Source organism: Paramormyrops kingsleyae, chromosome 10, assembly GCF_048594095.1.
Source record: "Paramormyrops kingsleyae isolate MSU_618 chromosome 10, PKINGS_0.4, whole genome shotgun sequence".
Classification (NCBI taxonomy): Eukaryota; Metazoa; Chordata; class Actinopteri; order Osteoglossiformes; family Mormyridae; genus Paramormyrops; species Paramormyrops kingsleyae.
Genome location: NC_132806.1, coordinates 28,353,261 through 28,421,425, shown reverse-complemented (window position 1 = coordinate 28,421,425; position 68,165 = coordinate 28,353,261). Strand labels below are relative to the sequence as shown.

General features: G+C 44.0%; 2 protein-coding genes across 2 annotated transcripts; one reads left to right on the top strand and one right to left on the bottom strand.

Moving 5' to 3' along the window:
- Nucleotides 1-9,166: 9,166 nt before the first annotated feature.
- On the bottom strand, nt 9,167-29,254 carry tgfbi (transforming growth factor, beta-induced). The gene is made up of 17 exons (XM_023797705.2): nt 29,009-29,254; nt 28,545-28,643; nt 20,051-20,115; nt 19,268-19,425; nt 17,700-17,864; nt 16,907-17,053; nt 16,493-16,634; nt 16,059-16,271; nt 15,637-15,774; nt 15,274-15,419; nt 14,646-14,782; nt 14,000-14,130; nt 11,414-11,538; nt 10,989-11,091; nt 10,823-10,884; nt 10,226-10,250; nt 9,167-10,001 (listed from the first exon to the last, which is right to left on the bottom strand). Exons 1-17 carry the CDS (start codon nt 29,122-29,124, stop codon nt 9,940-9,942), a joined length of 2,034 nt encoding a protein of 677 aa, XP_023653473.1. The 5' UTR covers nt 29,125-29,254; the 3' UTR covers nt 9,167-9,939.
- Nucleotides 29,255-43,652: 14,398 nt separating this feature from the next.
- stard15 (StAR-related lipid transfer (START) domain containing 15) lies at nt 43,653-62,508 on the top strand. The gene is made up of 6 exons (XM_023797453.2): nt 43,653-44,385; nt 55,981-56,128; nt 58,277-58,380; nt 58,906-59,023; nt 59,562-59,614; nt 60,819-62,508. The coding sequence occupies exons 1-6, from the start codon at nt 44,239-44,241 to the stop codon at nt 61,038-61,040; spliced, it is 792 nt and encodes a 263-aa protein (XP_023653221.1). The 5' UTR covers nt 43,653-44,238; the 3' UTR covers nt 61,041-62,508.
- The last annotated feature ends 5,657 nt before the right edge of the window (nt 62,509-68,165 follow it).

Genomic DNA, 68,165 nt, shown 5'->3' with positions numbered 1-68,165 from the left:
AGGACGCCAACTTGTGTATGTTGTATTATTTTGTGGCAATATTTGTCAGTTATTAGGAGCCGGGACTGTTCCCTCATGTGGTCCAAAGACATGCAGTGAGGCTACCTAGTGCCTGGAGGTGCCCAGCCCCGTGCCCCGCCGCGGACTGGCATCCCATCCAGGAGGTGCCCAGCCCCGTGCCCCGCCGCGTAACTGGCATCCCATCCAGGAGGTGCCCAGCCCCGTGCCCCGCCGCGTAACTGGCATCCCATCCAGGAGGTGCCCAGCCCCGTGCCCCGCCGCGTAACTGGCATCCCATCCAGGAGGTGCCCAGCCCCGTGCCCCGCCGCGTAACTGGCATCCCATCCAGGAGGTGCCCAGCCCCGTGCCCCGCCGCGTAACTGGCATCCCATCCAGGAGGTGCCCAGCCCCGTGCCCCGCCGCGTAACTGGCATCCCATCCAGGAGGTGCCCAGCCCCGTGCCCCGCCGCGGACTGGCATCCCATCCAGGAGGTGCCCAGCCCCGTGCCCCGCCGCGTAACTGGCATCCCATCCAGGAGGTGCCCAGCCCCGTGCCCCGCCGCGGACTGGCATCCCATCCAGGAGGTGCCCAGCCCCGTGCCCCGCCGCGTAACTGGCATCCCATCCAGGAGGTGCCCAGCCCCGTGCCCCGCCGCGGACTGGCATCCCATCCAGGAGGTGCCCAGCCCCGAGCCCCGCCGCGGACTGGCATCCCATCCAGGAGGTGCCCAGCCCCGTGCCCCGCCGCGGACTGGCATCGCATCCAGGAGGTGCCCAGCCCCGTGCCCCGCCGCGTAACTGGCATCCCATCCAGGAGGTGCCCAGCCCCGTGCCCCGCCGCGGACTGGCAGCGCATCCAGGTGCCCAGCCCCGTGCCCTGTCCAGGATGAGTACTGTATAAGTGAGTTCAGCAGGATGTATTTACTTATGATGTGTGTAAGGTGTAGTATATTTATTGTGTGAATTGTGTTCCTTGTGAATGAATAAAAATATGTGTAGCTTCCTATTGTTCTATGTAATACACACTGACACGAATTGTTTTGTCATGATGGTACTATTTCGCACTGTGGTTCTCAGATTTTTATGTACTGCCAAATTCCACTAGAGGTAACAAATGGTGATGTATTCCTTTATTACCAAAATTTAAAATTATGCTTTGTTATACAAAGTTAAAAATGTTTGTGCCATACTGAAATGATTAATAATGCAATCACTGGACCGGGCAATTATTAAATCAGCCTAAATCAATTCAAACCGTCCTCATCGCAAATTACCTTGTTGAATCCAAACAAAATTGATTCCACATTTGCAAAAAAGTATTATCTATATTTATCTTTTATAATTTTCACTTTAATCATAGAAACTGTCTTATTGTTAAAGATGTTCCCGAAGTTAACGGATAAGCTTCGTAACGTGTAGACTTAGGTCTCTAAAAAAAACTGCGGAAGGACACAGGCAACACCCATTTACTTTCACAGTATTCCTCTTGGAGTTCTAAGGCCGGTGACGTCACGTGCTTTGGCTCCGTCCAGTCTGGCATTTAAAAATCCCGTAACTCCATGGAGGGATGGTCCAATCGAAATTTAGGGATACTTTGGTTGCATTGATATGTCAATTCTAAACGATTCATTTTAGGTTCATCTCATATTTGGTATCCTGTATTTGTTATAAAAAGTGCATGTTACATTTCACTGGAAAAACATGACCGAATTCTACGCTACATTTTGATAAATGCAAATATAGCCACCACAGTTACCAAAATACGTGCTTGTAAATTGTAACTTACAGTTATGATTTGAGGATGATCGTGTGGTCTTATTAATAATTAAGCTTATAAAACACTAAAACCGATTAGGATTTGTGATATTGATGAGGACCGCTGCAAATGATAGATGTGCTCTCTTGTCCCTGCTTTTAAACAGCTGTGGAAAACAGCACTGCAGTGCCATGTTGAGCGAAGGGCCGACTGTTGAGTTAATTCGCGTCCCATCGCTCCCCCTAGTGGCAAAAGTTGCCCCCGCAATAAGTACCCAGAAACTGTTCCTAATGTTAAATTGTTCAGTAAGCGACGAGCGCGTTATCGATTCCAGGTGCCAAGTAGGAGTAGCGAAAAATACTACGCAACGACTTGGCTTCATTTTTATTTCTTCTTCTTCTTCTTCTTCTTCTTCTTCTTCTTCTTCTTCTTCTTATTATTATTATTATTATTATTGAAAGTGATTGATTTTGGGCCGTAGAGGAGATTTTCCAGATTTGTGTTTATGCTATCGTACATTATCGAAGACAGATTTTTTTCTGGTAATAATTTATTGAATGGGTAAAGTGAAAGACTGGCCTGCATAATAATATTGGTAATAATACGACGTGATCATTTACCGGACACCGAAGGATCGAAACTGCGCTGTGTTAGCAAATAGTTCATTCAGAAAAATGAGCGCTTGTTTCTGACTGGGATTTGTTGAATGGACCGCATAGTCCCGGATCCTCACATGTCGTACCGTTTTTGTCAGTTACCCAATTAATCTTCACCAATTTCTTCAACGTCTTATGCTTCCATTTATATTATATTTATAGACATTAACATTATTATTACTTACACGATCCAGCAGCTCAGATTTCTTTCTAAATTATTAATGTTATGTGTTATGTGTGACGTTAGGACGTCCAGGAAATGAGCGTCTTTGTTGTGTATTCATTCATTGAGCTCGCGGCACCTCAACGATAGAAAATCTGAGATCAGTTGAGATGTGAATGATTTTGCAAATAACATTTCTACGAACAATCACAATTTAATTAAGTATTTAGCCAGAACGTTTCATTAGTTTACGCTTTTTTGCATACTTGATTTCCAGTCATTAGGCTAATTCAATTATGTAGGCTATAGCCTATACGGTGACTGCCTATTTTTTAATTGTAATAGAAAACATACTGTAACTCAATGTGCAGATAAAATGTTTTTCAAAGTAGGCTATGTTTAGTTATGTTTCTAAACTGAAAATGTATTATATTGTTAGGCCTATTTGTTTAGTTTGTTTACCCTGTTATTAAAACGGATTCTCAGGATATCTGCAATATCAAAATAGCGTCAATCTCAAGATAGGTGACTTCACCGAAATTGCTTACTCTAAGTTTAACTTGTGTCCTTCTGACATAATCTGCTCAAGTCAATCATTCAGTGGGATTTCTCATTGAATGTAGTGCAGTATGACAATGTGAATAATGGATAAAGCAGACTTGTAAAATGCGGGTAGTTTAGAGACACTGATCAGCCTAAGTGCGTGTCTAAGACTGCCAAGGGAAACCCGAGTACCCGGAACGAACCCGTTCAACATGAAACACTTCATCCACAGACCAAGGTGGGATTCAACCGTCCAACCCTGGAGCTGTAAGGCAACAGCGCCACCATACTGCACACAGAGAAATAATTCTACGATATCCGGTCTCAGGTAAGAATGGTGCAAGAAAGTAACATTTATCCTTCATTCTTTCAGCTACATATCCTGCTCACTGTCACATGGATAAAACATTTATAAACACGCAAAAAAATAGAATACGAACCAGCACTGGCAGTACAGTGACTCACTGGATAGCTCTCACTGGATAGCACTCACTGGATAGGATGGGGGTTTACTCCCACCGCTTGTATTTGTATGTGCATGTTCTCCTTCTATTGCCACTATCCTCCCAGAATACAAAAGCAAGCATTTAGGCAGATTTACATCTCTAAATTACTCACAGTGCGTGTGCTCCGCACTGGACTCTCATTCAGCGAATGAATAGAACAAGCGTCTTTGATCGTATCTAACAATAACACAGCAATCGTCGTACTACGAGCTCTAGCCACTAGGTGGCAGTACGTGTCTTGGATATAACAAGTAGTTTTTTAAATCGGGCCATCGGCCTCCCCAAAATCAGCCAAGTCTTCCGTGGCCCAAGGTGACATTTTGTCAGATGGCTACCTGACCTACCGGTATATCATTTTCTTTTCCTGTATACAAACTAAATGAAAGACATTAAACACCAACGTGTGTGTGCGTGTGGTGTGGAATGGTAAAATTTTCGAAATCTCAGTTCTGTGTTCATTTCTGTGTCATTTCCTTTATGAGCTGTTTTATTTGAGAATTAAATTTGTTGTGATTTTTATTACTGTTGTGTTTGTAAATTCAACGTTTTGTTATTGCAATACAAGGTTGCAGACTTTCCTCAGCTGACCGGAGTGAGATTTTTCAATTACACGCATGTAAGAGTTTTATTGCTTTGTAAATAGTCAGTAGGGTTTGTAAACTATCTCACCGATTTTGATGTTGTTCATTTTAGGTTTATAATGGAATAATATAAGATAAGATTTCTTGCGTGACCGTGAGAGTCTGAAAGCGTGAGTGGCGCGCTAGATGCGTGAGAGTCGACAACCCGAGGAACGTGACTGAGAAAGTGTGCGAAAAATAAAAAAACAGTGTGACAATAAAAATAGTATGACACGCCTAACATGGACTGTGTTCTTACTCCCTCTAATGGTCAGTGTGGAAACCGATCCTTATGCGTGGATACACGTGGGGCACAAGCCGTAATTGATAGAAGCATTTACGGAAGTCGCTTTGGGTAAGGGCGTCTGCCAAATGCCGCAAATGTAAATGCAATTAGCAGACTTAGCAATCTTCATGCAGGGGGCAAATGAATCCCAAATCATCCATCAGCAACAGAGTAAGAATATAAGTAAGAAATTCACGATCTGGGGGTTGTGTGTGTCAGCTTGTTACACATATCAATTTACCGCGTTTGTTCGTGCTTTTTGTTGGGGGCGCTGCGTGCCTCTGTGCTGGTGATCGAGAGGTCGCGTTTGAGTGATGTCACTGTTGGACCCTTGAGCAAGGTCCTTGACCCCCAATTACTCCAGGGATTGGCTGACCCCAATTTCTGACTAGTAAGTCATTTGGGAGAAAATGTAATCTCTAATTTTTATTTGGTTAATTTTGATGCAGTTCATGGAATCTATAGATGGTCCTGTTGGGCTTGATATAATCTGCCCCCCCCCCCCAATCATAATAGAGTCTGCAGGTGCAGAAAGTGACCCGGTCTTGTAGGCGGAGTTGCAGAGCTAGTAGGATGACCAGCCTCTCACAGGATCTGCTTGTACTTGCTCACATACTTCCTGGGTGTTTCTTGACAGAAACAAGCAGGACATTGTCAGTGTCGGCTGTGGCACTAGGCAGGGATTAGTGGGCGGAAACAGCTGTACTGGAGGTTGTGTGAATTGTGGCATCCTTGGGGCCAGAGCGGAGAGCATCTGCCAAGCAGGATCATGGCAGAAGCAAGAGTCACGTCGCTTCTTTCCTCCCACTTCCTGTTTCTGCAGCCCGCAGCAAAGCACCCAAATGCTGAAGTTACTGCTAACGCTACACCTACCTTCAGTGCACCTTTCAGCTGGTCAAAGGAGAGGAAGCACGTTTCATATGTGGCTGCCAGACATATGGGCACCATCTACCTGTCTACAAATGGTGACAACTGTATAATACCATGTGCATAATATGGAGTAAAATTTTGGAAATTTGTGTGAAGCCACGAGACACAATGTTCTGCTGTGCAGAAGTGACGTTATGGTTTGGCATTATGGTTTGGTTGTTTGGCAAATGTTAACTGTCGCTTGAGAAATGCTCCAAATCAGTCGAGAAAAACTGCAATCGTCATGTTGCTTAGATCTTTACTCAGTTAAATAGCTGGACATTTCATTGGGAGATGAGATGGCGGCTCACCGGGGACACCTGCTGTTCAGGTAAAATCATGACGCTTGATAGTCCATGCAGTGTCTTTTAAGCGTTCCGAATGTGTATGAATGTCTTTGAATGGACTCACATCCAGAATGCACCCTCTCTCGTGCCCTGTGCTTCCCAGGAACGCTTCTAGGTGGCATCGGGTGTAATAAATGGATTCTCCACCACAGCAATTCAGTCTTTTACATTGGGTCTTGAGTACAGCGCAGGAAACTTCATCATGGGTTGCAAAGCAGCAGAGCCCCGCGTGGGCTGGGCTTGAGGCCGCTGGAATAAGCAGCAGAGCTGCAGTCTCCTCTGCTTGGGCCTGTGTGGGGATGCATGACCGGACGACCCTTTGGAACCCTGCAAGGTTCATCTCAACAAAGGCTGAGTTTTTAAGCACATGTCCACATAAATTATGAGGGAAGTGAAGTAGCTTTCGATACCTTAGTCTGCCACTGAGGTTTAGGTTAGTCTTGAATTTTTGCATACTTTCATTTAACTGTGTTCTTCCCACGTCTGTTCACAATTTGTCTACCACTCCAGTGGGATAGTATCAAAGACATGGGAGATGTCATGTTAGCCTTGTATGGCAAGATTTAATTCATTTCTAGAGGATATCATAAATTCAGTTCCAAATGATTAGAATGCAAATTCTTGATATCAGAAATTCAGTTGTAACTAGTTATAATGTATTTTCAGGAATTCAATTTTAAGTAGTCAAAACGCCAGTTTTTGATATCAGAAATAAAAGCTTAACTAATTGAAAATCCAATGTTTGATATCAGGAATTAAATATAAACTAGCTAGAATTCAGTTTAAATTATAGCTAGTTACAACTGAATTCCTGATTTCAGTGATTAGGATTTCAACTTGTTACAAATGAAATTCAATTAGTTATAATTGAACTCCTGATATGAGAAATTGGCATTTAACTATAGTTCAAATTCCAACTGCCATTGAAACGTTTAGAATCTCACTAACTAAAATAGAATTTTCAGTATCACAAACTGGCATTATAACATGTTATATTTGAATTTCCTGTATCTAGGATTTGCATTGTCAGTATAGAATTTGTGATATCCTCTAATAACGGCTTGCTGTAGCCTTGTAGCTTTATGTTGTTTTCTATTTCTTGTTAGGCTACTTTATGCCAGTTTGCTCGGCAGTGAAACAACCTGTTCCACTGGACTCCAGTGCGAAAGGAAAGCTGGGACGTTATAAGCCTCAAAGTAAGAATAGTCCATTACAGCCCGGATGGGGGCAACTTTGTCTATCCTGAAAACTAAATAAAAACTGTCAATAAAAATGCAAATAACAGACATGTTGCTATAATTTAAATGACCATATTATCTTATGTACATAAATGTAACGTTTGGAAATTCTGTCTTCATGGGGCCCCTATTTTTTGGGCCCCTAGGCGACTGCCTACTCTGGCCTTATGGTAAGTCCATCCCTGTCTTTATCAGTGGAGAACACATGAAAAAAGCAGCAGGGATCCAATAACTGATCTCCATTCAGCATAAATTAAAAATGGGTACAGGTTGTTCTACCCACGTTAGGTTCTGCTCGGATTTAACACAGCAGGTCAGTGTTCCGGTGTGTGTGTCACGTGTTGCTGACAGCTCGGCTCGGCAGCCCAGAGCAGATCTGAGGCACGTCCGGGGGCACCAGATATCAAAGGCCACTGCACTGAACCAGAACCGGCTCAACACAGAGGCCCCAACTAGGGCGATGGCTGTTCAAACATGCGATCACAAGCACAATCACGTCAGGGGGCTCCTTAAAACCCCAGTCACTGACCAAACGTTTCCGTTTCACTGTAGCCTAAATTCTCATTTGTTTAATTTATTGTAACGCACGCGACCCCCCAGGGCAGGTCGACTACATTTTACAGCCTGTTTTATTACCTAGTTTTATTTTTTTCCTAAACCTATGACCTTTTGAAATATTTACTTAGGACACTTTCCAACCCAAAGCAAACTGCATCGCTTCCAATTACGAGCATTTCTAGCTGCCATGGGCTATCAACGTCTTTCAGTATCTTTCTGGAATTCCAGCGAATCGCAGTTTTCCCATCTTTGGACCAACACGCAGCTGTGGATTTGCAGAGCACGGTAAGTTTCTGGAGTGGGAGTTCCTTCCGGCTCTAGTTAATCCTTCCAGCGTTGCAACAGGGTAGTTTGAAATTAATAACCCGCTTTAAAGCTCCCCCCCCCCCCCCGAATAACACGGGGAGGACTCTGACAGCAATAGCGAATAGTTGGCTTCAGTGGGTGGTTTTGCTTTTATTGACGGCATGAAGAATTAGCACTGAATTAAAAGGGCGGGATTCTCTGCGATGTACGTCGAGTTGAAACCGTAAGTGTGCATTTGTCAGGCTAGCCTCACGAACTCAGGCTGTGTCTGTGTCTCAGGCTGCACTATTAATCCCTGTGAAAATGTGTCATGGAAAATATCTTCTGGTAGTCGCTAATGTGTGACGCTTGTCGGTACGTTTCATTGCGGCACTTTTGGTCACGTGGCTGAAATCGCCGTTAGAAAGGTCTGAAGCAACACGTCTGAATCTGTCTAAGCTACGATCCGTCTGGCAGTAACAGTCTGGTGTCTGTTCCTAAAGCAGCCCAGGCCAAGAGCAGCTGTGGGAGCAACCAGGCTGTCCGGAGGCTGTAACCTTTTGTTTCGTCCAGCGTTCGTTTAGCCTCTTGGGAGCCACTGTCCAGCCCTGCAGTATTCATGGGTGGCAGAGGCTGTTTGCACCCCCCCCCCCACCTTGAGAGCAGCCCAGCCCTGTCTGGCCCACGGCAGAGAGCAGCCGTGGAATGTCTCGCCTTGGATTCTAATTGGATCGTTCCCAGGTGGGGGTACCGCCACCCGCCTGTGCGGGACCTGGGAGGCATGAAGACAGCATTGCTCTAGGACCTCTGCTGATGCTGATGAACACCCAGACCGCTAATGCTAAAATCGCATAATGTCAATGCAAAACACCAAAACCGCCAACTCTAAACACCACGCCGGTGATGCTGAAGATGTAGCCAATAAATGCTACAAACCAGAGTGCTGATACAAACACCCACAATAAGAATGCAAAACAGCCAGACCGCCAACCCTAAACTCCATGCTGGCTATGCTAAAGATGTACCCAATAAATGCTACAAACCAGATTTCTAACACTAACACCCATAATACAAAACGGGAAACCCCCAGACTGCTAAAGCCAAATGCCAGTAGCGTGAATGGAGCACATACCCAAAATGTTAACATTAAACCTGAGGCTGCCAGACACTCTGATAACATTTGTAGAAAATTTAGCATTTGGAAAATCACTTCTGAATCACGTCAGTCCAGACAGCCAGACTAAATCATTCTTATTTTTAACCCCCAAGCAGACACACAAAGCAGTATGACTAATTGAATTCATAACAAATAGCTTTTGCGTTTATTCAAGTAACTACTAGTAATGTTAAACAAAGACACTAGATAGCTATTCAAAGTATCCATACAGAAGAAAACATTCTCGCTACAATACTGGATGAGAAATGCAGAGCACAAAAGATGCTGGTTTACTGTGTTTTTAAAATACCAAAGCAACACTCAAATAAAAAATCATTGTTTTATTTTTGGATGTGCAATCATTTTCTTGGGTCTTACACACAAGTCACTGATAATTTGTTATAGAAAGTCTGTGTCTGATTTTACAGAAATGGGTGTGTGTTAGAAAATCCACAAAACGGAGAAAACATGATCAGGCCTTACGAACAGCAAGTGCCTGTAAACAGAATCAATCTTAAACCATGCAAACATGCTACAGCTATATGGTAACAGAATAATTGGTTCTGACTTTACATTCCGAATAATGTACGAGTTCTCTAAAACACTGCTTTATAAAGCAAGAACAGTTCTTGGTTTGACAATGCACATGAACACATCATGCACAAAAAAATATAGTATTGCTAATTCAACATTGGTCTTTGGTATAATAAAACAACCATACAAATATTTATTTAGCAAAATATTTTAACCTCTGCATTTTTTCTGGTTCATTTTTATTTTTAAAATTCTGAAAGAAAATCGAGATGCATTTACCCACTGAATGTTCAAGTGTGAGATTATATTCCATAGCAGAAGGAATCATTTTCATAACTTTGGGGTTGCTTTCCTCCTAGATGACTGGTTTTTCTGTGTGGACTTACTGGGAGTGATGCACAGTTCTACTGGAATGACTTCTCAAAACCTTCTGAAAAAGATCCTCTGTAGAAGAAGAAACAGGATCAACAGTCAGACCCATCTGTATACAGACCCTGATCCAAAAAAAACGCTTTCATGGTCGTAATGATTAACTACCGACTTAAAGTTTTATTTCATGCATTCATTGAATTTTCATGCCACACATGAACAGCCTGTCAGACTGTTCCCCTAAGGATTATGCTAACTCTGTCCCTCATTTTTTAAAAATAGCGTAGCCAAAGTATTACCGTTTCTAATGATCTGTGGGCGGGGCTGTAAAGAAAAGATGAAAGACGTCATTCCTCAAGCAGACAACGTATATTTCATATTAACATACCGTGGAGGTTGTCTTACTGTTGGGCTTCCATTTGTCTCTCAGAAAACATTGAAGGCAATTTGTTTTCAACAGGGATCATTTAAAGGAGTTTCGGCAACTCGCGCTAAGGTCTCTAACCTCTGGGTCGCTCGCGGGCAATTCGATAAAAATGTCAGCTTCGTTTTAATGGTAAGATCACATCTGCAGGCCCTAACATTGCCTGCGGACGGTTTACTGTACAGGCCTGCTGATCATTCTCAGTGCTGGAAAGCAGAGGTGTACATTGTTTATTATCTGTAAAAAAGATTGAATGAACCCAGATGGCTCCATACCCTCTGTATAGAGTGGTTTTAGAAACAAAGGGGACCATGGATGAGAAATATTTGACCGCAACATCCTGCGTATCAGGAAAAAAAACCTTGTGGATTTTGAATGGCTCAAAAGTTCTTTGCTTTGGATATCACAACGAAGACAGACGTCCTACTGAATAAGAGGGCTCTGGACCTGAATTACTTAATGAATTACTTACGGCATGTCTGAACACCCGCTGGCCTGCCCTAACATTTGTCTCGTCGCTGACAACCCTGGCAGCTGCAGGGAACCCAAAAAAAGAAAAGAAAAAAACACTGGAGATTAATATGGATCCTGCAGAACTAAGAGGCGACCGAGACGACGAGGTCGACGGCAGGCCTTACGCAAGGGCTTCACGATGGTGTCCATGGCGTGGACGACTCCGTTAGTGGCCATCATGTCGCTTTCTGCCACTTGCACCTTGTTGACGTACAAGGTGCCATTTTTCTGTGGGGGGGGGGGTTGAACCATGTGAGAAAACAGTCAAGTTTCTCAATGGGATTTTTTGCAGTTGTCCAAAAGATAAGTTGCATCCCTTGCTACTCCTATCTACCACCAAGCTTGCTACTACCTCCTACGTGTACTATACTAGTATTCCTTGTACTGATACTTATTGCTTACTAACTATTGATTGTATTGGGATTAATACTTGTAGCATTGCTATTCCTCCTTCCACTAGTATTATTAGCGCTACCGGTACTAATCCTACTTCTCAGAGTACTGCCACTGATCACGCCCTTGCTCCCCTTCAGCCCTGGAGATACCTCACCATGCTTAGCTCTAGGTTCTCCCCCTGCAGCGGCTGCAGCCTGGTGTGGGATCCCGCTCCTCCGCTCACCACCAGCTTCGGGCCGATGTGGTACTTCAGCAGGCTCACCAGCTGCTGAGTGTTACCTGCGGCATTGAGAGCTCGGCTGTCAGGCTGCTCAGCTTCATGTGCTAGTTTGCAAACCAATGCAAGAAGCCCGAACCAATGTAGCAGCCCAGTGTATCAAGTTAAGTCATTATTTGAAGTGAAAGTGATCGTTATTGTTGACACACCACAGCACAACAAAAAAACGTGTCCTCTGCATCCTCTGTGGTATCCTCCTGGTCCGGGATTCGAACCAGCAACCTCTCAACCACAAGCACACTCCCCTAAGCATTAGGCCCCCGCTGCCCTATTATTTAACAGTATGGTGAGTCAGCCAAGTTTTGTGACAGTCTGTCCTTATTATCTGTAGTGACAGTATAGTATTTCATTTAGGCATTTCTGACACACCCACACTGAGTCCGTGGTAGACTATTCAATAATCCCTTTGAGGCTCGCTCACATTCCAAAATAAAAACCGGAGATTAAAATACAGTTCATGGCTGGATTTACAATATTCCAATATGAACCTCGATATAATACTACTCATTAAATATGCATAAAATTGGATTCCACCTCACCACTGAGTTCTGATAACAGAATAGATTAGCTGGACCAAAAATTAATAAACCACATTGACAAGCCAATCACAGCTTTTTAAAAAGAAAACAAATAGACAGATATTTTATCGACAGAATAAGTTTCCTTTACCACCTTAAACAGATCATTCTAATATACAAAGAATACTATATGTTGAAATTAATGCTTACATCTTTTGATATAACAATTATACCATTTGCCACATACCTTAGAGCATTTTATTTGTATTAAAAAAAAAACAGCATTGAATGTCAACCATTATCGCTATTCATTACTTATTAATATCTGCATGCCAAAAGCTTTATAAGCTCCATTTTTGCTTTCTCCTCTACTGATTATGAGGTGAAAGGTGTGGACTTTTGGAAGTTTATCCCTGTGATATTAATAAGCACATATTTTGTTTAACAAAAACACTGTGGAGATGATGTCAGCACAGCGCCGCGCGTGCTCAGGGCCTATCGCGTGCTCAGGGCCTGTCGCGTGCTCAGGGCCTGTCGCGTGCTCAGGGCCTGTCTCGTGCTCAGGGACTGTCGCGTGCTCAGGGCCTGTCGCGTGCTCAGGGCCTGTCGCGTGCTCAGGGCCTGTCGCTTGCTCAGGGCCTGTCGCGTGCTCAGGGCCTGTCGGCTCGGGATGCTGACTTTGGGGAGTGTAGCAGCTCTGAGGCCCCACTAACTGTTGTAATTTTTATCGAACACTCTGTATGACTTTACTTAGAATAATATTATTCGGTGCAATTGCCTTCGATTTACGTAAAGAAACGTTGGATAAACTGCAGGTTATACAAGTTACAAACGGAATCTTTACTGAAAACAAAATTACAAACATTACATTACACAAAAATTGCACTGAAAAAAGCTGCATAAATCGTACGGTGGCACCAGGCATCCTGGACACGGGAATCTTAACAGATGCAGTGGTTATTGTTAGCTACAAAACTAAACTCGAATTCTAACGCTACCAGCTGTTTGGCTGCAGAGCCAGCCTGAAGCGCTGAGTCAGGGTGATTGCCTAAGGGTGGCCTGCAGCCGAGTTTGTGGGTGAAACTGTTCCAGTGAAGGCTGGTGTCTCAAGGGGAAATGGTTTAGCATTCAGGCTAGTAGAAACATGATTCACCAGGTGGAAGTCTGCTTTGAAGCCTGCATGGAGATTAATGGTGGACACGGGACACGATAGATTACCTCACAGCTGAGGCCTGGGCACTGTAGGCGGCCTGAAGCAAATTATTTTCCCCAAAAATGATACAGTACGTTGGTGAGCCACACATCCAACCCTGAGTCAGACTTTATTTTCTGCTGATTCCCCAGATGAGATTCTGTTGCTAAGGAAACAGAACACTCAAACATGGGACAGCCAATAGGAAATGTTTCCAGTTGCCGAGAAAATGGTGACTGTAGTTCCTTCTCAAAAATTTAAAGAAAAACCTTCACATGGCTTCAGAGAGTAATTCTTGAAAAATCCCCGTGAATCACAGCTCTGCTTTAGCTCTCCTCTTACACTCCAAGTACAAACAGACCTTTCCCTTCCCTCTGTGCCCTTTGTGCCACACTGATGGTGTACAAAGACAAACACGTCTTTCACTTGCTAACAGGAGACATGTCATGACGCTGTGCAGTGTCAACCTAGCAGGAAAAACACACCGTTTATATCTGAAGTGAATCTCGAGGTGTTGGAATATAAAACTTGCTTGGCATTCTGTATCGCTGCAGTTCAGTAATGATATATCCAACGTGTCGGCTTTTGTTGACGTGGCTGCGGCCTACAGTGCTTAACCCACAATCCCAAAGGCCAGCATGACACCGTTTGTTCTATCAAAAGCATGGCTGGTCTGTTGCCGGTCATGAGAGAGGTAGGAGCTTGTTGCATTGGCATGAGGCCTGCTAGGGCAGAAAAGCGGTGGCAAATTACCCATGATCCTGTTCCGCTCTGTTGAGCTCATGCTGTGGAAAGCCACGTTGGTGGGAGCGAAGACGGTGAAGAAGCCTTTCTGGTTCAGCAGCTCTGTCAGGCCTGCCTTCTGGATCTGGTCTACCAGTATGCTGAAAGGGTAACATCAGTCACCACTCATCCCTCTTGCTCCCCACCGGCAACATAAACGAGACCTAAATCCTCCAGCTCGACAGGCTACAGGTTTATTCGAGGTGATATTTGATGACTTGGGGGAGATCCCGGGAACATCCGAGAGCCGAACCAAGTTAGGTCATCTTGCCTCTTGAGTGAAGGAACAGCAGAAGATGAATAGCGGAAGATAAGGACACAGCCCTTTATTTCCATTCGAGAGACACCCCGAGAGTGGGTGGGGACCAGCTGCTTTGAGCCCCACACAACTCTGCTAAAGTCATTAAAATAAAACACTGCCAGTTCTCAACACACTGAGACTCTATTAAAGGTAGCTGCAGGGTTTTAATTATGATGTCATACAATACAGTTATGATGTCATTTGTTGGTCATCAGCATTTTGCATCTAGCTGTTTTGCCTTATAAAGTCTATTTAAACTCCATACCTGAGTGAAGCATTGCATGAACTGTCACAACCAGAGAATGTTCCGGGTACCTGAAACGGTTGTCCGCCTTCAGCACATCCATGACAGTCCCCATCGGTGGGGTCAGGACCTTGTCCATGGTAAATAGGGTGGCAAAGCGGCCAGTCTTGTCATGGGCGGCAATGCAGGCGTTCTCGATGCACAGGTTCTGGGTTGCGGGGGGGAAGGTTTGAGAGGTCACAGGGTCATGGTGACATCACAGCTCTCCCTAAAATAGGACTAGGACGCGTCTTACGCTTTCCATCGCCGAGCGGAAACGTGAAACCGCGGAAATCTCACTCACTGAGAAAGTCACCACTTACAGGAAACGTTTAGTTTAAAACAACCCAGTCGCAGGTGAAGCTCTGAGCTTCCCTGCAATACGACCTTCAAGCAACGAAAATCTCATCAGTCAACAGTAAAAGAAAAGAAAGAATATTAATGTGAAAAACAAATGTTTCTGGTGATTGGCCCACACTAAAAACACAGATGTAATTCATATGCCCTATGGGGCATTTTTCTCCATAATCATCTCCAAAGTATACATATCTGTCAAGGTTACTTTTTGGGAACATATGCGTGAACCAGTCTAGCATTCTCATCAACCACTGCACCCACTAGAACTCAAAGACAGATGACCTGGCCCTTCCATGTGCTCACATTGCGGTAGGCAAACACTCGGAGCTTCAGCCCCCCAAGGGTCTCCAATATCTGCTCATCATACAGGTGCTTGGAGGACAGCTGCTTCTTCAGAATATGGTTCCTCAGCAGCTTCTTGTTCTCAGAGTTGAGCGTCATGCTGCCGCCTGATGAAGCAGAAATGCTGGCATGAGTACTGTAGCAGTGGACTGATCAGCCCATATTAGACCGTACTGTACAGTCCCTTAAAAGGCACTGCAGTTTCTCATTGCTATGAAGTGCCAACCCAGTAACTGTTTCCACTATGAATCTTGGGACAGCAGAGCTATGTGAACTGCGATGCATTGTGAACATTCCTAGGCTAGGAATGGCGTCTATCCTTACCTTTGAAGGCTTCATTCTGAGGAGCCAAGATGGTCAAAGCTTCAGAACCAGACAGGTGGGACCTCAATCCAGCATCAACAAAAAGCTGCGTGGCTATCGATTGAGGTGACCCCTGCAGCAGTTCTAGCAGGGTCTTGGCTGCAAATTGAACCAGAGAAATGCAATGGGTGAATTCCGAGAGAGTGTGTTTATAACTGCTTGCTTCATTTGTATACCCGTGGTTTCACAGACCTCTGCCAGTCGGATGTGGGCCGGACCTACAAACATCTCATACCAAAGACTGTAACCTCTCCTCTTAGAATCTGCATTACGGTGGTAAATTTACAAGCAGCAGTTCCTTCTACTTTCTTTTTCATTCATGATTTCATTTATATAGGGAATGTCAGCAACGCTTGGTCAAGTGCTGCAGGGTCGCGTCGTACCCGAGTCGGGGATAAGAAGCTCGTTGATGTAGTGGATGACACCGTTGGTTCCGAGCACATCTGTTTTGGTGACGATGGCCTTGCCGTTGAGGGTCATGTCAGTGCCATCGCAGCCCACTTCAAGCACGGTGCCCTGCAGGGTCTCCAGAGGGGTGCCAGCCACAATAGACTCAGAGCACTGAATGTTCTTCAGAATGTGGTAGTTCAGCAGGTCTGGACAAATGCAAGGAGTTGCCTTTGCAGTTACAGACTGTCAAAAAGCTTAAAGATATGGAGAAGGTCTTTCATCTCGATTATGATGTAATGACATTCTGCTAGCACCCTTACAGATTGTGTAAACAGTGCTACTGCTCTATAATGCTCCCCGAACCACTCACTACTGTGCAAATAGGTAAGACCTTCAATGGAAAATTTGGAATCTGCGCAGCACTAACCTCTCAGAGCAATAGGATCACCAAGAATCCTGGTCAGAGTTTCATGCGGAATCTTCTCGAAGGCCTCATTGGTTGGTGCAAATAGAGTGTACTGACCATTGCTCTCCAGCACGGAGGTCAGGCCAGCAGCGGCCACTGCAGTCTGAAGCATACGGAGGTACACTCTCACACAGCAAACCTGGCAGCAAATGGGCTACCTCATTGCTTAAGATTCTTAAGCAGATCTTGCCAAAAGATTACTTAAGTCCCAGCCATAACATTCCAATAAGACAACACAATGACCTGATATTGTCCATTCCAGCACTTAACTGTGTTAATCTATCATGGGGATATATGTCATAAAAAGGGATATGTCTGTCAGAAACATAAGCTCCCGTGTAAATGTAAGCATATAATAAGTTGAGCTAAACCCACCCGCAGGGTGTCTAAGTTGTCATCAGTATCAATGAAGGAATGAATGTCATTGGTGATGGCTGTGATGACCCGGTCAACCACGTGGACAATCCCATTGGTCGCTTGCTGGTCTGTCTTCACTAGACGGGCACAATTCACAGTGATAACCTAGCGAGAAGAAGTAACATCGTCCATAACACATTATAGCAGTGCCATGAAAGTTCTCTGCCTCTGTGTTTTCAACAGCACTGTTTTTAACCCACTAAAATCCATGATGAGTAATGCTTCACATTAACTGCACCTTCATAATACCTTTATAATGCATTTGTAGAACATTCATAAGCAGCGTGCAAGCATACCTTAACATTTCATAACCTTGTTATTATCATATAATGCTTGTTATTAATGTATATTTAAGCTGTGAAGGGATGTTAGGATGTTAACGCATACTTATTGTGCATGCTGCTTATGAATGCATTATGAATGCATTATGAATGCATCATAAACGTGCACTGAATGTTCCACAAATGCAAAATGAATGCATTATGAAGGTGCACTTAATGTAAAGCGCTACCACATGATCTACTTTAAACTGAACCTTTGATCTTCTTCAAACTTTCAAAGAGTATCTGAACTTAAAACCTAAGCAGCGAAGACACCAGCTGGGAAATTGAACTTTGGAGTATAGCGAAGACTTCACATCATCCTTCTTAATAACACAACTTAATCCATCACTGAAGGCTGCCCACCAATGGGAATTGATGCCGGAGCCCAAGCACGACTGGAAATTGGTGTATTGAAGGGCACGACTCACTCCATTGGGGTAGTGGTGAATGTGGACATTGAAATCCTGGTACATGGATGAGTAGGCAGAGTTGTGCTTGAGGTCATCAGAGGTCAGGCGCCGGTTGACCATATGGTAATGCAGAGCGTTGAGCAGCTCAATGTTGACGTTGCTTACGAGAGCATCCAGGATTTCCTGAGAAAGTGAAAGATTAATCTTACTTTCCTTCCGTGCTGTTAGTGCTCATAAGTGATCCTTCACACCGCCGCACTGGTAGCCTGAGCTCATATTTGCAACATAATGCAAAAAAATACATCATATTGATTTATTTCCAAAAGCAAATACTTTATGCAAACAAAAGGCACTTCATTAAAATCTCAAAACACAGAACTAACAGAAAAGCATACTGGAGATTATTATGACCCACCATTAGGACAAAAGAAGGTAAGCGAATATGACTTGTGACGAGTATAGATCAGGTCCAATTGACCTACTGGAATAGTTATTACCTATGACACCCCTATGTATCTTGGTATTTGATGAAGAAATTTCGTGAATTTGAATGTTCTCCTCGTGTTTGCACAGGATTCCACCTACCACTCAGGCTTCTTGCCACAGCCAAAATCATGGCTTTAGGTGAATTGGTGTCTCTGAATTACCCATAATACCATAGTATGTGTTCTGGGGTCGACTGGCATCTGATCTAAGGCATTTTCTAGGATAAGCTCCACGTTCAGTGTAACCCTGCACTCAACAAGCAGTGAAGGAAAATGGATTGTGCTGCCTTTTGGACTGATCTGTGTATCTGTACTGGATAAGCAGCTATGAAAAATTAATGGATGGAAGGATGGATGTTCAATCTCATAAGATAAGGGGCATTTTTCTTCAATTGTGCCATAAATATCTGTTCAGTGACAGCAGCATAGCAACAGAACTAGCAGATTAAATTGAAAACCAATCTGTGTTATTGGTTGAGGTACACAAATAAGACAGTAGAAAACAATCTACTATTCATCGTCCTCGATCGATCAGTCTGCACAGATGATTGTAGAAAACACTGGAATTTAAACTACAGCCTCCTGTCTTGGATAAATTGTTTAGCTTTATCTGCGTGGTGTGACTGGCTGACTGATTCAGCAAACTGATTTGGCTCTAAGAGTTTACCAGCAATCTTTGTATCTTTGGAACAGTGCAAATAAATCGCATTATACCACAGCACTGTTGAATTCTCGAATCTGACTGGTCAGAAGTGTGTTGATTAATTTTCATAGTGCCAGCCAAGCAAATCATAGTAGTAAGTCAATGTGCTTTTATAATCTTTAGTTCTAAGTAACATTACTTAAAATTCCAGAAATAGAACACAATTTCAGATGAATGGAACCTAAGCAAAACGTTTATTCGTTGGCAGAACAGAATAGTTCTATGAATAAATGTGTTTTGTCATGCATTTATCCTTACTTAATTCACAACTCGTTCAGAAGTAAGCATATACAAAAGCCCATTAGGATATGGGCTGAAGGCCGACTGTGAGGATGGACAAAACTATGAATCGAAAGACTATAATGCAGTTCCCGCATCTGGGAATATTACGGACTCACGGCAGACAGCGATTCCCAGGCCTTGTTGCTGGGGGCGAAAAACGTGAAGCTCCCCGGCCCCTCGATCTCAGCCTTCAGCTCGGCTCTCTCGGAGTACATCTGGGTCGTGGTGGCATCAACCACGCCCAGGGTTCTGTAGATGTTCACCAATGGCAGAGCTGGAGAAGGAGAACAACCAGAAGAGCAAAAGTGTTTGAGAAAGCCTAGGACGGTTCCTCAAGGTGACCCTGCTTCATTGGCCTTTAGGGGTGACTTCAGCTAGGCTGGGGCAACATTACTGTAATACGGTTAGCTGTAATATTTTTTGGTATACTGTGGTATTTTTGATATGTAGTGTTATTTTGAAATCTTGGGTCTGCAAATTTTTAAATTTCAAAATACCGTAAAAATTCCATATACCGCAGTATAGGTCAGGACGGTATGATGGTACGACAAGACAGGGTTACACTTCACTTAAAGCAGTCATCATAATGCATTATAGATACCTTTATATCAATTTATAATGGTCAATATAAGCCATTATAAGGCATTATGGAGGTATTTATAGCACATTATAGATGAGAGCATTCATAATGCATGATAAACATGGCTATAATGTGTCATGCCTTTTTATAAATAGTTATAGCCATGTTTATAATGCTTTATGAATGCATTATTATGCATTATGAAGGTATGTGTAATCCATTATGCACGGGTGCTTTAAGTAAAGTGTTACCAAAATTAGCTACTACCCAGGCCTAGTTTCAGCAGGCTGTATTTGGTGTCATCTGCACAACCTCTGACCTGCAGGACACCCTTTTTCCCCAGGGATTCTTTCATAGCCTGGACAGCATTCATAGGTGATGATCCTGTAACAGAAAACACACTGTTATAACGCCTGCAGCAATGCTGATAGACTGGTGTGACTAACCGCTGGCTGTGTATAAGGCCAACGCCCCAAACGCAGACTTCACCACAGTGCCATCACAGCTGGAGATACACACTAGCAAAGGCTGCTTGAATCCTGTAACAGCCACGTGCGTGAGATGACTCACTTTGGGACCCTGTCCCCCCTTTTGCTCCCGGGGTGTACACAATCTTTGTCTCGCCGTTCTGTCTCATGCGCATTTTCACGGTTAGCCTGTTCCAGCCTTCACAACCGACAGCAGCAAATCCCATTTACGGGGAAGCTGATGAAGTCGAGAGCTAGACATGGGATTCTGCCAAGAGCAGAGGTGGAAGCTATCGAAAGCGTCCCGATCGCAAGAGCAGAGGTGGAAGCTATCGAAAGCGTCCCGATCGCAAGAGCTCCCTCATACCACCCAACCTCAGATGCATTTGATTGAGCTGCAGGTCTTTTCCCAGGAAACCTGTTTAATCCTGAAAAGGCAGGACCCCGTGTTTCAATAAATGTTATTGAAGACGGTTCATTTTCACTTTTTTGTGGTCGCATCCAGAACAAGTGTGTCTTTGCTCATAAGTGGCCATTCCAGCTTGTTCAAAATAATTTTATTTAATATAAATAAATGTTCTCAGCTTCACACAAACTGTCAAAACAAGGAGGTTAACATAACCTCTTAGCCATTTCTCAAGTCGTTAGCACAGCATCTATATTGCTCACATTTTTTACACATCTCATCTAGAATAAACATTTGTAGTAGCAATGACTGTAATGATGAATCTTGTAGCAGTTAAATGGAACCTTGCAATAGCCCAATAATTACCTCCGTTTATCTTGGGTTAGCATTTAATTAGTGTTAAGAGGCTAATTTTGCTGCAGATAAATAAGTTGCTTCAGCATGGTTTTATAATAATGTAACATATGATGAGGAAGCGTGACTTTGGGTCATTCGGTGGTCTCACCAAACCAACAAATCATGGTCTGGGTGACTTTGGGAAGTTGGAAAGATACACTTCAAGTGAACCAAAAACCAAGTACCTGATTGACAAGATAGAGCTGAACAGCCAGCCAGGTCAGGACGGACATACGAAACAGATCAGGAATGTTTACAAGACTGGCAGTAAAACAGACTGAAAAATCCACAGAAAAACACACTGGCCATTTGATGAAATTTATATATACCTTAGTTGTTTGGGATAAAGAAAACGATCTGAACAGAGAAAAATAAAAGATGTTTTCAATCATATTTTTCCTCCAATTCTGGCCACAATGTCCTTCATCTGAGAATCAATAAAAATGTTTATATATATATATATAAAATGGCCATTTTGAAAGGCTGGGGCATGCTGGTATGAGAAACCCACATTAATGAATCACGTTATCCTCCATTGTTCTCAAAAGCACCCAGACCAGACATGTCTAGGAATGGAAAATATTAGCAATATTCTCCCCGCCACCCCCCTCTTCATTTTTAAAGCAGTGTTTCTCAACCCAGTCTTCAGGGACCCCTAGTCTACATTTTTGCTCCCTCCCAGCTCCCAGTAGCGAAAATGTGGAATGTCTTGTAGGGAGCTGGGAGGGAGTGGGGCGGGGGGGGGGGGGTCCTTGAGAACAGGGATGAGTATAAACAGGTAAGTGCTTTCGAAGGCAACGAAGAAAACTCTGGATGGGGGAGAGGAACAGAAGGACGTCAGATTCAGCTGCCAGGACTCACTCGGAGGTCATGTGAACAAGCGACCTTTGTACAACTGCGGGCACGTGGTGCAGAAAGAACTCCATTCAGAGGGGGTTTCAGCCAGCAGGGCGACAACAAAGTGGGGGGGCAAACAGACACACACATGGCCCCCAGCAGGAGGTAGAGCAGTAGCTAAGGGAGTGCATGGGTGGAAGGTTTCAGGTTGCCTCTAGAGCAGGGGCATTGGTGCGGGCTGGCCGGTGTGTGCCGTACACACATGTCACCGCCCGGCTGGGCTGGCCGGGTTGTGCCGTACACACATGTCACCGACCGGCTGGGCTGGCCGGTTTGTGCCGTACACACATGTCACCGCCCGGCTGCTGGTGGATCACGTCAATACATTGATGTACATATACAAAAGGCCCTTCTCTCTCTCTCTCTCTCTCTCTCTACACACACACAGAATGCCGTTAAGTTGAACGCCTCATGCTGCATGAAAGAAGTTGACCTTTTGCCCTAGAATGCAATGAGAATTAATTACAATTTAGCCTGACATGCTCTGAATCACTGGATCAAACAAAGCCTGCCCTCAATTACACAGGTGTTTCCTGACCCTTTTCATGATTGCGAGGGTCAATGTCTCTCCTCACGGTACAACCTGCACCTCTCTTTTACAGTTCGACATATCTGGCAATCATTTAAAGTTAGACCCAATGGGAGAGAGTTAAGCTGATTGTAAAATGTGGACCATTAAAAAAAACAAAAAAAAAACACACATCTCCGGGAGTTAATCCAAGAACTTGGGCCAGACTGGAGTTTTACGCTGGTATTTTAATCAAAGCGTAGTGAGGAGGTTATCTGAAAATACCAAGATTACATGCGAAGACTTGGCCACAATCCACCAGACGGCAAGCTAAAGGAAGAGCGTGAAGCAATTTTCAAAACAGACAGCAGCTCGATTCGCCCCCCCCCACCCCCAACATAAGCAATGATGGTAGCCATGGATTTCTGACAAAATAAACAAGTCAAGGCACATGATTGAAAAGCTGTCTAGCAGAAGTATCTGCTTGTTGCATTTGCATTTCCCCAGTGAGGAGACTGTCCCCCCCCATCCCGCCCAGAGGGGGGACGGATGCACAGTAACAGAATGTGATATGAGCAGAATTTGGAGTGAGGTCTTGGCTATCTGGACCTGAACTAACTTGCTTAAAAGGGGAACGATATTATTTAAATGCAGCCTACAGTATAAGCAGTGCAATAAATTCTGCAGTAAGTCTACTAAATTTGTGGCACAAGAGAGCTCCAAGTTTATGGCAGAATGATTAAAGAGTAAAGATTCAACCACCTGTGTAACAAGGAGCCATTTTGTGATGAGTAAACATGCAGGTATCTGGAACAGAGACTCGTTACTCTACATAAATGGACTGAATGATTTTTAAACTGGTAACAAATAATTGACATCACTTGACTGGTTTTGCACTTTAACATGGTACTTCTGGCTTGAAATTTCTGATTATATTAATACATTTTTTATAGATGTTGACATCATATGTGGTGGTGATTACTTGAATAAGATTATCCATTTGCAGAATTAAATATATTTTTTATTATAGTCCCTAGCCTATGACAAGGGCACAAAGAATATTTGTATTAATAGAAACAATCCTTATAATTTATGTTCTAAGTCGCACACATAACCATCTGTAATTTGTGGGTGGAAAATCACCCTTCCCTAACGGGTTCCCACCTTATGTGACCTGCGAGGAACCCCACCCAGGAAGACAAACCGCATAAAGACGGGATTGTTGGCCTGTTTGCAGAGCGGACTCCCAGGCATCGACAAAAGCTCATATATTTGGAGTCTTCGGGGGGGAGGGTCCCTGAAGGATGCCTGCAAACCCTCTGCGCTGTGAGCCAATGGACGACTGACACAGAGACCATTTTCACCTGCGAGTCCTCTCTCAGGAGCTGCGGGAGGGTGATTCCTTAGTTACGAAGAATCATGAGTCAGGAAGATACATTCAGCGGCAGTCCTGGTGCCCTTGGAAACAATTTGTTTGCGTGTTCAGACAAAAGTGGCCGGTTTTTAAAAGCTACTGATCAGCTTTAGCAACACGGTCTCTCTGATGAGCCATAAAAGTAGATCTTGGCCGGTTTTCAACTGACGAGGGAAGAGATTTTCAGACACAGTAAAAACGCATTTGCACTATTAAAGGTCTGAATGGTTGGTTCGTACAATAACATTTGGTTTTAAGAGTTTCTGACTGCTGCACCCCACAGATGGTCATATGAAAACATTTCTGTACGGAATGTAGTTTCTTTTTCCAATTACATTTATATAAGAAATTACATTATATTTATTTAGCAGATGCTTTTACTGAAAGTGACATGTACAGGTGGGAGAGCAGAGTCCCCCAGAGCCTTAAAGGGGCAGCGTGTGGCTCAGTGGGCTAAGCCTGTGTGCCTGTAATCTGAAGGTTGCTGGTTCAAACCCAGCCTCAGCACTTCTGTGGGTCCTTAAGCAAGGCCCTTAACCCCCAGCTCTTCAAGCGCCCCATAGGTGGCTGCTCTACCAAGAGCAGGTTGAGGGAGGTGTAAAAACAATAAAGTATCTTAAAAAAAAAAAGCCCAGGGTTGATATGATTACTCTCTTAGACATGGGATTCTAACCCACAACCTTAAAGGCCAAGGGCATATTGGACTTGAGTCAGTAAAGCTTAATACAGGCTAAAGGTCATTCACCTGTGTTATTTTTGACTATCTTGGCCAATTCGACACTGTGCAGTATCAGGTGCGGTACTGAAAAACAAAGAACTAGCTGTCGATTACCGGATGCAGCCAGGCTTCAGTGCTGCTAATCTTGCTAAAAGGTATTAGCAAGCCTACAGAAAGAAGCAGGAAAGTATCCTCTAAATAGGCCTGGTGTCAGATGCAAAAATGTTTGAAAGACATAACTAAATAGCTATAAAATTATCATCAATATAGCTGTCGGGGCTGAAAAAACATTGGGTAAAATACAGCATAAAGAAGCCAGAAAAACTGTATATAATTATTTGAGGGGCTGCTACTGCTCTGTGTAACATCTGTTTACAGCCCAATCTTTATCGCACTAACAATTCAATGATCTGTGTGATTTACATCCAAGTGCAAAAACACAAATATGTATTTTGCGCACAGTTGTGGATTAATGTCATAAACCGGCAATCACTCACATCCCACGAAAAACCCAAAGTAGGCAGCCATGCATTAACCTGCGACCAGTCATGCAACAAACCCATGCAACCATGCATGCATAGATGTCACACAGGTAACCATGCACTAAACCCCTTGCAGGTGATGAATTTGCACCATGCAGCTGGCCTACAACCAGGTGGATAAGCAACTGAATTTCTTCAGTAAATGCCCAACTGTACAAACAGTAGAAACTATGCACATCGCACTGAAAAAGGAATCTTATAAGCAACTAGAATATGGTGGCTTCATCCATTTTGTATGCTCAGTTAATCGCTCAATGGCTGCCGACGCAATCAGTTCAAACTCAGTTAAATATATCGAGCAATTATTGCTGACCAGAAATAAAGCAGCAATCTCCCTGATCTTCAGAGAAACACGCCACTATATTGCTAAATAAAACCGCAGTTAAAAAGCCATGACATTAAATGCACTGCAGTACTCTTTGACCAAGCTATGATGAATTGATAAAGAAATGCACTTCATAATCAATGAGTAAATATTATACCCATGATACAGAACCTCAAACATCTCTCCTGGCCATTTCACACTTCTTTCCGAAGGACATCTCTCAAAGCAGACATCTGACCTGCGTTTGCCCCAATGCATACTTCCACGTCCCTAGAATGTCAGTCCCAATGACTTTGACTATACCTGGCTCCCCCATTGAAACGTTATATGTTAGTGACGTCAATCAAAATTAGCATGTGCCAATACCGGTGCAAAGAAAAAGAAAAAAAACAAACAATTCATCTCCAACACAGCAAACTGACAGAGAGCATTATTTCCATCCCATGATGCCATGTTTATTACCCCAGTACAGTAGCCACTGGAAAGTCTCCAAAAAGCTTTTATCCAGCATTAGTTTCAGATGCTCTATGTAGGTATGCAGGACTGTTATTTTACTCAAGAAGCTACACTGCTAATTGACAAGCATTTACCCACAAACAGACCAGCTTTACATGTTTCATGCAGAAACCTGACTAATTCTTTGCCTGATTTAAACTTAAGAGGTGTGAAATTTTGGAAACCACCTTGGTAACGCTTTACTTAAAGCTGCCCTTTATAATGCATTATAGATACCTTCATAATGCATTATAACGGTCAGTATAAGAATTAATAAAGCATTATAGATACCTTCATAATGCATTATAATGGTCAATATAAGAATTAATAAAGCATTATAGATACCATCATAATGCATTATAATGGTCAGTATAAGAATTAATAAAGCATTATAGATACCTTCATAATGCATTATAATGGTCAGTATAAGAAATAATAAAGCATTATAGATACCTTTATAATGCATTATAATGGTCAATATAAGAATTAATAAAGCATTATAGATACCTTCATAATGCATTATAATGGTCAGTATAAGAATTAGTAAAGTATTACAGCATCTTCTATTGGCAGACATAAGGCATTATAGTGTTGAGTATAATAATTTATAAGCTTCAATGAAGCTGTCATCTATAATGCACTATAGATACCTTCATAATGCATTATAACGGTCAATATAAGAATTAATAAAGCATTATAGCATCTTCTATTGACAATCATAAGGCATTATACTGTTGATTGTAATCCTTTATAACCGTCAGTGAAGTTCTCCTCTATAATGCACTATAGACACCTTCATAATGCAATATAATGGTCAGTATAAGCATTAAAGATGCTTTGTACTGCATTATGAAGGTATTTATAGTGCATTATAGATGAGAGCTTCATAAAGCATTCATAATGCATAATTAAAATGTCTACAATGTGTTATGCCTTTTTATAAATATTTATGAATGTGTTCCTAGATTCTTAAAGACATGGCATTCATAGAAAGTGTTACCAAAATCTACATATCTAAAAGTTACCCCTCATGTTTGGATTAAAGCCCGATCTTCTGTTTGTAGCTTCAGGTAATAATGTGGAAGCCCTCTGGTCAATGAGAATTGACTAGATAAATAAATATATTTAACAAACATTTTAATTACTAGCCAGAACAATTGTCCGGAGTGAGTTGGGTCAGTACCACTGGCATTTGTTTTCAGGACCATAACTAGTCTATTCCACGTGGCTTACAAACTTATGTCAATTCAACACAGTTTTTGGTAGTTTGACACTTTCACAAAGCATGATGTTTTAATAAGATGTGGTGTAATAAGAAACATGCAGAACAGATTTTAACAAAAGATGGAATGTCACAACACGTGCAAGAAATTACTCCACAAGGAGATTCCGAGCTGTGCGGCTCTGATTGGGAGATATTGCATGTTTCGGAATAACTGTACTTCAGAGGAAATGAGGCGTTTATCGATGGACATTTCCAGTAAGCTTCTTGATGAAACACAACAAGGAATCACAAAATGTCTTCTTGGACTGCTAAAGCCTTCACACATTCTTGATAATTAAGAAACGCGTAACTACATTCAGTGCTATAAGAGAATTTCATTCTTCTTACTTATTACTATTATTAAATTCAAGACATTAAAGCATTAAAATAATTACAGCGACAAACAACAAATCAAATCAAACAGTGAAAGAGAAACATCACGAGGTTCCTCATCGGTGGCTTTGCATAGATTTTGTATAATTTATATTCTTATAACAATGAAACTCCCTGATCCGGATAAGCAGATTGAAAAAGGATGGATGGATGGATGATAATAATGGAGCTACAAGTGACAGATGCTTAAATACCTCCAGGAAGTTGGAGTTGCCACTCTGGTACAAAAAACTGTGCCCAAGCATGTCAAAAAAAAAGACATCACTTCTGTATTATGGGGCCAAGCATTTCCCCACTAATGTATTTACAAGACATTTGTAATGTTGAATTCTGATCAACTTCTCCCCAGTTTTGGAGTCCACCATTTGGTCGCCCAAAAAGAAAAACTTTCCACAAAGTCTGACAAAAAACGATCAGTTCATGGCCAAGCATAACCAGCATGGATTACTGATAGTGGTTCACGTTTGTCTTAAAATCTGCTTAAATAACAGTAGGAAGTTCATTTTATTAGCAGCTGCGGGGTTTATTGCGTTTGCAGAGTAATACAAAGTCTGAAATTGAAGGCACTCAGATTTGCACTCGTAAGCATAAAATATCAGCAATTTCAACATATTTTCATGAACACCTCGCTTTATTTTTTCAGAGAAACTTCTTGGGCTGAGTCATCATCGTTTCTGCTTTACTGGAACGAAACCGATGCCTGCAGCAGTTCCTTAAAATTACAGCAAAATAACCAAAAACAGTATAAAACGGGAACGTATAGTACAATTTCATCTCCTGATAACACAAATTTGATTCCAGAATTCTTTCTCAGCTAGAAATGATGTTGCGATTTATTATTCCACATGGAGTGCTTTAACAAATTGACTTAAAAAGAAATTAAATGAATTTGGAACTTATTAAAATCCATCCGTGGGAAAATGCATATGAAATGGCGAAGGTTTTACGACACACTGTGGTCAATAACTTTCCCAAACCGTTTACTTACGTCGGTTTGCCGCAGATCTTGCGGTGGTACCACTGCTTGCAGTTGGTAAAATATTTCTTGTTAGTCCCTTGCATCTGTTGCATTGCACACACATTGGGTCTAAAAAGTAATGGGACACGCGTAGTTAGAAATTAATAATACAATAAATGTACGTGATTTATTTACGTTGGCAATGCATAACGTTATTTCTGCATCTCTAGCTAAAAAGTTATGTGCATAGTATGCTGACGTTTAACTTTATTAAGCACTGTTATGTTCGTTTTCATATAGAACATGCAAAACAAAATAAAATGAGCAAAACTAAAATACACTCTGGGACATTGTTTCGTAAAGTAATCAAAAACTTGAGCACGCTAGAGCCAGGAACAGTTTATATTAGCAAATAGATGCATTGCAAAACACAAAAGATCAATGAATTAACGAAACCTCCCGCACTTGTGTGTAACCAAGACGAGTTTGCCTACCCATGTTGTCTTCCTCTGATTCTGCTATGTTGAAGGACTGACTGATAAGGTGTCTTTGCAACGCAAAATGCCGCAATTAAAGACAGACCCAGGCTGAACAAAGCGAAGCGCTTCATCTTTCTGGCTTTCGATGTTTAGCGTCCCTCTAAGCGCCGGTTTTAAAGTCCTGTGGGTTGAAGGTAACTCAAGGGACGCGTCTTTAATATATACGGAGACAAAAGACGTTTTCACTTGGGGAGGGGCTTTGCAAGCTCCGCAATTTGAGATATTCTGGCAGCGGCCTCATATACGAACATTATGCTGCTATTTATTCATGAGGCGTATATCCCCTGCCGAATCTAAACAGTTCTAGGTTTGTTGTGCATTTGGATTTTTGCTGAGCCATGGAACATATACTATTTCATTATAGTGAGAGCCAATCCATCTTTTTCTTTTCAGTGATAATTATATTATTATAATAATTAATCTATAATTGTATTGGTAGTTGCTGTAATTTTAAGGTTGGTCCACATGAACAAGCAGTCGCTATGCAGTGAATTTCGCATAAAACCCCTATTGCCAGGTAACAGCAGAGATTAAGGCCCCAAGGAAAGACAAGCAGCTTTTCCTTGATAAAACTGCCAGATAATTTCATGTGAGCAAAGGGACTGTTGACCTTGATTTCTGTCTCCTCTGGAGCAGACCTAAGCTTTATTGTGGGGGGGGGGGGGTTAACTGGCTGTTGGATAAACCCTTGAATTGTATTACTTGTTCACTGTAAACGACAGTGCAACCAGACTTCCTCTAAAGTACTGTGTAACTGGGTGAGCAGAAAAAACCACTGCGTTTGGTTTGCGGCCAAATCGGTTGTAAGGCACCCTGTACGGTCATCTGTAGACCACCATAATACAAGGGAGGCAATAGACTGCTGGGTCAGGGGGCCGGGTGCAGCCCTCCGCCTAAAATTTATACCCCCTGTAATGACGAAAGTCTAATGCCTGCCAAGTAATTAATGTCTTAGGTGACTGATACTTGCGCCATGTGTCTCTAAAGCTCGAAACAGCTGCTTTGCGTGTCAACAAATGCGTGACATGCATTTCCCCACAGTCGCTCCCTCCCGTGTCGGCAGTAAGGGCAAATGACCCTGTTGTGATTCCACTTTGATGACAGTTCTGGCCAGTTGGGGGACCCTTGCCGCAGATCACTGTACGTCACTGTTGCCTCCAGAAGAATTTGCATTAATTCATTAGCAGCCATTTGAGTTGAGTTGATTAAGATCTCTGATGCTGGCTGTTCCGACGAACGAGCCAAGATTGAGTCAGGCAGTAAAAGTTTGTATGAATGAGGGCCCTGGGGTGCGTCTCGAGGTTAAGTGGCAGAAAACCTCAGGAGGAAAGCACCACAGAGGGCACGTCCATGTTTACTGTGTGCAATAAAGACCCCCTTCTTCCCTGGTAGTGCTGCCAGTCTCGAAGGAACTTAAGAGCACAGCGTTGAGAAATCGCTACTCCCCTCTCCAGCGCCGGAAAAAGATTAAAGGAAACCTTAAAAATGCAGGGGTGAAATTCTCGAGGTAACTCTAGACCTTGTTAAAGTGTAGGTCCTGAATTCCACGCCCCCCCCCCCCGCTGGGTTATGCTGATGGAGACGGCAATCTTATCTGAAGGGTTACTGGCGAAAGGTGAACATTCAGCATTTCTTTTTTTTTTATTTTTTGAGAAAGTGCAGGATTTTAGCAGTGCTGTAGGAATGGTGCAAGGTGGACAGGAAACTTTAGTTAGTCATCCTAGATTCTGGCTTTTAAAATGTCCCATACTCAATGCAGAATTCCATTTTCAAGAAGTTTCATTCCCAAAATTCCCAGGAAAAACTAAATAATTTTCCCTTGATATGCTTTTTAACTTTCAAAAGAAAATGCATTCTCAAATGTAGCACACAATTACTGAAATGTTATTCATTTGCTATTGCCAGCACAGTACCTGAATTTTTAAGTTCTTAATTGCTAACCTAATTTAGAACATTCAGGCCCCAGTGACTATAAAAATTGTCAAAATGTCATAAGATCACAGACAGTTTTTACTTTTGTGAACTGAAATGCTCTCTGATTGGCCAGCAACCACTGCCGATTTTTACTTGCTGGCCTCACTAAGCTAATAAGTGATTATCTGCCTGCACTGTTCACCTTTCCTGGCTTTTATGGATCTTGCACAGGCCAATCTAAAAGAGCTGCATTAATGGCTAATATCTGCAAGTTTTGCCTGTGTCCATTGCATTGAAATGACAGCGCAGTGAAGTACAGATGTACCAGTTGCAGCTTATATGGCTTTAAAAACATGACATTTTCCCATTTATGTAGCTGGATATTTGCTTAAGCTATGTAAATGTACTGAGCTTCTTATCAGGGCTGATTAATGTAGCAGGAACCCTGGGCTATCGCCTAGAACCCTGGGAAACGTCAGGACCTCACCCCACCTTGGGAAAGATGGAACGTTAAACGGAACGCAAAATAAGCCACAGCACAGTGTCCATGATGACGACAGCCTAGGGCCCCAGATATGCCTCGGATTTCCTCGTCTCCCTTGCACACCCATGTCCCAACATGTAGTGCTCAATATACAACACATTACCTATGTTTGGCAGTGTAGCGGCATGAATGACATGGATTTGGGCACAGAAAAAAATCGTTGGTAGCCTTGAATTCGTTTGGATTGTCCAAAACCAACATGGCGCAAAGACAGTTATTTGCAAGGTAAGATTCGCACGTTGGGTGGCAACATGACAAACATTTTTAAGCACCTCAAAAGAAAACGCACTACATAGTCTGCTGAGGATGTTTGTCTTTTAGATTTTCTTACCTTATAGTGCTGCAGTTTTTTAAATAGGGGAATTAGTTTGGTTGTACTGTTCGTGATCCTGTCCGAAAAGAATCGTGATGCGATATTTTTATCATATCGCCCACCGCTGCCTGGTTGGTGGGGGGGGCCCAAGGTAACATTTTACCAGGGAGCCCAGAATTTCTAGCAACGCCTCTGGTGGCTCTGTGGGCTGCAGTGTCAGGATCTTACGGTCAGAATCAGAATTCACTTTGTTGGCCAAGCACAACTACATGTGCCAGGAATCTTTTTTGCTACTATTTCTGCACACATTCACAGACAACACAGAATATAAATTAAGAAAAAGAGTTGCACAGTCCCGAAAGTTGCAAGTTTGAATATCCAGGCTGGTATGTTAATCATATTGGTATTTAACCCCCAAAACCGCTCCGGGGCTCTGATTAAATAGTTGACCCTGCTCCCTCACCTGTGTAGGTGTGTCTCTTGGAGAGTAGGAATGGATAGGGGACGATCAAACGAATTTCTAAGTGCTCGTGGTGAGTATCTTATCGTTGCCCAAAAACTGTAAATCTCTGTTGCTTTGCGAGTATGAATGTGAGAGTATCAGCGAGATGCACAGCCGTGTTTTGCTTGTCATTCGACTCGCTGTTTGTGAATCGTGCCGCCGCCTCCAGCTCCCTGAATCTCCACAGAACATCATCCAAGTATCAAGCTGCATCTCAGAACAAAGTGCTTATTGTTGATTCATTTTTCACTGACTTTTTTTATTACTTTTTTTTTTTAACCTAAAATAATAAACCTGGGTTTTTAAACAGTATTTTTTGTCAGTGCATTTCTCCAGGGTCGTTATTTAGGCTGAAAGTTTCGCCATGGATCCCCACTTTTGGATTAATGCGTGGGCTATCCTAGACTGATCAAACGAAACAGTCAAATTAATTAAATCTGGCCAATCGGTTCCCCAGCACAATAATCCTCTCCCGGCAAATTGTACTGGCAGGACCCCCCAGACCCCGATCACCACGCTTTGCCCTCCCCCATTGGGTAAATTCTAATGCTGACACTGCATGTGCTGATTAGCGAATGATGTTGCATTGTTTTTTTTTATTTTCTCACATTTTGGTTTTGGCTCCAAAAATGAGCTCAAGTGCCCCCCCCCCTCCCCCCCACCCCTCGCCATGTCAGCCCAGGGCCCCCAGAGAAGTTAATATGCCCCTGCTGGTGGGTACAGTCCGTGCTGCACATGGGCACTGCCCAATACTGGAGGGGAAAATGCTTTGCAGGCTGAAGTTCAGAACAGTTAGGCTCCAGGCCAAGTCTGCAGCTGATCTTGGGTGGGGGCAAGGGCCACGCCCCCCCCTTCCCTGCAAGGGGGGTCCTTAATCACGTCTTCCCCGCAGCTGTCTGCTCGGCCCTGAGGCCCACGTGTCTCACGATGACCCACGAGAACCTGGCAAACACAGTCACCCTCTCCATCCTCCCTGATGTGTCTGTGTCCTGGAAGCAAAGGGCTTTTCACAGCAGAGCCAGAGGGGGGCGCTCTGCCAAAAAGCGCTCTGGCACCTTGGCTCTGCTGCATATTCTAGTCAGCTGCATGCAGAACTTCCAACAGATGGATGTTCTCTAATTGTTCTTCAGACTCCTTGGGGAAAAATGGATGAGTTGCTGTGGCTATTGAGTAGAATATGTACATAATCTATAGATTCATCCATCCGTCTTTTATAGATTCCTCTCCGGTACTGAAGCACATGGCTCAGGGCAGGAGACGCCCTGGACAGGAACATAACCTGCCTTTAAGGGCTGCTGAGGAACACCTGGAGACCCTGCAAAGCACACAGACACAAAGCTAGGGGCAGGAATCTAATCCATCGATTCCACTGCCCTCCCCCCTTGTCTGTGTGTGATATATACAACATAATGTCATTACATTTATTTACATATGCGAAATGTATGTAGCCATTATAATCACCTTCCGTCAATGTTTTATTGGCAAAAGTCTTTAGAGTAATTGACCAAAGTGAGTTAAAAATAGTATGTAATGTTATGTGAACACTTCTATACAAGAGGTGATGCAAAATAATATAAGCCATAATGTCTGATACGGTGTCAGCGCTGGAAGCTAAATTAATCGCCGCTGAGATATTAATGCGTCTTGAGCATGGACACCTGGGCTCCTGGCTTCCCCACAAACTGCCGTCAGCGCCCCTCGGAGGTCACCTTGGGAATAAGACATTAGGTAATAATAAAGAAAAGACCCTCTGAAGAATAACATGTGTCTCGGTGCCAGAAAGCCTTTGGGCTATCAGGCTTGGGGGGGGGGGGGGGGGTAATATTTTAGAGAAAGGGAAAGAGAAACATACTTTCATGCTATGAAACACAGAACAATATTTCAGCCTGCAGCGCTTTGAGCCACACAGTGTATCTTTATGCTTCAGTTCCTGGCAGGATGTGTGTAACTACCTTTAGATGTACAGCCACCACACGATGGTCCCCGATATCTGGGGATTTAGAAAGGCCTGCTTTTAAAAAGCCCTCTTTATTACGCTTTATCTATTCAGCAGATGCTTTTCTCTAAAGCAACATACAGCTAATTGAGCAAGGCCAGGCAGATTGCAAGTGGGGATTAAGGATGTCGCTTAAGGGCCGAACGGTGATGTCATTCTGTCCGTGTCCCACCACCAACTCCACTGGGCTGTGATTACAGAATCTTTATTGAGGTATTTATCTGGATTACTGTGTACGCTGTGTGTGGTGTAAATCGGATATTTCGTTAAAATGATCTCTCTAAACCTAATTGATATTCTTGGATTTTTATTGTTCGGTCGTTTGCAATGTGTGTGTGTTTTTTTTCATGATTTCTAGTTAAACATGATTCATACTGAATCGTTTGCTCTGTCTGCACAGGCTGGACGTCTTTGCTACTTTAACATCAGCCAACAAACAGCACATTGTTCGCCGAGAGGTCTTCCATCAAATGAAAGATTTGGGCAGCTATTCTAAAATTCCCCAGAAGATGGTGGACATAACAATATTAGAGTAACAAAGACTTTTTTAGTTGTTCCAGTATCTAAAAACATAATGGAACAAATATGTTTATATGAAACAAATGTGTCAAGTTTAAATTGTGAAAACTGATCTTGTTTGTTTCTAATGAGCATCTGTACTGCATTTATGTGAATATCTGGTCTATAGCTGAATAGAACCGCGGCATTTGCATCTGACTGCTATTAGATACCATGAGGCGTCATGGTCGAAGCAGGCAAGATGCTACACAAAGCATTATGGGCCTAAAGTCAAATTCTCGTTTCACCGTGAGGACGAGCATCTGCTCCATTGGGGTGTTGATATTCCCCTTCTCTTCTAAACACAGAAGTCTGCCTTCCACCATTTGACCACCGCGCCAAGTCCGGCGACGGCTAAGGCTATGTATTCCCGCGACTGCTGGTTTGTGTAACGCGGAGTTTTACGCCATGACGCGCTGACAGAGGTTCCCTGAACTTAAAGCTCAGGACGGACTGACACGCCACGCTAACAGGCTCTGGTTTGTATATCCTACCTGCTATTAAAAGCCAGGCATGAAATATGGCGGCCATTTTCCTAGGTCTGCTTCTCGTATTACTTTTTATAGGCATGTCCAGCAGCTGTCGCTGAGGGACTCTGTCTGCAGTGTTTAGCCACTGTGTCACCAGTAGGTAGAAAGGTTCACATTCCCCAGGGCAGCCTGGCGTGAGAGAGGGGCTCTATCGCGGCCCTAATGCTGACTGTCCCCTTAATGGCCCTGAATCGAGTGTCTCCATCAAAAGGACGCCGTGAGTTCAGACCTCATTCCGTCTATGTGTGTACGTGTGTGTGTGTGTCTGTGTAAGTGTGTCTGTGTGCTTTTCCACTGCATTTGCGCATTTTTCTCTCAGCAGCATCCGGCCCGTCCTGCCGGGGGAAGCCCGACCTCAGTGACACGTCAGCTTGGGGGTTTCCTGAGTGTCCCAGATGCCTGAAGGGGATGTTCTTTTCAGTAACGCTGAATCTGGCTCTGATTTGTCACTCTGACCCTAACCCTAACCCTAACCCTCCCCTGAGCGCTGTTTTTTCGCACAGTCATGAGCCTCTCCACCAGGGGACGGGCTGTGCTCTGTTATCAGATATTTACTGGTTTGAATCCCATCCTCGGCAGAGGATCCACATTTCCGTTGCCCCCTTGAGCAAGGTCCTTAACTCCCCCCACCAGAAAAAAACACGCTCCAGAGCCACTGGATGGACAGCTGTCCATATGCCCAGACACCCAGCTTGACTCTCACTTATTTGTATACCTGTGTCACGGAGATCAAAATGGGAAAAAAAATTTCCAATGAACCAATTCTTGTACAAAGGGATTATAAAGCTTCATTTCAAAAGTTCCTGCCAGATGCAGAAGTGACAAATCATGGTCCTGCTGATGCCTGTTTTTTATCAGCTTCTGTTCACGTATTTTTGACTCTTACATCATACAGAGCGAGATTGAGCAGGTTGCCCTGAACCCCCTCAAGAATCGATTCCCTTTCTGTCCATTAAAAGAGTTTTTGTTCTCTCTCATGATACATAAAGTCAATTTCTTTTGCGTCTGTGCTAATTTGAAATGCTTCACAATTTTTTTTTTTTTGATGGAGCCAATGCATGTTATATTAGGTGCTCAGAGAAAGTCGTGTTGGGAAGCTCTTATATTTAAATAAAATGGAAACAAATCCGAATACGCCGATGGGGTTCTCAGGTCCACTGGCACCGCATCCTCAAACGGGCGGTTTGTTACCCGGCGTTTCGTCGCCCCTCGCATTTTCCCCTGAGCCGTAACATCCTCAGATGCCACGTGTCTTTCCCGTTTCAGGAGACAGACAGAGAAACGGCGAACCTTAAGGAGAAATCATTATGTGCTTTCCCCCGTCTCTTTAATGGCCCAGGAGACCTACCTGCTGTCTGGCGCCACTTCCTGCTTCCACGCTGAGGCCAAACAACAACAGCAGGGCACGTTACTATGGATACGCCAGTGGATCATCCCTCTCTGATGAGCCTGCTGGCAGCAACAGCTGGCAAAAAGGCACCAAAGTCCCACTCTCTTCCAGGTTTCGTCTGGATCAACTTGAGTTGCATTGTATAATTGGAGCCTTGGCAGGGTTATTTGGATCTCTGAAGTACATACGTGGCCAGAACCTGTGCATGTGAGACCTGGTTGGAGCACGGATCTCCCAGCCAGGTCATGAGCACATTTATTTACTTATTTACTTCCTATTTTTTCTCTCAGCTTCCGGAAAAAACGTCCAGCCTGTGATCCCTGAGCACAGCACTCTCTTGTAGCACTTTCAGCAAACCCAACAGCTGTTGAAACCAATCTTCTCTTCTGGACCAAGTATTGTCCCCAATTCCCACTTCTCGTCACATGTTTTTTTTTTTTTTTTTGTCCCATCCTGAGCGAATCATGTGACAGGGAGACTTGAAGTGTTTGTAAGGATGGGGAGCCCCAAAGACCATAACGTATACCGTCAGCTCTACGTGTGCCCCCCGGAAACACAGCATCGGGTCGAGAAATTCGGGTTAAAGCCAATGAGCACCAAGTCTGGCCGCCCCACAACACGTATGAGGAAAGGGGAAATCGTTCATGTTGCCTGTATGGGTGATGTGTGTGCGCACGTGTCTAGAAATGTGTAGACGAGAGCGCGGGAGCACCACACAGGAGAAGGGAGCTGGTGGCAGCCTCTCTCTCTGAAGTCTGCGCCAAGTTTCTTCGCCAAAAGATGCGGAGGCCTTTAAAAGCCGTGTTGAAAATGCTAGAAAGGCTTGACCAGCAATGAGCGTGGGCTCTCGTTTAAGCACAGGGGAGGCCTTTGTTGTCGGCGGTTTGATGTGTCCATTGCATAAGCGCAGTCGAATCCCTCCTATAAACACTCCCGTCAGAGCCACGGACCGCAGTTTTACTTGGAACGATGGAGACGGGGTTCGGTTGCATGGAGACACCCCTTCCTCTGTGGCTTCTTCTTCTGGAAGCTCTCGTAACCAGATGAGGTGGATGCAAGAACGGTCTCAGCGGCCTGGTCTCCTCGAGTCAGCCTCCAAACATCCCTGAGGTTCTTTAATGGTTTTCCTCCCCCCATCCTTTGTCCATGTGGTTCTCTGGCTGTTTATCCTCCCTCCCCACCGCCATCCACTTAGCAAACCCCCCTCGGGCAGAATAGCTGCCCATCCTCGGTCAAGGTCTTTGATGCATGCCAGGACCATGAGTAAGAGTTATCCTTCCAGGGGCGTGGGGTGGGGTGGTGGGGGGGATGGGGGGTGTTGGTATTAAATACAACCATACCTTGTGGTTTGGAGCGACAGAAATTGTGCATTTTCACAATTACGGTTTATATCAAGATTTGGGAACATGAGTGCCGAAGCTTTTGCTGAAAACAAAAAGGACTTATATTTGTTTGTAATAATTGTACAAGAACAGGAACATATATACATACATACAGAGGTGAGAGTAAAGCTTAGGGTCTTACTCCCTCCAGGGTCTTACTCAAAGGAGACACGGCTTCTCTGCCGAGAAAGTGAACCAGTGACGTTCATCTCAAATCGCAGAGCCAGCAACCCCCCCCCCCCAGTCAGGGGTGTGATAGATGTGCTTCCACAGGATTGCCCAGGCAGGTAGACATGCGACGTGGGGAATGGTCACAAAGGAAAGAGCCTTCCGGAAACCTATGTTCTGGTGAGACATGTTATTTAAGTTTGATGGGCAGCGTGGAGGATAAGAGACAAGAAAGCTGGAGAGCTTTTCATACGCGCTCAGCGGACCCTGGGGTTGCACTTTTAGTTGAGTCCATTGGGCTTTATTGTTGCACCTTAGAATGCTCAGCATGCACAGCAGGGTCAGCATGCACAGCAGGGTCAGCATGGTCAGCATGGTCAGCATGCACAGAAGGGTCGGCATGCACAGCATGGTCAGCATGCACAGAAGGGTCGGCATGCACAGCATGGTCAGCATGCACAGAAGGGTCGGCATGCACAGCATGGTCAGCATGCACAGAAGGGTCGGCATGCACAGCATGGTCAGCATGCACAGAAGGGTCGGCATGCACAGAAGGGTCGGCATGCACAGCAGGGTCGGCATGCACAGCAGGGTCAGCATACACAGCAGGGTCAGCATGCACAGCAGGGTCAGCATGGTCAGCATGCACAGCAGGGTCAGCATGGTCAGCATGCACAGCATGGTCAGCATGCACAGAAGGGTCGGCATGCACAGCATGGTCAGCATGCACAGAAGGGTCGGCATGCACAGCATGGTCAGCATGCACAGCAGGGTCAGCATGGTCAGCATGCACAGCATGGTCAGCATGCACAGAAGGGTCGGCATGCACAGCATGGTCAGCATGCACAGAAGGGTCGGCATGCACAGCATGGTCAGCATGCACAGAAGGGTCGGCATGCACAGCATGGTCAGCATGCACAGAAGGGTCGGCATGCACAGCAGGGTCAGCATGCACAGCAGGGTCGGCATGCACAGCAGGGTCAGCATGCACAGCATGGTCAGCATGGTCAGAGGACCCTGGGCTATTTCAGCTGTTAAGCACCCCCCCCACCCTTACTGTTTTCTGCTGGGGGTGGACTGTAAAAGTTGTTGACAGGAGGGTTCAAAATTTTATTAAACAAGGTTAGTTGAGGCCCTTTTTAGTGGGGGCTCTTGTGTTAAAGTGTCCCTCGTCTTACCTTCTACATACAGGTATACAGTGGCATGAAATAATGCCCCCCCCCCCCCCCCCCAGGACCACGGTGTGACGGGGCAGGATATTCACGGGACTTAAAGTGCAAAACACAAGTCAGTGCAAAACAGGGCGGCCGAACACAAGGGTTTATACACATCCTGCTCTATCGACTCCTTAACTCAAAGCATCTTACACATCTTACATCATCTTACTTTATGGCGTGACTTTGCTCTTCCCAGATGTCACAGCATGTCAGGAGTCCCAGGTCTCCCCCATCACACTAACTGCTGCCTGCATTACACATTTCACCAGTAAAAACTCGTAGTTTCCTCCACACAAATACGGAGGCTTGTAATAATGCCTGGAGCTTTATGGACCCCAAGCAGATGTTGTGAGATGAGAGTCGTCGACGCTGTAAGCGGATCCTGGGGCCTGTTATCCAAAGAAACGCAGGGCAAAATTTTGCACTCATAAGCACATGTACGCATGTGACGTTAAACTGTCATCACCCGTACGAATGCGCTTTTGCCCTGTGAAGGACTGGCATCCCATCCAGGGTCTCCCCTGCCTAATTCCAAGCTCACCGTGACCCTCTGCAGACTGGCCATTGTGAAACGCGGACAGACAATCTGTTTACAACCAAAATGGAACCTCATGAAAGCAAAGCCAGCTATTGCAATCCCCCTGCCCCCACATCTTAATGACCAATGGGACATGGATTGCAGATTCATCGGTCAGTGCTTGATAACCGCAATGAGTGTGTTGAGGATATAACCACAGCCCCAGAAACTCAACGGAAGGACAATAAACTAAACAAGACTGACCCAAGACGAATAAACAGAATGTGAAGGCAGGATGGAAAAGAGAGGGAGTTATGGTTGTTTGTCTGGGGATAAGGAGAAGCTGAAACGACGATGGACAAAGCAGGACATAATTAGCTTCATAAACATCACAAAATGTAAACCAGCCTCTAGTTTTATTATTAAATCCCAACAAGGGGTTTGTTGACAGGTTTGCCACTGGTTCATATATTTTCTGTTTTTATTGTTATATCTTCTCTTGGGAACCTTTCTAGGAATTTCAGTGACCTGATATATTATCTCAGAATATTGGAATGTGTTATTATTTTAGGGTTCCAAGTATCTGTTCTAGGGTGGAATTAAACAATGCAGAAGTATTTGGCTGTAACGCCAAGCATGCAAAGATCAGCCATTTAAGGATTCAATGGGACAGGGTAGAGGGAACATTAAGAAAGGTTCCATGGTCATTTTCATTTTATCTCTTTTGTTTCAAAGGAATACCATTGATATAATTTAAACATTAATTCCACAGAACGTCACACGTACCCCACTCTTTGAAAGTTATAAGTGTTTTTATACTAAAGTTAAAACACATAGTCAGAATATACTTAATTTTATTGCGTTTTACATGTTCAATTGCTGTTTACATTTAAGTTCCCTCCAAACCACAACATTCTGTTATTACTGTATGTTTGTTTTGCGCACTTTAAAAATAAGCTGAACTAGGAAATGTGTTCAGCTGATATTTATCATTGTCATGGTTATCATCGATGTGTTTAAAATTAGGGAAATAATTACATTTTAAATTTAAATTTATTTTAAAATGTTAATTTTAACTGGTTACATTTTAATTACATGTAGGTTTATAATAGATAAAACATCACTTGGGCAAATTTATGAAACATTTTGAAATGCATATGAAAATCGAACAATGTTTAACAGAACTCATAATTACCACAAGAATTTATAAAGGTCGACAGGTGCCCTCTTCTGGTGAATTTTGGGATATTACTTCCCAACCCATACTCCTGCAGCACCTCTTGCAGAGTGTGCACATCTAAGCTGTATTAGTATATCACACTGCTGTGAATCCTCAGTGCTCCATCTGCATCCTAGCTGTGACTATTAGACAGAGTCTCCTCTCCCAGGCACAGACTTTCCGTGAGAGGAGTGATCCTCGATCCTCCGCTCCCCCATTTTGAAAACTGGGACCACCACCCGTGTTTGCCAGTCCAGAGGAACTTCGCCCATCATCCAGGCAACGTTGAAGAGAAGTATCAACCATGTCACCCCAGTCATCCAGTGCTTTCAATATATCTGGACAGATTTAATCTACCCATGCATCCTTTCCACTAGAGGTCTTTAACCACCTTAGTGACTTCATCTGCATGGACAGACTCAGATCCAGTACAAGTTTTTAACACAGGGTTAAGGAAATTCTTATGGAGCGTCCTTTCTGTCTCCTGACAGTATCTCCAGAGCTGGATAGGACTTGCCTACTCCGCCTGAACGAGGTCCTGCGTCCTCCTCCTAACGCATCAAATGTGTTTGTTATGGATGATCTATGACTAGAACGAAAGTACAATAACAATTAATCACTTGGGATTGGATCTGGGTGGCCATTATTCCCAGTCATGCTCCTTCATTTTTCTCTATGTGAGGATAAAAGTCTCCCAGTAGGACCACAGAGTCCTTTTGTCCACTGGAAAAAAAAAACCCCGCTGCATAACTCAGATCAACCTGAGGTCTTTCACCATGAGGAACTCCAGAGTAGCAGAGATCAAGAGGTCTAGTTCCAGGTTCCGGACTGTGTGTGAAGGTCAGGTTGGTTGTATCTATCCCTTACCTTTCTATCTCCTGCACAGCTCGGGTGTCTTCCAGAAGCCAGTGACTGCTGCCAAGGTCCGATCCATCCTGGACATGGCTGCTCAAGCTTGCTGCCCAAGTGACACTGAACCCAAAACTCCACCTTTCACCCTGTGGGTGGTGAGACTGTGAGTTGGCTCCACGTGGCCATTTCGGGCCGAGCCTGACCGGGGTCTGTGGGTGGCCCGGCCACCCAGCTGCTTGCTGGCAGCCTCCACCCCCAGGCTTGGTTTCAGGCGCGGGTCCCAGTAACCCTATTCCAGACTGGGCACACCTGTTCCTCCTGGTATCTTTCATTGATTGTAGTCCAGCTTCTTGCAGGGGGGGGTTGTATGCCACAGTAAAATTTGTATAATTTTTGTATTCAGCGGCACCTATAAAGTGAATCTGCGAGGGTATCCATAGTCCTCTAACAGCCCCGGAGATCCAGGAGCTCAAGCTATACAGACAACATAGCTTTAGATAAGATTTCCCCAGTTCCAGTTCTGGAAGGCCACATTCCAACACAGTTTACAGATTTCCCTTCTCAGACAAACCTACTAAACCTGGTAATTAGCTGATTAAGATGTGTTTGAGCAGGGAAATCTGCAGACTGTGTTGGATTCTGTCCCCCCCAGGACCAGAATTGAGGATCCCCGCTCTAAATCGTACATCATTAAGGCATGAAAATCTCTCGACTGCCCTAAGGTCACCATCCCCAATGGGGTCAACTTAAGCCTTGGAATTTCACTGAAGAATCCAGAGTTAAGCACACATTTGTTAATAGGGTACGAATCACCACGGCAACAGATAAGTAGCATCTTGGTTAAGAACGCAAATTTATGAAAAAACCAATTAAACTAAACTAATAACTTTTTTAAATGCAAAAGCTTCATAAAAGTGATCAGCAAGCAATTTTGCAAATTAGCATTTGGAAAAAATCATTTAAGATTCAATGGTCCTCCTAAGTATCCACAGGAATGTGTATACATTGCGTAGTTTTTCAGTTACTGCCGTAGACCGACCTATTTATGTTTCTCATCTCCATCAACTGCTAATAAATAATGATCTTGATATAACGACCCGTAAAAGCAGATGCTAAGCACGACAATAGGTCCATGCCGATATATAAAATAAGTCCCGTTGAATGTGCATTACCGATTAAATGCTTGAATAAACACATGGTATGCGGAGATGCAACCTTCTAGGTCCCGGGACGTGTCCTATTTCACCTGGATTGGTGCGCAAGTGTCACAGCTCAGCACCTACGATCAGTACGGGACCTGAAAGCGCCCCATTGTGAACTACAGCCTGGACCGACGCTGGGCGTCGGATAACCGAAGCTAGCTGAGATCTGGAGTCCTTCTACGTCGACGCCATTAACCCCCCCCCCAACCCCCCAACCCATGGGATAGGTTTTCTGGCGGAGAAACAGAAGAAACGGCAATGAGAGGCAGTGGGACAATGACCAGTGATGCGAGAGTCGGTCTAAAGACACGTCGCGCAACCTGAGCTGTGTACTTATATTGCAGCTACTCACAAAAGCGGCCAAACAAATAACCATAGAAAGAAAATCCACTGTAGCAGAACAAACATGACATGCGATCCGCGTCCCTCACGAAGTCTGACCGAATGACTACCTCACCTGAGCAACGGAATAATAGTAACACGACGCCGTGCCTATATAGCTTTTGCATGACAGGTGACAAGGGACATGCGCTCTTCTCAACCCACCAGTAATGTCGGCGCACCTGCTATAAAGGGCGCAGAGAAGACGGCCAGGAAAAAAAAGTTATCTGCATGCGAGATCTGGTTTGCAGGAGAGGGATTTAAAAGAGCAAAAAGCGCCACGCAAATACAACCGGAATAAAACACTTTCAATTGATTACGAGGACCAACAGGCACAGAGTGGAAGCCGTTTATGTAACAGCGTCAACACAGACGTGGGACTGAGTAATTGAGGGAGAGGGATAGTTTGGATAAAACCCAATACACCTGCCAGTACAGACAAGCAGAAGCGCATCTGGTCGGTCCCCGCGCTGCCGTGCTCGCCGTGTAAAGCCGACGGAATGCCGCTGCAGATCCCGGACGATTCCGCTTTCTCCGCTTTCAAGGAGCAGTGCGAAAACCACGAGGGATGGATAATCCGGTACAACAAGGGAGGGGTGACGGTGTGGTGCAGAGACGAGGACTCTGAGACTGTCCAGAAGCTCAAGGCAAGCGCTTTTCGTCCTTTATTACCGGCTTTACATTGTGGGGACGCGGGCACTGCAGTGCGGGGTACTGAGACAAGTTCGGAGCGCATATCGGAGGTTCGGTATCTGTGGTATACATTAAGAACTGTAAAAACACAATTGAACAGTCATCAAGTCGTAAAATGCAATAAGATTACGATAATTAGAAGTTATTGATGAGTTCAAAAATCATTTTCATGATACAGTGAGTCGAGTGACTGCCTGTACTGTAATGCATATCTTTTCCTGTCAGACGACTAAGTAGGTAAGTTCTCTTTGATTGTATTGACACACACTTACTGTAGTGTAATATCTGTATAATTAGGCGAAGCCATCAAAATCTTTTATCTTTGACGTATAGAAAGGCATATGATTTTCACAAGGCGACCGTATGCAATATTCATTCGTGCATAGGCTACAGCAGTGTAATATTATAACCTAAGCCTATAAAATGGTCTGTGGCGCTCTTTACTGGGTCATTAACTTTTATGCAAATGAAGAATCGATGTCACTTTTTTATGCTGCTGTCCCTGGCGTTTTGCTTAAACGCAGCATTGATACTCAATGCATGAGTGTGATAAGACGTTAACATCAGATAAAACAATTGCAGTTACACAGATTTGGAATACTCTGCTGCGAGTAAAGACATCTAATAGCCACCTGCGTAATATCTACACACTTATTAGCACGTTGTGTTAAAGGCACCAGGAATGAGGTGTCCTGTCTCCACAGCACTGTCAATCCATCCATCCATCCATCTTCCAATCACTTACCCTGTTTCTTTTGTATGAAAAGGAAACCTTATCTATCATTTGTCTGTATTAGAATTTGCCTTAGAAGTCTGAACTTGCCTGAAATCACTGTATTCCAAGCAATCTGCATTTGCCAGTGATGCAAACTGTAATGCCAGACGTCTTTTACCAATGGCACTATAATGCAATTATTTTAATAATTTAATGTTTTAATAATGTCATAGTTTGCAGATAATATGATGCATCAATTTTTCAAAAGAACAAGACTAAACATTTCTTGTATGTTGATTCATTCTGTACAAATTCAGGAAATTAGATTTTAACTAGAACATATTTACAAAGTTTCTTAATAGCTGATGAAGACTCCTGATCATTTTAAAATGATAGTAACACTGTAGTAAAATCAGAGGAATGTGCTCCTCATTACACCGAAGGCCTGTTGCTAAGGAAACTGGGAGAACAATACTTTTCACTTTAATTGAATACATTTTCACTCATGCGGCTTATCTTCTCTTTTTTTGGCAGCGCCTGGAACTGACCTTCTTTTCATTTGCCAACATCTCCGCTTTGGTCATTTGGAAAGAAAGCTGGCACTTTGATTTTAAGTTACGCACCAAATGTTTGCAACACTTTTCACAAATGCTGTCAGACTATAGTTAAAACTATATTTGAGACCATTCCCACAACAGCTCAGGCCTAAGATGCGGTTGAGAATTCTTTATTTTTACACCACATGATAAATATTAAGTTGTATGAACTAGATGCAGCTGAGTTAAGAAGCAGCCTTTGGGTTCTGTAGACTGACCCGGGAGCGAGACGGGTCATTTATCTCTTAATAGGCCCAGAAACACCTTGATTGTGTGTAGAAGCAATCAGTGTAAAATAATCACAAATCAATATATACCATTCAGTATTAGTCATTGATCGGTGAATTGTAAATGAACATATGCGTAGTACACTATACAGATACTGTGTCAAAATAAGTGTCAGGCCTCGTACAGTAGTAATAAGAGAGTTTTATACAATCTTCCGCTTCATCAGAGTGTTAATCTCGTGTGACTCTTTTCAGGAGGGGTTGCAATATGAACGCTGAGGAAGTAGATGCCTTATTAATGTTCCCTTTTTAGGGGGTGTGGGGGTTGTTTTTTTTAGCCGAGAGCTTTGGAGAACAACAGATCTGGGTCTTGCGGGGATTCCCTGACTGGTTGTCAGTAATTACAGAGTGGGAGGCGGTGGGCGGAGTGGCTTGGGAGAACAGGCGCGTTTACTGTTCATTCCGGAACCCCCCTCGACCTCCTTTCCCACTCGCAGGCGAAGAGTGTCCCCAAAGGGGAGGGGGCGCCAGTGTTGGCGTGGGCGTCTCGCCGGCCCCCGGCCTGCCGCGGCATACGTGTCTCTCTCCTTATCCGGCAGAGCATCGCTGTTGCTGGGGTTACCATTAACGCCGCAGCCAAAAAGAGGACATGTAGCCTCACATTAGATTATTAATGGCCGGACTGGCCGTTTTAAACCTTATACCACGACAGCGTGTTAAGCTGCCTGTGCTGTATGTTTGTGATGTGCTATTTGCCTCATATTTATGTCGCTGTAGGCAAAAGCATCTGCTAAATGTGTACATGTGACTGCTAAACTCCGGAAGCAGATACAGAAACCGGCTAGGCGGCTAAATACAGAAGATAATCCTAAAATCCCCAAAACCTGAACATGCAGCTTTTATTTTGAGGGCAACCTATACAGATATGGGTGGAATGGCAGCGCAGTGAGCAGCACTGCTGCAGTGCCTCTCCAGTGATGGGGGTTTGAATGCTGCCTCCGCTCTACGTGCAAATGGCAGTGTGTGGCTCTGCGCCTAAGGACACTGTGTCTGGGATTGGAAGGGCACCAGTTCAAATCCTAGGGTCAGCAGAGTGATGTCACTGCTAGGCCACAGGACAGAGTGCTCAGCCCCTAGTTGCTCCTGGGGCCGCCTGACCCTGCCCTCCCAATTGTCCATTGCTTTGGATAAATAAATAAAATGTAGCGTAAAACTGGCTTCTCTGAACTGGTCATACTGGCATCCTGTGCTGCGTGTTTTGCTGTGCTATACTGGAATTGGCTCTCCAGTGGGCCTCTTCTGGATATCAGTAGCATCTCAGTATTAGAGCCAGCTAACTTTCAGTATAACTTCTGAGATGCCACTGAAGGTCCTGATAAAAAGCACATCTAAATTTTTTTCCATTTTTATCAGAGACTGGAGGTCTAACAGCTCCTACAAAGCATGATCCTTTTGTGACTGGATTATATGACACCTGCATTATTATCTGAAATCCAGTGCTAGCCGGCTTACGTTTTTATAATCTGGCTTTATTTGCCCCAGATCTACATCTAGCTCTAACCCAGAATGTCGGTATTTAGGCCAAAGCATTGCAGCGACTTGGGAGGACCCAGAGTTAGACGCAATCCCAGGACTCGCACCCCAAAGATGGCTAAGCTAATAGCACATAAACTGGGGCCTCTCACGCTTAAGTACACTGCCCTACAAAACACCTACAAAACACTGCACATTTCATCAGAAATGAGCTATGACCCAAATTGGGTCTCTTGGGTTCAGTCTTATTTTGTGATAAAATATCTTAGTTCAGGCGTTGTCGGTTTTAAAGAAAATGCTTGTCAATATCCTACCTACTACACATAGGAGTGGACAGTTAATAAACTATGAAGCCCTTTTTTCCCAGCTTCAGTGTTGGTGTAGTTACTGCATTCTGCCTTTGTGGGGCAGTATACTGCAGCCGCCTGCACAAAGCCATTGAGGCCCAGTGGGCTGATCTTGTATCAGAGCTTGAGTGACGATGCACAGTATTGACCTGTAGGATTGTCTAATGTAGGTGTTATTATCCCACTTCTGAAATAGAAAAGTAATTTCTGTGGGGGGGGTCTCTCAAACTCCTGTCTCCCACACCAAAGGCAGCGACCCAAATGCCGCAGCCAGTCACATCCACCGTTACAGAATAGGGCACAACTCACATGCCCTTTGTTTTTATAACATGGGGAGAGACCCCCCCCCCCCCCGCCAATGCACACAGAGGTCAAAATGCCAGCAGGAATAAATACACATTAGAGCCCCTAGAGCAGGGGTGGGCAATCTTATCCGCAAAGGGCCACTGTATATGCAGCTCCCTAATTAGGTCACTAATTAGAGGACTGATTGGCTGAAGAGTCCTCACTGCTGGGTTTGAACGGCTGACCTAAAGGTTATTCCAAAAACCTACATAAACACTGATGTTTTGCAGATAAGATTGGTCACCTCTGCCCTAGAGGATATAACATTTACTGAGTACTGCTTTTGGGTATGTCTATGCACTTTACCATGCAGAGATCTGCCTGTGAGTATTTTTATGTACGTTACTATGCAGAGATCTGCCTGCGAGTATGCTTATGTACGTTACTATGCAGAGATCTGCCTGCGAGTATGCTTATGTACGTTACCATGCAGAGATCTGCCTGCGAGTATGCTTATGTACGTTACTATGCAGAGATCTGCCTGCGAGTATGCTTATGTACGTTACTATGCAGAGATCTGCCTGCGAGTATGCTTATGTACGTTACTATGCAGAGATCTGCCTGCGAGTATATGCTTATGCACTTAACTGTACTTATGTTTGCAAAATGCCATATGACGTGTTTCTGCCCTCATTCTCCCATCTGTTGTCTACAGTAAAAAAAAAAAATTAGTAATGGAAAATCAGTAATGTATGTTTTCGACAGTTTAAATTCGATTGGAACCAGCTGCGCATTGATGCCACTCAAGCTGTGTTTCTACATGTTCACGTTCATCGACCTCTAACCACACTAATCGCGCCGCATCCGGCCACTGGACCGAGTCCAGCAGACACAACACGAAGCAGTGGCCCATTGAGAAACACGCCTCAGCAAAAGCCATGTAAGTTACGGCCCCTCTGAAATAATGAGGTCAGCGGCTTCCAGTTTGTAAAGCAGGGCTCCTCCCAGGTCAAACTCATGCTCCTGGGTGTTAAAGGGAGACCAGGGAAGCGTGCATTTCTGCTGCAGAAGTGACACGGCGCCCCCTGGCACTGCCTGAGAAGCAGTCTGCGGATTTAAGGCACCATTTTGTATCCCAGTTGAATTTCCCAGCAAAATATCATTCTGATAATATTTCTATTTTTAAATGTAAATCAATCAGGTGATATAGCCAACTGTTATTTTGCCTGAAGAGAAACACTAATGAGGAAGGAGGTATGCAAATTACACCCTAGATAAGACCTTTGTCACACTAACGTAATGCTTCTAAAAGCATGAGGGATCGTATTATGGGTGGTGTGGATGGTCGAATGGCTTTCCCAGCAGTCCATACTTGATGTAAACACTTTTGTTTGTTGCGAAGGTGGCTAACGGTCTCCAGAAGGCTTTCCTAAAGGGAGACATCAAAGCCATTCAGCTTTATGCTGCCGACGCTTATTGACAAGGAGGCCATGAACCTGAACATTATGGAGTCACAGTGAACGCTGGGTCTTTCATCTTCTTTGAAGGTCAGAAGCACTGCCCCCAGCTCTGTAAAGGTACATCACACAGTGTGCCCCCCCCCCCGCAGTGTATAAATGGTGGTTAAAGATGAGCGAGACACTAAAAGCGACCAGGGAACTCTCTCCAACTTGACGATGCAATAGCTGCTCACAAAGATCATGAATGTTAACATTGCATCCTTGAGCATTTAAAAATAACGTCGGGAATTCCAGTGCCACTTGGAAATCAGCTATATTTATGACATCAATTCATGCTTCTGACTCAGGGGTGGGCAGTCTTATCCGCAAAGGGCTGGTGTCTATGCAGGTTTTTGGGGTAACCTTCAGGTCAGCTGTTCAAACCCAGGTGTGGGGACTCTTCAGCCAGTCAGTCCTCTAATTAGTGAGCTAATTAGGGAGCTGCATACGTAGTGGCCCTTTGCGGATATGATCTGTTTAGGGAGTTACCCGAAAAACCCACAAAAAGCCCTTTCTCAATAAGATTGCCCACCCCCCTGTTCTAACTGATCCTGCTCAGGCTTGCCGGGGCGGGGGGGGGGGGGTTGCGGAAGGCTTGGAGTCTGCCCCTGTGCAGCATAGGGTACAAGGCTAGGGTGTACTCTGGACGGGGTGCCAGTCCGTCACAGTAAGTTTATGATATTTGCAGTGGATTATTATTCCTTCGCAGCCAAATTAGAGGTGATGTCACATGCAAGGCATTTACTCAGGCATTACAGGCCCAAATTTGATCCTTGTGAAATTAATTTGGTCTTCTTGTGTGGCACACAGTAGTCGTCACATAAGGGGACATGCTGTCACATGGTAACAGACCTTGTCATCAACAGCACTCCTTGGGCTTGCGAGGGAAGTATTTTCTAAGCTTAGGCGTGTGGGCTAGGTTACCGCCGAATGCGTCACTTTTGTAGCGGATTACATGCGTCCCCATGGCAGTTTCCATCTATCGTTGCGTGTTTGCCTATCCGCTTCCTTCGCTTTACCTCGTGTTCCTTCCGTCTTGCGCCATGTCGAGCAGCAGGCGGGCTGTGCTTACATATCACATCTGCTCCAGCTGCCAGCAGTTACGATGTCCGCTGGTTGTCCCGCAGGTGTGAGTACTCGCAGCCCTGAGCCTTGTTCATTAGCATCGCAGCCCAAGCCATCATAGGGCCTGATCTATTATTTATGTACCAGTAAAAAAGGTGCACATTCAACAGAACAAAACTGAAAACGCTAGGATAAAAAAAACAGATGCTGACCGTAGCATTAGTCAGGGTCGGTCATTGAGGGATAGAGGAAATTTCATGGTGCACCGGTGATCTGTAGGCAGATGTTTTTTTTTAGTGTTAGCTTTAGCAGGGTCATGCAGTATGGGATAATGGACACTTGCTGAGTAGCAGAGTTTGGTAGGCCTGTGCTCCTTTAGCGTTAGCATTAGTGCTGTCAGTCAGTACGCCGTGCCTTTCTGCAGTACTAATGTCCGGAACAGCCGTGCTCCTTTAGCGTTAGCATTAGCGATCGGGTTCGGCGTTAGAAGCGGGAGGTCTGCCAGCCTCCCTCTCAGGAGCTGCTGTGAAAAATTCACAGTGGAAAACGGCGGTGACACCGTAAGGCGGTTAAAGCTGAAACCCGGGTATCTTCAGCCAATCGGTGTCAGGCAGGTATCGCTAAGACATGGTTAGGGGAGACCTCTCGCTGACCCGGGAGAGCAGGACCAGATCAGGGCCTGATGTGGAAAAAAAATCAGACGGAGAGATTCTGGGGGGGGGGGGGAGAAGACAGGATAAAAACAGATACTGGTCCCCAAACACTGAGAAAGCAAAACAATTATAATAGACGTCTTTTCATAATTTATGAGGCCTTGTGATGAGCCCCTGAGCTCATGAATTATTGATTGTTCTAAGAACTGTCCATTGACCGAGATAAGGTTCGTGTCAGGAGGCTGCTCGGAGACAAGGGGGTGGGGGGGGGGAGGTGGAGGGGGTGTAATGAATAATGAATCTGCCAGAGGACGGATGGGGGTAGGGTTACGTATGGTGGTAGCCGGTCGATCTCGGACAATACGCGATCGCCTTGCATCTGGCGTTCACTAGTCCGCGCTGGACTGCGGGGCTCTGCATTCACAGTGAAAGCCTACCCTGCGGATAGGGATTCAATGTGGAAAAAAAGAATTGGTGTTCTAGCCCTGATCCATTTTTTCCGTGCGTATGTGTGTGTGTCTCGCACCCAGCCTCCTTCTCTTCTAGCCCTCCTCTGCTTGTTGTCGGTAGATAGATAGATAGATAGATAGATAGATAGATAGATAGATAGATAGATAGATAGATAGATTCTTTATTGTCATTGTATGTCATACAATGAAACTCTGTTTGGTGCAAATCCCATTAGCAGGTATCGACAACCTGTTGATGGGAAAGCGGGATACGATACCCTCACTGAACGAAAAGTTTCTGAAATCGCTCAAATCTTTATTTAAAAAAAACATGTGGGCTTTCCTGAGCCTCCTTTGAAGCGCTGCATACCTGCATTTAACCTTAGGAAAAAGGCTATTAATTAGAAAACATGCTATTAATAACATCATACCGCTTTTCAGCAGTGAAACTTAGCAACATGTGACACAGATGAAACAAAACTATTTACAGAAAAGTGCTCTTTTGTTCATGTGGAGAGTAATTCGTCATAGATTTTCTCACATGGCTCTTTGTAGTTTGTGTACCTGTTGTATCACAATTATATACATTGTTACATTGTTATAGTGTAGTAGTGTTATAGTTGTCTTATATAATGGGGCAATAATTAATTTTCCACACAAACACCTGAGTTATGCAAATGTGGAGAAAGAAAGCATACTGAAAATATTCAGGTTGTTGGTTCCCTTGACTGACTGACGTGAAATCCAGTGCAGTACGCGTCAGGACAACAACAAGTTGGAAGTAAATAACTCATATCTCTGTAAAAGATCCTTTAGTCTGGCTTCCCCCCTTTTTCCTTCAGTCGCTCTGATAATAGTGTTAAAAATGGCTTGTCGGGAAGCGACAAATGTAGCACCCTTCAGACTTGGGTGCTGGTGTGGCAGAGTGATGGGATCTAAGGCCACAGCCGAGGTTTAGCACAGCATGTTCATGTTAGAAACTGCCGCGGAACCTCGGAGCACGAGGAAAAGAATGTTCTACATCTGGCGTGTGCAGGAACACACAGCACAGGATAATCACGTGTCTGCCACTCGTTCAGCCCAGTGTGGTACAGTACATTTATAATTATATTGTATTGTATTGTGTGGTGGAGGTTACACAGTAGTGGATGTTCTACATTAATTTGCTGTATTTCTATTTACGAGTACCAGCCTAGCAGGCCCGAAGGAAATGGTATTTCACTGTGTACTTGATATGCTGCTGGGCAAGTTTAGCTAAATATGGACTCCCATTATAACGGAATTGATTCTGCAGTATGACTGAAGATGTTAATGGAACCACTGCCGTTCAGATGGTGAATCTTTGACCTCAGTCATATACATCCCTGTACTCTTGGTGAAGTTCATTCATCTGTACCCCTTGTCCTCATCTAGTATGACCTCTGAAATAATCCAGACGCTGCAAAGCTTAGAGACCATGCTCTATGAACCATCCATGCTTTCACTCTCTACTTAATGGACTGCCCAAATTACCCACGATGCCAGAGCACACTGGCTGCACTTGATCATGATTCAGCATCCTTGCTCTCGCTTCTTCACCCCCGGCTACATGTAAATTATGAGAATGGAGAATCATTTCTCTCTTCCCTTAATTATCACTGCTATGCAGAAAGTGTTCAACCTGAAGTGTTCATAAATGCACAGCAGTGGTCTTCAAACGGAATTTGCAGTCCCAAATAATTGGTGTCTGTTTAGAATCGAGATGCCAGTCTAGATGTTTATGAGTTAAATGAGGATCAGGTGCTACCAGATTGTTGCTTGTGTTTTTGTTTTGAGTACACTGGCTTTTCACACTAAACAGCAAGTGTTGGGAATAGGGTGATGTCAGAGGGGGGAGTGGCCATCTCAGGAAGGCTAGAGGTTTGTTTTGATTCAGTCCATCTGTTCATTGTTTGTCGTGAACTCCGCTCCATGTCTGTTTTTACTGCGTTGCCGTTTGTAAGGTGATATCAGCGCCTGCTGAACCACACACATCGCGTTTAATTGCTTGAGTGGGCTGTGCTCACGTTTGTTTGGTTTTCTTTCCAAAACAGCCTTTGTTTCTTGCTCCCTGCGTTTGTGGCTCTGTGCCCTTTACCAGGAATTAAGCTTCCTAGTCCTGTGCCCGTCTGGTTGTCATCTGCACGGGGGCATATTGCAGCGAAGGTCACTTCTTAAGCAGGTGGGCATTTCCAGAGACACAGTCAAACAGTCCAGCTGCATCAAATGAATGAAATGTTCTGGGAAAGTCCTTTTTCTGTTTGGATTTTTTGCACACGGACCCTCGTTTAAGCCCGACTGCTGTGCTAAGGTTTTGTGCTGGTCAGGCTGCGGCGCCTTGAAAAAAACGCCTCACTGGCGATTCCGTGACGCACCTGCCAACGTTACCATAGCTAAGCAGAATCCAACTCCCCACATTAGTGTATTGGATTTAGCAACAGAATTTACGGATTCCTGATCTTTATGGCGCCAAATAACGGTAATCAACACTGTCTGTGTGATTCGGCAACGGATTGCAAAGGTGTAGACCATGCTAACAAATTTTCGTTTTACGAATTAAATGTTCTTATTAAGGTATGGAAACGTTCATAGTGTCCACTTTCTCTGATGTTCTCAGAACAGTATCACACTATTACTACTACTAAGTCTAATAGCATAAAAACAAATGGAGGCCATGGTAGGGCAGCAGGTAACACTGTAGCAATTTATAAAATGGCACTTTTATAAAATAATATTTTATTATAAAACAACATTTTTCAACACTATTTGTGCTAAAAAGATATTCAAGAAATAATGTTATGCTGACATTGACAGAACTTTTGTTACAATGTAAAACATGGAAATAACCTTCCATTAACGTTACAGTAAGAACCTTCTCGTAACGTTGGCTAAAGTTCTTGGAATGTTCCCTGTTAGCTGGGAGAGTGCGTGTTTCTGTCTGTAGCTCGGAACCCCAACCTATGAATGTCCGCAGGTCGAAACCATCACACTTGTCTGTTGACATACTGGCCTCTGTGTCTCATCTCCCCTTTTCTCATGCATGTCTCACACAGATAATTCAAATGTCCATAAATGCGTATTTCACAATCGGCACAATGTACATTAAAATGAGTAAGAAACACAGAGATGGTAATGTTCCGCACCTCAATGACATATCACAACGACATCATGGACTCCTACCCTCTGTGCCCCCCAGGTAGATGTGTGTGGAGAGCTAATGTCTGCATACCATGACTGTAGAAGCTTTTAATTAGTTATGCACCACCTGTGATGAAATTGAGATTCAGCTTAACGTTTATGATTATTTTGTGTTCTGCTGCTTATGGAGAGCAGAGGCGGATTCAGATATAGGCAAACCAGGCAGCTGTTGACAGAACAGGCCCCTGAATTACCATCATTGCAGAGAAAGTGAAATGATCATCAGTTTTCTTGGCAGGGGACCCTTCAAAGTAAATCTTTGCCTGAAAAGGTAGATGCAGCCCAGAAGGAGAGCAGTGAAGGGACCTAGATGTGCTGATGAAAGTATTTGCAAAAGCTTATTGCTTATGAACATGTGTTCTGTGTGCCAAGAAATCTCAGCATTTAAAACAAATAAATAAATCACTTTGCAATGTGTTTGTAAATATGGCCGTCAACCTTCAAATCTGAAATGAGGCTGGAACTTGAAGGTGTCAATGTCCTTCAGCCGCTGGACAAGGTGTCACAGCACGTCTTACCCAGGGTGCACCAGGGTTAGTGGTGCTAATTAATCAGGGTGTATCGGGGGGGTTAGTGGCAGGATCAGCACCAGAAACCCGACCCATCTGATAATCCTTGACCAGTTGCCAGTTTCTCTGCGTAAGTCTCCAATTGTCCTGTGGAAAAAAAAAGGTTTGGTAACACTTAAAAAATGACATCAGCATAATTTAGATACCGCTTATCAGGGCAGAAATATTTATGTGTGGTACGCTGAATCAACAATTAATCCGTCCCATAATTCTGCTCAATTTGAAGTTTGAGTTGGCAAAATCACATGTGCCAGTGGGACTAAATACAGACACAGCTGTTAGACTCTTGCCAAAAAATGCATCGCAGTGTAGTGCCCCAGAACTTTCCAAAATGAAAACTTAGTTACTTTAATGGAAGACTTTAACTGAAAGTATCATGGTGTGTGTTTTCTTAGATGAAAATCATCTGCAAGGATGTTACAGCGGAGACTCTGTACGACGTCCTCCATGACACAAGCTACCGGAAGAAATGGGACACCAACATGATCGACACCTTCGACATCGGGCGGCTGACTGTCAACGCGGACGTCGGATATTACTCCTGTGAGTATTGGGGGGTGCCATTGCTGTAGTTAAGCAGCTGACCACTAGGGGAGCTGTTTTTTTTTGCCACCTTCTTATCCATAGCCTCATAATCCTTCCCAAACCTTCCTGGGCATTTTTGGTGACATATCTATACCGTACCATACAGCCCAACACAATTTTCACACCTCAGGAAAATCGCTCCATGTCAACATGCAATGTCTTGCAAGCTTCTGTCAGAATCAGAAAAGCATTAGATACCCACAGACAGAAACACGATCATTCAAACATGTGTGATTGGTCTGTGGTGACATATCATTGTCGCTTTTGTCAAAGGAAATCTAAGTCATCGGTTCTTCCTTGGTATAATAAATGGATGCCTTCTGTGTTTCATAGTCTTATCTGGATGAGGTGTGGATTTGAAGGCCATCTAATGACATCACAAAGGCTTCTGTGGGAAGTTTTTCTTTATTCTCCTTCAGGAAGGCCTCATGACCTTCTCTGTTCTCCTTCCATCCTGTCTATAGCCGTGCACAGTTCCGCCACAACTAAGACAGCATGTCGTAAATTATGTTCAACTGGTGCCACGGTTTCACCTCACACAACATATATTTGCGTAAACTTGAGTAATAATAATAATAATTGATACTTTATTATTTGCACCTTGACAGGAAATACTGTGTTACTTTGTCTTTACACCTCCCTCACCTTGCTCTTTTGTAGAGTAAGTTGTCTGTGAAGGGCAGCCACCCATAACAGCACTCAGAGAGCTGGGGGTTAAGGGCCTTGCTCAAGGACCCACAGGCGTGCTGGGTTTGAACTGGCACCCTTCTGGTTACAGGCACACAGGCTTAGCCCACTGAGTCACGTGCTGCGTAACGTGGTATTTCCTGTCAAGGTGCAAGCAAACAGCTTGGACTTGAGGAAGGCACGAACCATCAGCTGTGGGCAGAAAAATAATAATTAATAATTTGCTTTTTAAGAAAGCAACTGAACACACTTATAAAGGGCGATCATACATTCTCTCTTCACTGCTTGGCTGGCATTTGTTTGGGTACTAAAGTGGTCTATGTTGAATGTCTTGGTGTTTTTATGAAGACCATAACTTGTGGGGAAAGGACAGGGGGGAAGGGGGTTTACGCTTGCCTCTGATTTACAGCGGACACTATAATGGCAGGGCAATCAATGAGACTTAAATTGCCCCCGGGGTAACTTTCACAAGGTGTGCTGTCGTCGGTAATGATCTGAGGCGTCGGGACGCGAAGAGCCGCGGCGGGCGAGATATCAGGGTCGGTGACATCATTACGCTCACTGATCACCTCATTCCAGTCTTCATTATCCTTTTTTTTCTTTTTGCCTTTCGTGCGATCCCTTCCTGGTCATTGTCGTGTCAAGCACGAAACAGAAATAGCATCCAATTAGTGGACAAATGCGTACAGTGAACATACATAGTTTTACAGCTTTGTGATTGAGGTGTCAATAGGTCATCTATGAAAAACAAGACAAAGGCATCCATATCAGCGCGGCTGCTCCTCAGTACTCCAGGCCTGAAACAAACTGAAACATATAGTTTGAAAAAAGAACAACTACCTTGCATACTGAGCAGGTATTCCTTACGTACGACGTAGTTGCCTTTCCGAACGAAGCAATAGGTGAGTACGGTCTGTTCAATAAAAAATGTTATCACTCTGCTCATGAAGTAATGCTTCATGCATCTTAGATATTGACTATCTGATGGTCCAGTCAAACGTAGGTTTATAAAGAATCGGACCTGGTGAAATGAGTTAAGTTTGATTGTTGGCTGTGTTATTTGAGACTGAATATTACTCAGGTTAATCAATCCTGATGTTATGTCCAGGAGATGCAATCAAAGCTTTTCAAAGCTATTGAATTCTAAATGTTATTATACTGGAAATGCCAGTTGGAACTGTATAATAAATTCAGGTTTAGGAGTCAGTTCAATAGATATTTGTGAGAAATAAAATTTATGGGCAGTCGGTACCTTAATGTTTGTTTTGCAAAGTCAAACTTATCTTCGTACTTCATTGGCTAAAGAAGACATGCGTCGGAGCATCAGGATTTAGCTCAGCTAGACAATGAGGTCTTTGACGGACATTTCAGAAAGGCGCACCTTCAGGTTGCTGTTACGCTGTCTCTGTTTTCTTCCAGGGAGGTGCCCCAGCCCGCTGAAGAATCGTGACTTTGTCACCATGCGGTCCTGGCTGCCGCTGGGCACTGACTACCTGATCATCAACTACTCTATCAAGCACCCGGTGCGTGGCTGAAGCCGGGGTCAGCAAAGTGGCCAGATGGTTTTTGGAGGCAGTGGGGTGAAGCACAAAAGGGACAAAAAGGACAGCGCCCCCTGGTGGATGGGCACTTACTGTGCTAATACTTTGCCTGTAATTTTAAAGCCAACCTTTGGTTAAACTGCAAGCTTCAACTTCATCCTCTGTCAGTGCTGTATTGGTGGGCATTAAAGGAAACTAATTTTCACCGTTACTCTAGTTTGTGATCAGGCACGACAGTATAATGCATTATTGCATGGATGCATCTAGTGATTTGGGCCTCATGATAGCATATCAAATTGGGCATCCAATTCAGATTAATCCAATTACGTTCCAAATTTTTCAGGGCCCATACCACTCAGGGGAATTGTTCTAACCTTTATGGCACCCCTCTGTTGTGGGACCATCCATTGTAGGTCACCATACAGTTTTTAAAGCAATCTCAAAATCCTGGTACGAGAGAGAGAGAGAGAGATTAGTATCTTTAACTTATCACTTGTCCTCTTCCAGCAATATCCACCAAAGAAGGACTACGTGAGAGCAGTGTCTCTCCTAACGGGTTACCTCATCCAGCCGAACGGGGAGAACTCCTGTAGTCTCTTCTACCTGACACAGGTGGACCCAAAAGGTGAAGAGCAATTTCGGCACCGCGAATAGTCTGCACACAGAGGGAAAGCTGCAGCTATTAATGATTAGACTGGTAGCAAGTGCTATCAGTGGATACTTCATAGACACTTTTGTACTTCTGCATTCAGACGAAGGTCACAAAATTTCTACTGCGTGCACAAATAAAAGAGGGAGAGGCTGCATTTTTTTTTAAGTAACTGCAGACTGAACGTTTGTTCGGCGAAACAAAGTAGCTCGCAGTGCCCCATATTAGGAAATGACCTCCACAGTATGCATGTTTAATTAATTTGCTTTTAACCGAAGCTGGTAGGGGGGGTTTGTCTAACTCTGCATCTGTAGATAATTTCTCCACGCAGACCAGAAGCAGTGTTCAGAGAAGCCTCAACTTACCCCAACCCCACATGGCCGTTATGTTAAAATTAATACACCCAATTATTACAGTATATTACCATGCATTTTTCCAAAGCTATCATGCAAAACCCATTTATTATTATTATTATTATTATTATTATGATTATTAATTATTATTATTATTGCAGGTTCCTTACCGAAGTGGGTGGTGAATAAAGTATCTCAATTTGTGGCTCCAAAGGTAACCATAGACATGTCTTCACATACTTTAAGGCTGCACATATTACCTAACGGACTGCGTGAGAGAGTAGATATACAGTCTTGCACCGCATAATGACGTTTCGTTCAGTGACGGACCTCGAATAAGACAGTGGTCCCACGAGGAGCTGAAAAAAATCCTATTGCCTTGTGACGTAGCTGTTATAATGTTGTAGCGTGACATGTTACCCACGTGTTTGTGGTGACGCTGATGTAAACAAACCTACTGCCATGCCAGGCGTATAAAAGTATAGCACACACAGTTATGTTCAGTACATAATACTCGATAATGATAATAAACAACTATGTTACTGTTTTATGTATTTAATGTAACTTTTTAATCATTATTTATGCTATATCATGTAGCTGAGGTGTGTATCAGGCTATACCATTTAGGCTTGTGTAAGTACACTATATGGTGTCCGTACAACATCGAAATCACCTAATGACGCATTACTCAGAACGTATCCCCGCCGTTAATCGATGCATTACTGTATCCTTGTACTTGCTGCTGTAGTTCATTTATGCATCAAAGTTTGATTCCCGGAAGCATGTTTATGCTGTAAACACGAATCCTATGGAGATCCTAAACAATCCTTATCATAACGCATCTTTATGAATAAAACAGCAGAGCACTCTCATTGTCATTTTCCGCGGTTCTGAAAATTTAATGTTACTGAAAAAATAAACTTGCTGCACTTCCTGCTTCCAGAAAAAAAACAATACTAAAGGCCTACCATCTGCCCAGATATTCTGTCTCTGATTCTGGCTGCTTGGCAGCTGAATGGCAACAACAGAAAGTAACAAACTTCATGCACTGCAATCAATTCATCAGCACCTTGAATGAAAACATAATTTCTGTTGTGAAACATAATCATAATGTATTCTAGTCTATTAATCATCATCTTTCCCTTGGTGTACTTCGTGACACCATGCCTATAAAATGCAGAACGTGCACAAAAAACCCTTTCATTACTTGCTCATATGTCTCCAGAACTATGCGTACCTTCTTTTAGCAAATGTAATTTTGCTTCCCCCTGGTGGTGAGTTCTTGTAATGACATACCAGTAATATTATCTACCTGTTAACATGATTGGTCTACGTATCTCTTACATGGTGTCAGGTTGTTGGGCCAGGTAAGGCCACCAGTGCTACTGCATTGCTCTCAGACTGCTGCTTGTTACCAGGCTATGAAGAGGATCTACAAGGCCTGTCAGAAATACCCGGAGTGGAAGCGGAAGCACAACCCCAACCTGAAGCCTTGGATGTACCCGGAGCAGAACACCCTGCCCTGCATCAGTCTGGCTGACCTCACCCTGCAGCGGGCTGACTCGCTGGAGAACATCGACGAGAGCAGTTTGAACGAGGAGAAGTGTCAACATAGCGATGACGAAGAGGTCCTGTCCTAAGGCGTGGCTGCTGGCTCCGCCCACCGGCCTGCCCGTGTACATACGTGTGCGTGTCCATGTGTGCAGCTGTAAATAAAGTAATTTGCTCCACATCCTCTGTTGCTGTCGCAACGTTGTGCTCTCCTTGCCTGTCCGGGCCGTATAAGAACCTGTTAGTAGCTTTTAAGGAACTCCTAGCGATATGTTGAAATAGCTTTAGCCTTTGCATGCTCGGAGAGAAGCAGATTTGGTCCTGACATCAGCCCAAATACACTAGGGTCAACTCTGTGGCTTTGCATGTGATTAGTTGAAGCCAAGTTTCTGAGCTTTTTTTCTGTTCCCTTTCAGTGGAGTGCAGTGTATACAGTAAAAAAAAATGACTTTGAAGGTATCACTTAAAGGTGCCTCCTTAACCGCCCACGTTCTGGCAAGAAGCCTTTTCTCCCCTGTGCCTCCTTCGCTTTCTTTTGCCTTTCTTTCTCCTCCCCAAAGGTGGCACAGAAGCTCCTCCCACGGACAGGCCCCCACATCTTGCGGCTTTTGTCTTTCCCCGTGCCGCCGGACAAGGAGACGTATCAGTTTCCCGGAGATGAACGGCCCCTGCGGAACGAATGGAAGCGGGGGCCTTGTGCGAGGAGGGTGGGGAGGCCCGGCGAGGTCTCCGGCAGGAGGGCGGAGGGGAAGCGGAGGGGAAGAGGAGGCACGAAAACGGCACGGGCATTCGCAGAGACGAGCTTCTTCTTAGCTGTGGGAAAGAGAACTTCCTCAGAGGAGCTCTGCTCTCTCCTGTGCGGCCGCCCCCGCTCCCTGACGGAATGGCCCGGGCTCTGAGTTTGGTCACCAGCTGCTGTCGTTCTATGTCCGAAAGCGTATGAAACGCAGGAGGGTGAAAGTGGATGGGATTTCAGACTCTCCACCTGTCGTCTCAGAAGAAGGCCTCCTCGTCATCCGTGGAACATACAGTATGCGGCGATGATGTCAACTCCAAGGTTACGTCAGTACAAAGCATGTCTAGGGCAGGTATATGAAGGGGGGGCAGGGGCCACCGTCGGAATACAGGCCGATCCAAAATGGCTTCCGTGCTGTGGCCTTGCTCTGCATTCTGGTTATTGTGTATTTTGTATTTTTTACTAGCTAAAATTTCTTTAGGCCACTAAAATTAACCCACCAAAACCCTAATATAATTTATAATGTTTCATACAAATGTCTTTTATTATAATGTTATCTTATATCACACATTTTCATTCTTTGTATTTCATCTCCTTCTACATTTTATATACTGTCACTTTTCAAGTGATTTACACAATGTTTCACTTGTAGGAAAATGCGTAACAGCTTACACAATTTAGGCAACAGATTTTCACTTTAAAGACTGTGAAAAAAAATAAACAGAATGTGTGTAGAGTTCACAGCTGTAGCGTTCTTCATGTAGAGATTTAGAAATCTAGAACCTGATTGACCAAAATAAAAAGTATTTTGTGCATATGAACAGTAGGAAGTTGGCCTATTTCTGTGTTCGCCGAGAATAGCTATGTTTGTTTACTTAACACTTCCTTAACTAGATGGATTATCTCCCCACTTGATGTGTTTTCGGCTGATGCTGAGCTCAGAAGTGGACCTGCCCCCCCCACCCCATCCACACGGTCATAGCGTATGACAGCAGAGGGACACTGATGCTAATGTTTTTATGTACCGGAAGGACTCTGCTGGACGCTAGAACACAATGCATTCTTCTTGTTTTCTTCCTGCTGCCTTTGTAGGGGGAGGGGGGTCACAGCATTTAGAATATGTGAAAGTTAACCCCAACCCTGAGACATACATACTCTTTACAGAATAGGCAATATTTGGGAAGGTCACCATCTGGGCTTTCACAAACAACTGTCTGGTCAGGAAGAATAAAAGAAAAATCCATCTGTATGGTTTTTCATAATTTTCTGCTTTTTGAAATAAACAGGAACCAGTCTGGGCAGTTGGCTGTCATTTATTAGCCGTGGCCTTGTCTGAGCTGAAATGACACCTTCTGCAAAAGAGCAGTTTGTTTCCTGCTTGCAGTTAGCATTTTGGCTTGCCAAGTTCCTTCTAAAGTTGCACTCTGTGCATCAGATTGTGCTACAGTCTTTACAGATCCTCTGCAGAGCCGTTCACGGGCCAGTCAGTATCATGCATCAAGCCCCAGTTTAAGTTATCATTTTATTGCATAATAACAAAGATTGTAATTTCTCAGTTGTTTCCATTAATTGCTCAATGTGGGCATAAATGTAGAAGTACTGTCTACAAAACAAATATCACTAATCAGACTGAGGTTTTTCAAGAACATTTAGAAAAGAGGTAGTGGGTGACATTGCAAGGTGTCTGACAGGAACAGGGTTAGAGTGGTGCATTTGCTAGTGCAGTGTTTCCCAACCCAGTCTTCGTGGAGCCCCATCCACGTTTTTGCTTCCTCTCAGCTCTCAGTGCACCTGTACCAGGTATTCGGTGTTCCTGATTGGCTGGGAGCTGGGAGGGAGCAAAAACGTGGACTGTCCGGGGTTCCCCCGAGGACTGGGTTGGGAAACACTGTACTAGGGCACCATACCTGTAATCAGAAGGTCCCCGGGGTGAAGTCCCAGGGTCAGCAGAGTGATGTCACTGTTGGGCTTTTTAGCAAAAACCCTTATGTCCATATGCCCCAGAGACTCTCTGATGTTTCTTTCTCAGAAACAATGTTGCTTTGAGGTAAAGCATCCGCTGAACAGATAATGTAATAAACAGGGATGGAATTTTTTTTGGGGGGGGGTGGGTGGATGACCCTGGGCCCCTGCTGATCAAATGCCCGCTCCAAACCATTCATATAACAATTCTGGTTAAAATATTATAATATATTTTAACTTTGGCCATTTGATCTGTTCATGATACCACCCTCCCCTCATCTGGTGAATTTTATCGACAGAACTCACACCCCCACCCCGTTCAGTGGGTTTTACCGCTGGTGCGATGCGCTTTGGTTAGCAGGTTATCGCCCATCGTATTTAATCACCTCTCGTTTCTCTTTCAGTTCCAAAAATAGCTTAAATGGCCACCTTAGGGAGCCCATAACTCATGTCAGTCTGGAACCCCCAGAGAAGTTAGTCTGCCCATGGTAATAAATACTGCTCACCCAGGATGGGACAGTGGGCACCATCACTGCCTCACACCTGCATGTTCTCCCTGTGTCATTGTGGGGTTCCCCCTGGGTACTTCCCACAGTCCAAAAATATGCTAAGGTGAACTGGAAATTCCAAATTGCCCATATGGTGTGCATAAGCCCTGTGATGGGCTGGTGCCCCGTCCAGGGTTGACCCTTGTCTAGTGCCTGAGGCCTCTGGGATTGGCTCTGGACTCCCAAGACCATACATAGGAGAAGCAGGTATAAAAAATGGATGGACAGATGGATGGATACTGCTCACTGAAGTATCTGGAGTAATAAATTCGTTGCATTGCTGTTTCTGCATGGGCATGGTTTAGTGGCTAGTTCTGCTGTCTCAAACCTCCAAGACTGTGTTTGGATCCCACCTCCAGCTGTGTTTGTGTGGCATTCTAATGTTCCCACGGTTCTGTGGATGTCCTGCTCATGGAAGTTTTACTTACCATGCCGAAGGAACAATGATTGGTTCAGAGAGATGACCAATCAAATTGAAGAGGAGGTGGGTCCTAGAGAAGGTGGGTCCAAGGAACTAGAGGAGGTGGGACCAACCAATTGGATGTCTTGGCCATGCCTTCTCTGGTTGCTTTGACCCAATCTGATTGCTTATCTCTCTGAACCAACCATTGTTCCTTCTGCCCTTAGAACATTTTTGTGTAAGTAATACTCCCACGAGTGAATTTTCTCCACAAAGCAGGATTTCTCATTTAGCAGGATTCACTTAAGCTAGAAGTAATGATCATCCAATAGGAGTTTAAGTAAGGAGCATTCCCATCGGCCAATCACAACTTCTAGCTTAAGTTAACCCTGCTAACTGAGAATTCTTGCTTTGCGGAACACCCCCCAGATTCTGGCCTTACTGCCTGGTGGTAAACATGCAATTAGGTGGAGTGGTGGCTATAAATAGCCTGTAGTATGTCAGCGTGAGTGCTATGTGAAGGACAGGAACCCTACCCAGGGTACTCCTGCCACATGGCCTGTGTATACTGGGATAGGCTGCAGACTTACTGCAACCATATACTAGATAAGCAATTCATATACAGTGGTACCTCAGTTCTCGAACTCATTAGAACTCGAATTTCTTAAAAGTTGAACCAACCAGTTAGAAAAAGAATTACCTAGAGCTCGATCTGAATCTCAGAAGTCAAACCGTGAACGCCGGGGGGAAATGAGTCACGCGGCACGTCTCTCAGCGGAAACAAAGGGTAAAGCTTCAGTCTCAGCCTCGCATTCGCTGTGATAGCATCGCGCATGTTTACACTAACCGAATACATATATTTAGACAGTAAAAATACATTTAGACAATGATAGACAGTAATTATTATTATATAATAAAATACATTTTAAAATAAAGATTTCTTATTCATTATTTTAATATTAATAATAAACCATTAATACATTTAATTATAATAATATTGTCGTGCCGAGCGGGGACGGAATGGAGACAAAGGCGCAGACGTCATGGTATCGGGGAATACGGGGTTTAATTACAGGTAAGGCAGGCAAACCGCAGACGGACAATACAATGTCCGGACTGGGGAAACAAACTGAAACGCGGACGAAATACAGAGCTGATCACACGGGGGTTCCACACGGGGTTAGCAAGGATCTAGTAAAGTACCCTCACGAGATTCACCGTGAAAATGATTTGATGCCAAGTCAATTTCACAATTGCTTGTTCAGCCATATCATGTCATTTCTGATCCCATGAAATTTACCTGAGGTTGTTACACAGTAGTCACAAAACCAGGACAAACATCCCTCAACAGAATCGTTTGCAAGGCTTGTCTTCTCTTTCAGTCCTCAAAACGACTGCCGAAGTTACAGATCTTGGTCGGCCACCACGCAGATTATTCAGTTATCGTAATGTTAGATTTGCACGTGATAACTAATGCTTTGATCTATAAAGAACACTTCAGCATGTACTCATTTTGTTTTCGTATGCATCTGGTATAATCTGGTCCTTATACAGACACCATAGTCAATTGGTCTCTATATGTCTATATATATACTGAACACACACCTATACACAGTGGATGGACAAAAAAACAGAAATACCTCATGACTTTGAAGTAAACTAGACTTACATCTCCTTCATGCTGTCAAGTGCTGTCAAGTAGTGTTTCCCAGTTCAGTCCTCAAAGACTGCCAGAAAGTCCACGTTTTTGTTCCCTATCAGATCCCTGCCAGATAGTCCACATTTTCATTCCTTCCCAGCTTCCTACCAGGAACTCTGACAGGGAGCTGGGAGGGGGGGCCATCTGGGGGTCCCTGATTACCAGGTTAAGAAACCCTGCCTTAAGAACTGGAGGCTTCACTGCTTGAAGAATGGTCTTATATTGAGACACTTATGACAGTAAACTTGTAGCTGTTCTGATGGTAAAGCATGGGCCTAATCCATAATAGATCCTTGATATACATATATTATTAGATTTTGCTGCTATTTTGACTACCCTTTGTCTATATACACTTTTACATTCAAAGTCTGAGGTAAATAAAACAGTAAAAAAAAATAAAATCAGTAGAGAACCTTTCAAAAGCAACTTCAATTCACTGGTTATCTACTTTACATTCAGCCTGTGACACTAGAGCTTGGTTTTACTTGGACACCTAACATGATTAGCAAATCTACACGCGTTATTTTCAATCACCAAAAAAACCCTTGAAGAGGCAGCCTTGGAATGGGAGGCTCAGTAGACATTGGTGCTTCAGAAGCTCAAGCGACACTCGCTCTGTCCAGCACTCTGAGTGCACATTCACCCGCTGAGCCACACCTCAGAATCTGTATTGTCTCAGACACTTCCTGTTTCCCATCTGGCTTACTTCCTGTCTATATCAGAGTCAAATTGTTTTTGCGGAAGGAAAGGAGACTCCTCGGGCTGGAGGTTGTTCGATTTCTCACAATGAGGGCCCGGAGGTCTCCCTTGTATGGATTTTCCATTTCTGCTCTTCTATTCACACTGTGACTTACGCATGAGAACTCTACCCTACAGGGACTCACACTGTCCTGCTATGTGGGCATCAATGCGAACTGATCAGAGAACAGATTGTACTTCTGCCTCACTTAGTTCAATAATGAATCCTAAGTTGTCCAGTAGGGGCCGTCTCACATTGCTGGAATCTCCCATCTGATGCCGCTGTAATTAAGAGCACAGCTGTTCTTCCCCTTTCTGTATGTCTATTACATGGGCTTGTGGAGGTCAACCTTCCTTTTTTTCCCCTCACAATCTTCATTATTACCCTTCCTGTCTCTGCGTGAGCAGAGTCTGAAACGTGTTTCTGAGATCGACAGAAGAGTGATTCAGAAAGACAAACTGTGAAAATGCTGGTTCACACAAACCTGGGTGTTGGCAGATATGAGCTACACGTGATCAGAGACTCACTCAACATAATCATAATAAAATGATTATATGTATAATATTAATCATGTCATCAATTGGATAAGAGTCATCATCAATCCATCCTCTAACCGCGGTCAGGGTCTTGGGGGGGAAAATGATTAGCGTCATTATTACGTCAAAATAAAATAAAATATAATACACACTAAAAATCTGAAGTCAAACATTAAAAAAATGCGTTAATAATACTAGGTAAATTAATTCCCAGTTTCGTTTAGAACTCAGCAAAGTGAGTGCACACGACATTAAATACACGCATCTCAAGGCTAATTGATATGTATTTAAACTAGTTGGGTTTATATTAGGACAAAGTGATGCTTGTATCTGTGACAACCGTGTATACGCACACAGCCTGATGCTGATAAGTAGCAGGGGCTGCAAACTCTCACGCATCTGGCGTGACACTCAAGCTTTTAGACTCTCACGCTCAAGAAATCTTACGGCAAATCTATATTATTCCATTATAAACCTAAAATTAGCTACATCAAAGGTGTTGGGGCAGTTTGCAAACCCTAGAGATTATTTACAAGGTGATAAAACAGTCACATATATGTAAATGCGTGTGCAGACTTGTCTCGAATTGAAAAT

Coding starts and splice junctions, on each gene's coding strand:
- tgfbi (XM_023797705.2), bottom strand. CDS start 29,124: ATGAAGCGCTTCGCTTTGTTCAGCCTGGGTCTGTCTTTAATTGCGGCA. Junction 17,054..17,699: donor TTCACCACTACCCCAATGGA/GTGAGTCGTGCC, acceptor TCTTCTCGCTAG/GTTATCACTGTGAATTGTGC. Junction 11,539..13,999: donor AGAGCGGAACAGGATCATGG/GTAATTTGCCAC, acceptor TCAATGCCGCAG/GTAACACTCAGCAGCTGGTG.
- stard15 (XM_023797453.2), top strand. CDS start 44,239: ATGCCGCTGCAGATCCCGGACGATTCCGCTTTCTCCGCTTTCAAGGAG. Junction 56,129..58,276: donor GGACGTCGGATATTACTCCT/GTGAGTATTGGG, acceptor GTTTTCTTCCAG/GGAGGTGCCCCAGCCCGCTG. Junction 59,024..59,561: donor GACACAGGTGGACCCAAAAG/GTGAAGAGCAAT, acceptor TTATTATTGCAG/GTTCCTTACCGAAGTGGGTG.